This window comes from Vigna radiata, chromosome 3 (assembly GCF_000741045.1).
Source record: "Vigna radiata var. radiata cultivar VC1973A chromosome 3, Vradiata_ver6, whole genome shotgun sequence".
Taxonomy (NCBI): Eukaryota; Viridiplantae; Streptophyta; class Magnoliopsida; order Fabales; family Fabaceae; genus Vigna; species Vigna radiata.
Window position 1 is genome coordinate 2,143,079 of NC_028353.1, and position 53,280 is coordinate 2,196,358.

General features: G+C 28.7%; 5 protein-coding genes across 10 annotated transcripts; 2 read left to right on the forward strand and 3 right to left on the reverse strand.

Annotated features, from left to right (window-relative positions):
* The first annotated feature begins 622 nt into the window (after positions 1 to 622).
* On the forward strand, positions 623 to 4,329 carry LOC106757133 (protein root UVB sensitive 2, chloroplastic). 6 transcript variants are annotated; one of them, XM_014639728.2, is made up of 10 exons: positions 623 to 749; positions 847 to 939; positions 1,274 to 1,362; positions 1,456 to 1,540; positions 1,773 to 1,832; positions 1,935 to 2,044; positions 2,126 to 2,240; positions 2,431 to 2,610; positions 3,163 to 3,285; positions 3,590 to 4,329. In XM_014639728.2, the coding sequence occupies exons 1-10, from the start codon at positions 741 to 743 to the stop codon at positions 4,016 to 4,018; spliced, it is 1,293 nt and encodes a 430-aa protein (XP_014495214.1). In that variant the 5' UTR covers positions 623 to 740; the 3' UTR covers positions 4,019 to 4,329. The 6 variants fall into 6 exon arrangements, with proteins under 6 accessions (XP_014495214.1, XP_014495215.1, XP_022634833.1 ...); XM_014639729.2 differs by having other exon boundaries at positions 1,935 to 2,028; positions 2,143 to 2,240; XM_022779112.1 differs by having other exon boundaries at positions 639 to 749; positions 1,263 to 1,362; positions 1,456 to 1,551; positions 1,792 to 1,832.
* A 17,503-nt stretch (positions 4,330 to 21,832) lies between these two features.
* On the forward strand, positions 21,833 to 23,950 carry LOC106757506 (transcription factor MYB13). The gene is made up of 3 exons (XM_014640177.2): positions 21,833 to 22,063; positions 22,184 to 22,313; positions 23,036 to 23,950. Exons 1-3 carry the CDS (start codon positions 21,931 to 21,933, stop codon positions 23,637 to 23,639), a joined length of 867 nt encoding a protein of 288 aa, XP_014495663.1. The 5' UTR covers positions 21,833 to 21,930; the 3' UTR covers positions 23,640 to 23,950.
* Positions 23,951 to 28,319: 4,369 nt separating this feature from the next.
* Positions 28,320 to 29,503, reverse strand: LOC106757429. The gene has a single exon (XM_014640099.2). It carries the CDS (start codon positions 29,148 to 29,150, stop codon positions 28,647 to 28,649), a length of 504 nt encoding a protein of 167 aa, XP_014495585.1. The 5' UTR covers positions 29,151 to 29,503; the 3' UTR covers positions 28,320 to 28,646.
* Positions 29,504 to 31,664: 2,161 nt separating this feature from the next.
* Positions 31,665 to 32,677, reverse strand: LOC106757400. Its single transcript, XM_014640066.2, has 2 exons — positions 32,355 to 32,677; positions 31,665 to 32,275 (listed from the first exon to the last, which is right to left on the reverse strand). Exons 1-2 carry the CDS (start codon positions 32,477 to 32,479, stop codon positions 31,951 to 31,953), a joined length of 450 nt encoding a protein of 149 aa, XP_014495552.1. The 5' UTR covers positions 32,480 to 32,677; the 3' UTR covers positions 31,665 to 31,950.
* A 1,683-nt stretch (positions 32,678 to 34,360) lies between these two features.
* Positions 34,361 to 36,857, reverse strand: LOC106756723 (TOM1-like protein 2). The gene is made up of 3 exons (XM_014639269.2): positions 36,214 to 36,857; positions 35,184 to 35,462; positions 34,361 to 35,051 (listed from the first exon to the last, which is right to left on the reverse strand). The coding sequence occupies exons 1-3, from the start codon at positions 36,697 to 36,699 to the stop codon at positions 34,611 to 34,613; spliced, it is 1,206 nt and encodes a 401-aa protein (XP_014494755.1). The 5' UTR covers positions 36,700 to 36,857; the 3' UTR covers positions 34,361 to 34,610.
* Between the last annotated feature and the right edge of the window lie 16,423 nt (positions 36,858 to 53,280).

Genomic DNA, 53,280 nt, shown 5'->3' on the forward strand with positions numbered 1-53,280 from the left:
GATTAGAAATAAAGTTTGGTATCTTTTTTATTATATTTTTGTGTTTAGTTAGTATGAAAGTTTTGAAAGATTCGTTGATAAATATTTAGTATTATTTTGTATTATTGTGAAAGCCTTTTATAATAACAAATATTTATTAAATTTTGAATGTACTTTTTTTGCGTAATTATTATCGTAAAAGCCTTTTAAATTAAAAGGTTAAATAAATAAAATTTGCTAACATATAAATATTTTTCGCTAATAGTGTCGAAGTAGTACTTTTATTTTCTAATACACGCGAAAATGGGTAGAATTTATCCTTATTCAGTAAAACATTTTTTTTCTTAAGTTGTCATTAACAAAATAATAATCTTTTTTTAGGTTAGAACTCCCATATTTAAATTGAAATTGGAGTTTTGATTGTAAATCTAAAATATAGTTATACAATTAAAAGGAATAATTCTCTATGTTTTAATTTCATAGAAGAAATAAACATTTTATAAAAATGAATAAAATTACATTACCAGTCAATTAGAAGCTATAATTGGATATAATTTTTAAAATAATTAAAATTAAAAAGTAATAATCTTACTTAATTATGGCTAAACATTTTGGTGAGTGATTATTATAGTTAAACATGACCTTTTACTCTGTCGTAAACACAACATTTAGTAATTAAGACGCCGATGGAAAATTAAGCTCTGTAAATACCGTAGCGGAGGCTTTTTGGGGTTGCCGGCGAAGCAATTCGTTAATTCTCCATGGATATGGTGTTCTGTTCTGCATCCATTCTCTCTCCCTTTTCGTTCGTTATTATTTGGCTTATTTATGTGGGTTCAAACTTCAAATTGATTATTGAAAACACAGGAGAAGAAAGAGGGTGAAGCCTCCCTGTTGTGGTTCGAAACCTCGGACTCTGTTTGTCGCCGACACCAGTTTGAACCCGATGGTCGACTGTCCGTATGTCACTCTTCAATGTCTCTTTTTTCGACTCTCCGCATTTAACAAACGTGTTATTTTCAAAACCCTCATGACTTGTATGCTTGGAATTTGGTCAACGTCAATTCACTTCAGAAGCTGAAATTTATAATTTGATGTTAACAACTGGAAATGGTGTTGATTTCTTCCTGTTATGTCAACTCTTTGACTCTTAAAACTCAAATTTGTGATATGATATTGTGTGTTTGTATGGGTAAGCAAAGTATGGGTCGTGTTCTAAAATTGTTTGTGTTTGAATTTCAAAGTGTTTGTGTGGCTTTCTTCAACCTAACAAGTGTTTTTAGTTTCTTTGTAGGCTGTGATTGTTGGTGATTCCAGGCCCTTCTACCAAAGGGTGGTTGGAGCTTTCATGAATAAATTTTATCCCTCGGGATATCCATACAGGTTTATTTTTTTCCTAAAAATAAGTTATAGTTTATGGTGTAGAAACTAGGAAAGCTTGTTCAGTGATAGAGTTTTTCTGTGTTTCTCTTGCAGTGTGAATGAAGGCTACCTTAGATACACACAGTTTCGAGCCCTGCAACATGTTACCAGGGCAGCGCTATCGGTGCTATCAACTCAGGTCTTCTTCCGGTAACATGAAACACTCATAAATGATGTGATGGAAAATGTTCCTTTCTTTGACATTGGACAATCAAACTTGCTTTCTTGACAACTGAGATATAGAGTACCCTTTGTTCATACTTAGTAGTATTTGTTGATTGTAATTATGTATTATGTAATCTTTTTCATGAATTGATTATCATGAAATAATTAAGTGGGTATCCTTGGTCTCTATGCTTATTCTTCTGCAGTCCTTACTATTTGCTGCAGGGTTGCGGCCCACTCCTGCACAAGCGACAGCTGTTAGTTGGGTAATTTGATATTAATTTCAAATTGACAAATTTCTCAAATCAGCAGTCACCATGGAATGTGTTTTATGTATGAACTGGATGTTTTCTCTGGCTTATGTACAGATTTTGAAGGATGGAATGCAACATGTGGGGAAGGTGATCTGTAGCAATTGGGGTGCTAGAATGGATTCTGAGCCTAAACGTTGGAGACTGCTAGGTTTGCATGTGGGCTGGTGCTTTTCTTCACCGCCTTCTCTCATTGATATATTATGTTAGCTCTTAATTGCTAAGTTCTCAAGTTGTCTGACAACTAGCTTTATACTTTTTGCAGCTGATGTTCTCTATGATATAGGCATTGGCTTGGAAGTGCTTTCTCCATTATGCCCACATCTTTTTCTTGAAGTGGCAGGCTTAGGAAATTTTGCAAAGGTTTAAGTTTTTAAAATATAATTACATATTTTGGTAGAGTTTGCAATATAAAGTTGGCTCATATCTAATGTCTCATCCAACCCTATGTTTGTCATTTTTGGGGATTTTAGCATCCTATTCTGGATTTTGAGTGAAAGTGTCATTTATTTTAGGCAACTTACTTCTCTTTCTGTTATTGTGGAGTCAATAGGGGATAGCAGTTGTTGCAGCAAGAGCAACAAGGTTGCCCATATATTCTTCATTTGCTAAAGAAGGAAATCTCAGCGACCTATTTGCTAAAGGAGAGGCTTTCTCAACTCTCTTTACTGTTATAGGAATTGGAGTTGGAATTCAATTAGCATCTACTATCTGCGCATCAATGCAGGGAAAGGTATAGAGCTTTTATTTTTTCTTGGTCCTCGGTGTTCTATTAACTGTGGGTTCTGACTCTTGCAATTAGTTTGCGCTAACAATGTATGTGATGATGTTCTTGGACGTGGTTATTACTGAAAGGCTTGAAAATTGAAATATATAAGCATTATGTGAAATTTTTTGAAGTTACAGTAGAAGGCTAGATTGGAATCAAATGTTGATGAGGTCATGGGCATGTAGGCTGTATATGTATTCTTTATTTGCAATTAGAACCGTTACTCAAAATATTAAAGGAAACATTTTCTAGACACAAGTATTCATTTTATTTATAATTCACAACTGTGGATTATGAAACACTTTTGGTCAGTTGGTTGTGGATCCACTCTCCTTTCAATCATTGGTCGTATTTATTGCACTCAGGATCATTACTCAGAATGTAAAAGGAAACAAGTATTTGTTTCCTAGTTTACTTTAGAGATATAATTGATCATGTTGCATATCTTAATGATAATTATACTTGTATTGAACTCTGATGATTCCAGCTGATGAATTATGAGACTTTTTTTGTCAGTTGGTTGCGGGTCCTCTCCTTTCAATTATACATTTATACAGCGTGTCTGAAGAAATGAGAGCAACTCCTATCAATACCTTGAATCCACGAAGAACTGCAATGGTGGTGGATGATTTTCTCAAGGTCTAGTTTTTTAAGTATTTAAGTAAATGAAAACTCATGATTTGGGTAACGGATACAGTAACTTTTCTTTTCAGGGAAAAATCATGTAACTTTAGTTAACTTTGCCCAATTTTTAACTGGTTTCTTTTATATTTTTGTTTTGGAATATTGAAGTTCGTCATACAACACATGAAAATTAACTATATTTACATGACTTTTTCCGGGAAAAAGTCACTGTATCCGTCTCTCGTAATTTCCTGTCCATTATTTGTAAAAAGAAAAAAAATTGAAATGCTGATTGACTGTTTGATGAATTCCAATGCAGGCAGGAGTTGTATCAAGCCCTTCTGATCTAAGATATAGGGAAAATTTGCTGTTTAATCTGCAACTCAAAGAAGATACGGGAAATGTAAAAGTGGGGAAGGCTATGCACAAGACCATTAAGCCTTCCAGGCTTCTTGAATTGAAACAAGTGTTCCATGAGGAGAAGTTTCTTTTAAACTTAGGGAATAAAGGCGTTGACATGGTATTGGAGCAAGATGCTAGTGGTGAAGATGCATTGAGAGGGTGGCTAGTTGCTGCATATGCTGCACAAGTTGTGAGTTCCTCTCGTCATGAGCTCAGTGCTAGTGTCATGCACGAGGCTTATCATAAAATGAATGGTGTGTTTCCTATATTCTTGAAAGAATTACAGAACAAAGGGTGGCACACTGATCGGTTTTTGGATGGAACTGGGAGCCGTTTTGCATTATAATGCCCCTAAAAATTTCCATGTTGCACAACTTCGTTTGCCTCGTGAGTTTATATCTAGCCACAAATTCATATTATAATTATACCCAATGTTTTATTTGGTTAATTTGATAACTTCAAACTTAGTAACGCCTTATTTTCTTGCTCATTCTTTTTCAAACGGGAGAAAGCAAAAGTTGTTCAAATGAGTATTGTCAGTTCTATTTGCTAGCCAGTGGATAGAACTTGAGCTTGTTTATGTAATACAACAAAGTGTGATTGACTACTTATTGAGTTGTGCTTGACAAATATATGTATGTTTCTGTTTCTTGTTCAGCGTGCAAAAGTTTCCTTTGAATGTGAAAGAAATTAAATAGGAATTCTCGTTAATTTACTTCAACTAATGTTTCATTTTACACCTAATTTAGCTGCTGTAGCCTGTAGTGAGAAATTTGGTTAAACATGTTTATTTTTAAACAATTTCGAAAGATATCACTGTTAAAGGTGATCCAACTAATCACTTTTATTTTTCGAAACACATACTTATAATTGCTAACTTACCAGAGATTATCATCATCCCTACAAGTCTGATATTTCAAAATATTTATCGAATTTAAAGATTGTTATTGACGAATGCATTTTTTTTATTGTTCTTCTATACCTTTAAAATGTATTAAAAATGTTTTTATTATATTTTAAAATATTAAAAGCAGTATATATTTGTATATTCTGAAGATACATAGAGAGATAATACCAAAAATTTAAGAAGAATCCAAAATCAGTTTTCACATACTAATATTCTCAAATGTATTTTGAAGAGAATATTCTCAAATGCCTAATTATGGATGAATCAAGTTTAAGATAAACTTAGGATAAGGTTGCACGCAAGATGGGGTCAAACTAAAGAAGTGGTTAGCATGATGACAAAATTGTATTTAATTCCTATACATACTAGCAAAATAAATTTACAGTAATTTTTAATTATGACTTAAAACTAAGTTTTTTTTAATATTATATATGGATTTTTGTTATGTGAAGTTTATTATGTTTTTAGTGTTATATTTGAGGGATTTAATAATCAAATTTAAAATTATTTTACTGTTTAATCTCTAAACTAAAAAAAAATACAAATAATTATGTTGTAGGGTGCATCAATTATTTAATAAGGGAGGCCATACTTTTTATGTATAAAGAGTTGGATATTGATTAATGATTGTATTTTTTTTTTTCATAGTGGTAAGTGCTCAATCTGATTGTATGTTTTTTTAAATTGGTTCTGCATATTTATACTTTTTTATTATAGAAAAGTTCTCCATAAAACAGTATCCGAAATTAAGTTTCATAATGTAAATAAATTGAAATTTAGAAAACAAATTTCCAAACTTTTTAATATAAATAATTAAGAGTAAAAATTTATTTGAAGATGGATTTGGAAGAGTGGATTTGAGGGAAAAAGGAGTTGAAGTTGGGATTGTTTGAATTAAGGGAAAATTATGAAAAATGAAAGAAATTTGAGATGAAAGTTTATAAAAGTTAATGAATGTTTTAATAGAGTTGATAGATTAAAAAATGTTTTACTTGATAAAAATAAAAATTACTATTTTACTCTTAATCATCAAAATAATTTAGTGTTAATTATAGTTAAATGAAATGAGAACAGTTGTTGTTCATGATAAGAATAATAAATATTATTATTATTAGTATTAGTATTATCATAAATATTATTGATATCACTATTAATATTATTTTTTATCATTAATGTTAAAATAATAATAATAATAATAATAATATTTATTATTATTATTAATATTATAATCACAGTAATTATTAAGATTTATTATCAGTATTATTATGAAATTATTTTCGTGCTGTGATGTCATTGGTGCAGCCAACAACCACCAATGGAAACACAAGAACACACTTCCATGTTGTGGTGAATCGATTATGGGGTGCAGTGCCGTGGACCGAAATCGATTTTGGATGCAAAATGAGAAGGGAGAATCAATTCTCACACTTCATCTTCATCACTTCTCTCTTTCTAAGCCTATTCCCAAGCCAAATTAAACTAGATACCCATCGCTCGTAAATTGCCGCAAATTCATTAAATCAAATATAATTTATACTCGTTCACATAAATATTACCTTCTCCTGTCCAAACATAGTACAAATTTAATTCAATTTATAAATATAATTTTTAAAATAAGATATACACTCAATTATAAACATTGAACATTAAAATAATCTTATAAAACGGAGATATGTAATATATCATTTCTAAATGATTTTGATATCACAATAAAAATTAACAAAAAAAAAATTAAATTTAACTCATTTTATAATAAAATTTATATTTATTTATATACTATAAATTAGAATGATCAAATTTGCTGAATTATTTTTTAATTCGTAAACATTCCACTATTTTTTTCAGCTCTGAATAGTTTACCCAAACGAAGAAAAGTACAAGCTTTAGTGAATCGAAATTTGGTCCAAGTACATTTAACTAGCTAGGAAAAAGTTTTTCAAACAACATATTTAACATGATTGTTAGTTGAACAATATTAGAATTATCAAAATTCGTACTTTGGTTAGAAGTCAATTTAAGAGTTTTTTTTTTTTTTTTCCTTAAAAGAAAAAGTTCAAAAACTCACTTTCAATAACCAAACAATCAAAAGCGGGGTTCAAAGCGACACATTTTCATGTTCTGATAAAGTAATTAGGTATACATGTTTATTTAACTTATAAAATGTCATCTTAGTGGAGCTGGACTTGTTATTCATATTCAAAATTCAAATCAATGGATCATATTTTTCACGGAGATCACGATATCATCGTATAACTTCAAAGTGGTGTGCCGTTTTTAACCTGATCAATACATGACATCATGTGTGACATCATCTTTTTTGGTTTTATATTGATTTAATTATGTCGACCGAAATGGACAATTAAAATAATAAATATAGAGAAACTGTATTAAATGAAAATGTTTTTATCGTGAGGAATAAAAATTACAACTATAGACTGTTAAATTTTATTTAAACTATTCATATTTTAGAAAAAAAAATGCATGTAGATTATTTTTTGAAGTGATAATATAATTATTTATTTTTGAATGTTTATGTATTATTTGTAGCCTTCAAACTAATGATTTTCTTTACATTTTAACAAAATAATATTTATCAAATGAGTTGTCTAGGATTAATAAGTTAAATATAATATGTGTAAACATTATTCTAAAGGTAAATATTATTTTAAGTAGACTTCGCTAAACATTATACTATGTCTAAATTTTAGAACAACTAACACATTTAATGTATGTATAAATTAGTAATTTATTGTCTTTTGTATCATATTCTTTTTTTCTGTGAAGATCATTAAAGTACATAGTTTTATTCAAAAGTTTTCCATTGAACAAGAAGAATGTTAAAAGATAGTAAGATATTCTGGAATTTTTTTTCTTAATGCTTTATGTTGGTGCATCCATACAAACAACATAGTTATTTGTGCAAGAAGCAAAATAATATCTGACTTCGTACATAAAGGATATCCATCCTACATGAAAGTCAATGTTTTTGAGTAATTAATTTTTTTCAAAAAAAAGTTTATATAAAGATGATTGCTTAAAGAAAAGAAACAAAAATCAGGATTTATTATTGCTCTTATGTTGTCTTCATTCTCTCTCAAGCTTACATTGTTTAGGCTTTTTCTTTGAAAAAGATAAGCTTTATTACAAGTTTTCAGATATTTATTATGTTGAAAAATGTATCCTATCTATGAAAGTAATCATTTACACTTGTTTTCCAAAAACACTTTGTTGTTGTATATTCAAAAGCGGATTAAAATACTTGTTGGTTTAACTTTGTAGAGTTAAACGATTTAATCAGTTGGACTAATGTTAAACTAAGAGTGGTGAAACTCGTCTAACCAATTGGGTTAGTTTGTAAAATCATGAATGGTCAAACTCGTTTATAATCTTTTAAAGATTAGTGAAATCTCTTAAGAATGTTTAAACAAGAAGTAACTCAATTTGGAACGAACCAATATAAAAATAAGTCTTCTTTAAGAGTTCAACACTATTTGTAAATCGTCTAATTCCTATAATAACGTCTAACACTCATCTAACCAATAATTAGTTTGTAAAATCAAGAATGGTCAAACTCGTTTGTAATCTTTTATAGATTAGTGAAATCCCTTAAGAATGTTTAAGGGAGAACAATACTAATTCAATTTGGAGCAATCCAATATAAAAATAAGTCTTTTTTAAGGGTTCAAAACTATTTGGAAATCGTCTAACTCCTATAATAACGTCTAACACTTGTTTGTGAAAAATTTTCAAACTCTATTTAAACTCCTTTTTTAGAATTTACGTTTGTTTAGTATCTTTCATCTTTCTTTTCCAAAAATTGAATACAGTTTTTGTTAAATTTGCAACCATCAAATCCTACATCAACGATATTACTTATTTATAAAACATTCAAAGAGAGAGAGAAAAACAAAATCTTTAAGGGAATTATCTACTTATTTAAATTAATAATATAAGTTAAGAGAAATTAAGTTTTTAGAAAGATAAAATTCTTAATATAAAATAAATAATGAATACCTATATTCTATTTATAAACATTTTATTATTTATTAACATTTTATTCATAAAAAAAGCTAGATCTTACATAATTTTTTAATAAAAAATCATGGCAAATATATTGGGAATAGTAGTAAGAATACAAATTTGATTCCATTAGTCTCTATGATATATATGGTAAAAAAAAAAATTCCCTGTGCATCTTTTGGTAAACATATCTTGTTCCTCAATTGCGTATCTTTTATCTTTTGATTGTTAATATACTAAATTGTTAAGATTAATCAAAGTATCACGCTACCAATATTGACACATCTCACTAAAGTATAGGATAAAATACGTGTGAGGTGTCCCACAAAATTTTCATATTGTCTTTCCAATGTTTAAGCACATTCTTTTGCTTTTGTAAAGTAAACATATTTTTAATCATTATAACGATAGACAGAAAACTCACATAAATCACTATCGGTATTAATTGTACATCTACTCAAAATCTTTTAATTATAAAATTCAAGGTGTTATAATGGTCATCACATCTTTTTCTAATTATCATTATTATAAACAAGAGCTTAAAAAAAATTTAAGTTTTAAAGCGAGAATTTACCCACATTTATTTTGTGATCAATTTTGATCATTTAAAATATTTATTGGATTTTTAAAAATAGTGAATAAGTGATTAACAAATAGATAAGTTTAGTTAAATTAGTTTCCTTTTGTTTGTAATGAATAGATGAAGTACATTTCTTTATTAAGAGAGTAGATGAATGAATTGTTTTGGTGTTAATAAATTGGGAGAAAGTTGGTAATAGGATTTAAAGGTGATTAGGGTTAGGTGATAGTTGAATGGTAAAGAGATTTGTGGTGATATGTGGAATATTCTGGTTGTCGACATCCTTGATGGTGAGTTAATAGATTGATATGTATAAGGTTGGTCCTTCAATAATGTTGTTGAACTAATATTGTACAAAGGAGTATGAGGAGGTTGACTCAATGCTCTCATTCACCAACTTGTTAAGATTATGACACACACGTACTCATCTTACTTTTGTGATTCCCAAGCTTTTGTTCATCACGTGTTCATATATATGAGGCTAATCAAATTATGGAAAAGCTTGTTAAACATGGTTTAAATGATGATTTTTATGCTAAAATTAATTTGGGATGGTTTTATTCATTATATGTCAAGCCAATTGGAATTATGTCCTATATTTTTACCCCTTGTTGGCAAAAATATGCTTAATTTTCTATTATTATTATTATTATTATTATTATTCTTTTTCTTATTATTATTATTACCATTGTTGTTCTTTTATCGTAAATAAATTGTTAAAAAGTGTTAAAAAATGTCTAGTATCTCAAAAACTGAAAAATTAACTTTACTTTACGCATTAGATGATTATTCGAAGAAATAAATTTGTGTAAGAATTTTAAATACATTATACTTAATAAAGATTTGTTTGATATAATATTATAAGAAAATTGTATATTATTGATGATTAATATCCATTAGTATTAACACATATTTATTGGTAAATCGTTTTTATAGATAAAGAGTAAAGATTTGTGAATGAAATTTATCAAGGAATACAAATATTTATTAATAAGTATATCGATAAACAATAGATATAATATTTATTGATAAAAGCGTAATAGGTTTTTCTTCTCCTCCTTACTTCATTTTTTTTTTTGGGTTAAATATGCTTTTAGTTCATGAAGTTTCATTGATTTTTGGATTTAGTCCCTGCATGAAACATTGATGGCATTTTATCCTCTTAGTATGAAAACTCGTATTTTTAGTCCCTAAAAACAAACACCGTTAGTTTTTGTTGTGATGTGGCTAACGGCACAGCCACGTATATCTTATATGATTGATGCTTGAAAACTCAAAAGAAGTGTATGTATATGTAACGATCACCGTCCCCATTCTCCATCACGATCTCTCCAATCCATCACATACCATCACCATCATCACATCTGACTTATACCATTCAAGCCCTTGAGGCCATCTTCCTGCGTGAGAACAACCTAACCCATTCATTGTAATTCATCATCTTCCTAACAAACCGAAACCCAAGTTTACTTCAGCTCTTCTTATTCCTCCATTCTCTGTCAACGCCGGCAGCCCATGTCCACCCATCAACCACCAAAAAACCCCGAGAACCAAACCAAATAATGAAGTTTAAGCCTCCATGCCTCTGTTCACCTCTGATAAAAAAAACTCCAAGTTCACTTACCTGCAAATCAGAATACTAACACTAACCCGAATCTGCTTTTCCATTTAACTAAGATAACATCGAAATCACGCTTAATAATTTCATAATCCTCCAACAATGAAACCCCCAAGTTCGAAGCGGCCCCAATCGAAGCACTGTTCATCAGAATGGGAAGAGAATCGTTGACTGAGTGGTGCTGAGGAGGTGATGATGCTTGGGCAGTGGAGAAAGCTTTGTTCTCTGCCGGTGGTGGCTTGAGCGAGCAAAACCAAATCTGCTGCACGGTGATGACGCGAAAAGACAACCCAGCGAGAGGTAGGAGAAAGCTTTGGGTGGCGGCGCGTGGCGTTTCTGTAGCGGCAACTCATGACGCCGGCGGCGGCGAGACTGAAGGAGGTGGTGGCGCGGTGGCTGGATTCGAAGACGTGACGATGTGGTGGCGCAACCCTAGGCTAGTGCGAGAGAGAGAATGGCTCGTCGTCGACAATAGTTGTCGGCGACGCCTTCGACGGAGCGAGAGTGGCTCGCGGCTGCCGGCAGAATCGAATCTAGGTCTTTCTTTTGCTCTGAAGAAGGGACCTTGGGGTGTGTCCGGAGAACTGCGCAAATGGGGTCTGGGAATAAAATGCCAAAGAACACCAACCAACCAACGTGGCAAGTAATGGTCAATGCTTTGGAAGAATACGTGGATGTGCCGTTAGCTACATAAAAAGAAAACTAACGGCATCTGTTTTTAGGGACTAAAAATACGAGTTTTCATACTAAGAGGATGAAATGCCATCAATGTTTCATGCAGGGAGTAAATCCAAAAATCAGTGAAACTTCAGGGACTAAAAGCATATTTAACCCTTTTTTTTTTATTCTTTTCGATACTTTTCGCCAACTAACAAATGCACCATCACCATCACCAATCCAAGTCATTTTTCATTCAATTTCATTATTATCTTATTTATCTTCTTCTTTCCCTACTACCTCTTCCTTCACCTCTTTCTCTTTAACTTCCTTTTCTAACTCAGGTCACCATTGTCACCATCATCAACAATCTTATAACAGGTCATCATCGATGTCACCAACACGTATTACTGCAACATGCATCATTGGGGAGCATCCGCATTACCAACCAACCTCCACCTCACCCCTAGCCACCTTGTCTTCTCTTCTTCTTTTTTTCTTTTCTCTTCTTCTTCTTCTTCTCCTTCTTACTACCTATATATAACCTTCATATAGTATAAAACTTCAATAAATTAGGTGAAAAATTTGTCACTCAAAGTGCAAATGAATTCATCGACAAAATTTGACCGTCAATAACTGTGATGGTAACTTATTGAGGAAAACATTGGTAGATAATTATGATGATAAATTATTAATAAAAATTTTTGATAGATTTTTGTGTACTCATTTCTTTCTAATGAACTATCTAATTGAAATCTCCACTAATAATTGTGATAATATAAGTTATCAACAGACTTCTTAACAGATTATGCACTCTTATTTCTTTCTGTTGATCAAAATAAATGTCAAATTCGTCAATAGTATTTATCAATAAATTAGAATTTATTAATAAATTATCAATTTTGAATAATAAATGAAACTTTTGTAATATTTAGTATATTTTTAACTTATAAATTCAAGCTAATGAGTTAGTTTATTGAATTATAAGTGTTTGCATGATAAATTAGTTAGTGAATATAAAATGATATAAAAGATCATAATTACATAAATTTATTATATAAATTAATAAAATTTGTGTTTTTAGATAAAATTATATTATTTTGTAATTATAATTTTATATTTGTGTGTGTGTGAAAAATCGAGAGAATCGTATATTAGCTATACTCCATTTCAAATACTTGTTTCTTAAGATTTTATATAAAAGTTACCAAATTTTTTAAATAATACTTATTTTGAAAACAAGAAAAAATCATTTAACTATATTTTAACTCAGCCCATTTTAAAAAATAATTATTTTTTATTCTTAATCATCTAAATTATAAATAATTTAAAATTTGTTTTGTTTAAGAATACACTTTCTTGTTTTCACTTTTTCTAATATATTAACAAAATAACTCATTATCTCATTTTACATTATATTTTAAACATTTATATACAAATGTTAAAAAAAAAAGTCATTTTAATGCTATAATTATAAACATAAGAACACAAAGTAAAAAGAAATGATGTCTTAACATATATTTAAAAAAAAATCTAAAAATAGAAAGAGTTTTTGCAAGATAAAGAAGTCCTAAAATCTTTAAAATAACGTTTAGCTTAAATGAGAAAAAAATGAAATTAAAATATACAATTTGAAATTCCAGGAAAATAAATGAATGTAAATGCAAGATAATTTGTACAGTTGTAGTATACACACATAATGAGTTTATATATATATATATATATATATATATATATATATATATATATATATATATATATATATATATATATATATATATATANTATATATATATATATATATATATATATATATATATATATATATATATATATATATATATATATATATATATATATGGGTTTGTTAACGCGCGTACTTTTTTTAGTGCATACATTTTAACAATGTGTACCGGATTATAGTAGACAAAAATACTGTTATATATTATGGATTATAAGTTTTAAAGTTAAGGATATTTAAATAATTTTCATTCTTGAAACCTAACCAAAAAAAAGAAACCCCCAAACCCTTACTCACCTCTCTCATCCCTCTCAATCCTTCCTCTTTCATCACTACTCTCCAAGCTTTTTTCTCGGTCATCTCTATTGTAGCCCAATTAAAAAAAAATCAGAAACACTGGTCTGTTAAGCAATTTCTTACAAAAAAATGATTTTATAATGAGTATTCATTTTATCATTTTTGTCTTATCTAATTTTATCTAATTTTCACAAGTATAATGACACATGAAAGAATTGGTAATTCGCTTGGAAAAAATTAGAAACACTCGTTATTAAATAATTTCTTACAAAAAATGAATTTATAATGAGTTTTCATTTTACAATTTTTGTCTTATCTAATTTTATCTAATTTTCACAAGCATAATGACATAAGAAGGAATTGGTAATTAGCTTGAAGGTTTTTTAAGGGAAGAGGATTCAACATCTGCAGATGATGAAATTAGAGAGGTTAGTGAAGATGATGAAATTGAAGAGATCTTAAATAAACCTTTGCCTGAAGGCGGATATGCCAATGACTCAACTCTTTTATTAACGACGAGTATTTCTATTTTTTTTTTCAGTTGGATCTACCATAGGATGATAGAGAAAAGGTTGGATTGAGAGAAATGAGAGAGAAAGGATTGAGAGGAATGAGAGAGGTGAGTAAGAGTTTCAGAGTTTCTTTTTTTTTGTTTTGAGAATGAAAATTATTTAAATATCTTTGACTTTAAAACTTAAAATCCATAATATATGAGGGTATTTTTGTCTACTATAATCCGATACACATTGTTAAAATGTATTTCTGAAAAGAAAAATCTTATCCAAAGCCATAAATATTTTCTTTCAATATTTTTTTTATCAACCTTTATTTATTTCGTACATAATAAAGAAATAAAAAATAAGAATAAAAAAATGTAATAAATTAGAATAAATCAAAAGAATTTTATGCTGATAAAATAAAAGAAAATAAATTAGAAGTATTTATTATTATAAATATAAAATTTCTTAATAAAAACCATAATCAATAGTTATATTATTATTAATTTTTTAATTTTCATACATAATTAAATATGTAGCAAATATACTTTTACTTGCTATCGTAAAATGCTTCATGTCTCCTTATTTTTAATTTTATGAACTTTCGTATATATATTTTTTCTTTCAAATAAAGTCATATAAAATATTATTATAAATTTTAACATTTTAATTAAGTTAACACTTCAAAACACATTAATAATTTATTATTATATGAAAGTTTATTAAAATGAATACTTTTAAGAGTTTTTTTTTTCTATCTTTCTTTTCTGGAATTTTGTTTTCTTCTAACAAAACCCTAGATTGACATTCTAATAACTTGTTTAAGAAATTATAGTTTATTACTATATGTTCTTATCGGTATTTTCATTTTTTTATTTTCTTAGAACTTAATGTCTATTCAGTGTGGCTATTTGAAAATTTAGCATTACTAATTGATTGATTAATATAAATTTGAAGATAATTATCATAGAATATTAATGCAATTAATAGGGTCAGAAATTGAAAGGATAAGAAAGACAATTTGGTAATTGGACAAATGTAGGTTTGAATATTAAAAAGTTTGTCAACATTGGTTGCCCAAAGTCTCTTTCCTTTGACTACTTTCTCAATTACTTCACTCACTCTCCAACATGTCCTCCAAATTATTACATGAAAATAATAATAGTAATAATAATAATAATAATAATAATAATAATAATAATAATAAAAAGAATGCATTAAAGTCTTTCATTCTTTTATTTATTTAAAAAAATAATTGAGATACCGACTTCATTGCCGCCAGCCTCTTTCTTTGACTCTCTTTTACATTCTCTCGTATCTACTATATATAGTCTACACACTACTAATTTTGTCTAATTTGTTTTCTACTTGAAACAGAAATGTATATTTAGGTAATGTTATTGTAAAAATAAAATGCATATATAAATTACGAATTATTCTAATTAATTTAGCTATGTATTGAATTTAAATGTTAAATATGTAGTTGTTTGTGTTGTGTTACTCAATCTAAAATATAACAAAAATAAGAAAATAAAATAGATGGACCGAACTTCATCTGTGATCTAATTAAAATGCTGTATTTTCCTTTGATTTCCACTGTTAATAATACTATCCTACCCAATAAAAATCAGTCCAGAATTACTATTTGTTGAGTATTAATCTACAAAACTACTTGTCTGTATAAATAATTCCCGTAGATATTTACATAAATCTATAGACATCGAAATTTTTTTAACTATCGTTTGAATAAACTTTTACATCTTTTTTCTTCTCATAATAGTATATTTGTCATTTATTTTTAGAAAAAAAAAATCAATTATTTAAATTATCTTAAAAAATATTTTCTCTAAAATATGAACTCAAATGAAAAACATTTTAAAATATAGTATATCCTTATGATCATATCTTCCTTCAACTCTTAACATTATATATTCCTTAAACAAGTAAATAGTGTATTATTTATACTGTTTTCATAATCATTTCTTGTTTGAGTTCATAATGGTTATTTGGATCATTAAAAGTGAAAGTTGTGATCGGCTACGAAAGTTATTAAGTGAGATAACTTGATTTGAATGATCTTTTTAGTTAACATTTGAAATTTTCTCTCTTCACTTATACTATGATGTACCGTGCAAGCAAATTTAATACATTAAAATTGTGTTAGTTGCGGAGACAAGTAACTTTCATTTAGATTTAGTCGGTTAAATGATAGACTTCCTTATGTTCTCTTTTCCATTCATCTTCATTACATGAGAAAGAATGCCAATGTAACAACCCATATTTAATATACTACAAAAATATTAATAAGGTTTTTCCTTTTTCCATACCAGAACACAGGATTTAAGACATAAAAGTTTATATTTAATAACCTTTTAGGTAAAACTTTTTCAAAATATCAAGGAAATTATAAAACCTGCACAAAATATGCTAAAAATCTAAGTTAGATTGACCCAAGTCCTTTGACAACCTTAATGTTGCTTCCTTTTAACGCTTGCACTCCCTTCTGTTCACGTGAATAACATTGTCATAGCATAAAGGAAAAAATCACATAAAACATGCAAAACAAGGATAAACTATAGAATCATAAGAATTGTACTAATAACTACACATTATGACTATAATAAAGGATCTATTGTATAAATAAATTCACCCATCATTTGTAACAATTATCATTATTTTAAACAATCACATAATTCACATATAACTTCCACAGACTTTCACATCATTATACATCAGACACAACTTTTGGAGGACTCACTATATTGACTAGAATTTAAGACCATATACATGTTATACTCATCTTCACTTTTCAAGGGTTCTTGTCATCCCATGACCACATCTCATAAGTATAACAGGATGAATTACTCAATTATAGATTTAGCCATGATTGCTAAAACCAGCGATAAGGAACTCCTTCAACTCTCACCCTAAGTATCTTCCTCTTTGTGAAATCAATACTTAGTAGAGATAAGATAGTCTTATTCTAATTCTTGCATCAGTACACCACACACAAACGATCAACAATAGAATTCCAATCTTGGAACTACTTTATTCGCATAATAAATCATCAATATACTAATAGAAGAAGAACATCTTACTAAACCAAAGTATACACATCACTTTCGTATCTCATACATGTTCTTATGCAATGTTAGTACGAAGATAGAAAAAAAAATCATAAGAAAAACATAAAAAATCCAAGAAATATGCATAAACACAATGGTCCTTGACGGTACCAACATTCATCATAGGGGCTCACTTCAAGTGAGCACCCAACAGTACCATACCAGTGTCCAATGTCAAGGATCCCTAGATTTCACTCGCACATGATACATTGACGACATTCTGGCACTTGGAGCTCTCCTACTTTGATTTTTGTAATTGACACCCAATGTCGTATTGCTACCTCCCAACGCTAATACAAAAGAAGAAGGAACGTGAGCATCTAGCTTGCTCAATTAGTTCTAATTGGTACTCTTTATTTTCTTTTCTGAATTTTAATTAATACTAAATCATTTAAAAAATACCATTAAAAATTGATTGTGCAAACTTCAATATTCTCATTCAATCTCTTCTCAAATACCAAACCAATATTAATATACATAATCAAGGTAGCACAAATTTTCTTTTTAGCCAACTCAGTCACAATCAACAAAAAATTCCTAAAAACACATACAATTTCATCACATATCCAAATCAATTGATATCTAACTTTCAAGTAATCAGGAAAAATTAATGCTAGCTTCTCTTACCTTGTATGAAATTTCTAAAGCTTAAACACCTCTCCAAGAGCTTACTTCCAAAAGTGACCCTATTTACACATAAAACATTTGAATACGCTTATAATATCATTAACTTGCAAAAGAATCGACTTGAGTAGAATTGGATCACATACAAGTCAAACTTACTCACATGCACAAATAAACATAATTTTAGTTTTAAAAGAGGTAGAAAAATAACTTGCTCTATTTGTGATTTTGATCAAATAGAATTGGAGTGTCATCTGTTATGATCTTAGTAAAAGGCTTTGATCGAAAAATAGATGAAAAATGAGTTCTCTATCTTAAATAGAAGATAGAGAGATTTAAAAAAGATTTTCTAAACAAATAGTAAAGTTTTATAAAATAAATTCTATAACATAAACTTTATTTATAGTTTAGCCTTTTATTAAAACAATAATTATGTCTCATCTTATTAAATCTTCTATAACTTTAAATACATATTTTCTAGGACTTCACACCTATAATTAATTTATAATTAAATGATATTTATATTTAAAATTTTAGAGAGACTAAATAATTTGACTTTTATGTATTAATTTTACTTATTTATGATTGATTTTAATTTATATGAAAATGTTAAAAGTTATTGAAATCTACACTATTTCGTATTGTTACCTTTTAATAAGATGTGATCTATTTTAAGTTATGTAATAATATGCTATATATGTTGTAGATATATATAAAAATAAGTTTATACAAAATCTTAATTAAAGTATTATTAAAAAAATTGTAATATTTAATTTTAGAGTATGGTGTTGTATTATTGTTGGTTGAATATTTTATATAGATTTAAATATGTTAAACAATATTTGTTAGAGAAGGAAATATTGAAAGATATGCATTGATTGTAAATGCATCATATGAAATCATAATTCCATTAATATATAGCTCGTTTGAATTAGTGACTCACACTTTTTATCTTCCAACCTCTACTATAGATGATAGACATTGGCATAAAACTCTATAACTATGCTATTTTAGAATGAGGTATTAAGATTTTTCACCTTAGTTGAAAGCTTTAACTAAGGTTAACTTAAAGAAGCTAACTTACACTTAAAATAACTTATGTTCTAATAATTATGATTTAAGTAAAATGTTTAACGCTTCAAGTGACACTCACTTAAAGTGAGTCATTGATAACACTTAAGTGCAAAAATATTTAGAAAATTAAAAGGATGATTTAGATTTGAGAGTTAACAAAAAAAATTAAATAAAAGCTAAACCAAACTAGACCCATAATAAATGTTTATGAAAAGAGTAAGTAGATGAAACACAAAAACAAAAATAAGTGCTTATTATTCTTCTTCTCTGGTTTAGAGCTCTTAGGTTAGGGAACTAGCATACTTCACTAACATTTAGTGCCAACTTATCCTTTTCAAGCTCAAGAATTGTTTTATATTTCATCTTGTGAACGTAACTTAGACAAACAAGCCAAAAAAGTAACATTTGAACAATGTGCTTTCTTATTTTATACTTTTGTAGGATGTGTTTGAATCGTCACCCAAATTATTTATGTTTGTCATGTATTTGGTCAAACTTAAGCGAAAATTAAAATTATTTATACATGAATAATTTGAGTTGAATTTAATACATAAAATATGTCTATTTTGTAGGTAGTTAAATTATGTGAAAATGTTCAAGACACAAAAGTTATTTTATATAAAAGTTTTTGCTTCAATGCTGAGTTAAAAATCGACTAAAAAGTATATATATTTATAAAATGTGAACACATTAATAAAAGATACAAGGAGAACCACACAAATCACTTGCACGCTTGCTTAAGCGACCATATCAATAAAGATAGTTTTGAGAGAAGGATTTGTCACACTTAAACAATAATTTTTTCAACTTCATTTTATGCACTTATCATCATACTAAACGCAAACACTGTCCCTCACTTTCTTTCTTAAATCATATATATATATATATATATATATATATATATATATATATATATATATATATATATATATATATATAATATTTTGTTTAAAATATTCTCATTCTCACTTGAAGCATGTGTTTCACTTTCCAATTCACTAAATATATATATTAGTCGTTTAAATTAATTAATTTTTTACAAAAACAAATATGAGTAAGTCATTAAAAAATTACTTAAATTATTCCTATTTTCTAATATAAAAGTATTTTTCATTTAAAGAAATATATATATATATATATATATATATATATATATATATATATTTGTAAATAAATATAAATATTTCTGTTAGAATAACTATAGAAATTTCTATTTACAAGTATTTACGATAAAATTAATCGTATGTTTTATGATAAGTTTTTTTTCCTCACAAAATAATACCTTTTCAGAATGCATAACAAATATAAATATAATTGTACTTCATGTGCTGCTGAATCGTAACGTATTGCTTAACAAATATAAATAATTTCTGGTTGACTTTGTTTAATTTGTCTTATTACCTTTAAGAAGTATACTTTATCTTCATGAATGTATTGGTAATGCCTTTTTAATTAATGGATCATATTATTTATATATTTATTTTAAATATTTTATTTGTCGCTTTATATTTTTAAATTTTTCGTTTTACTGTATGTAATATTAATATTAATTTATGCAAGTCGTATCAGTATTATTAATTAATTATGTCAACTTTAGCATCAAAGAAATCATCCTATTAAATTTTGGAATAATATAAAAGAAAAAACAAACTTGTCCAACAACATGTATTTTCTTTTCCGTTTTGTAACATATGCAAAATGTGATGTTTTTCTCTTTTAAATGGTTACATATATGAATACTTATTATATCTCCAATTGGTCATATGCCTTCACATATTTATTATATTAATTTTAGTTTAACTGTATCTTTTTCCTATATTTCACACAAATCCACAATTTTGGTCTCTAATTTTTTTTTCTTGTAATGTTAGTCTTCTAATTTTTATTTTAAAGAATAAACCGAATTACTATTAAAATATATTTGATAAGAAATTCTTAAAGTAACTAGTCATCAAAATTGTATAAAAGAAATCAGAACCTACAGTAATAATTATAAAAAAAGAAGAAGTAAAATTACGGGGTAAAAATGATGGACCTAACTGCAGAGCTTATAAAATATAGAGATTAAAATTACATTTAAACCTTATTAATTTTAAAAACAAAGCTGGAATCATACTTATATATTCATTCAACTTTAAAAAATTTACTTTAAACCAATTAATATTTTGTGTTAAAATTGAAAACCCTAACTCTTTTCTGTTTTCGTCGACCATATATCCCTCATTTTCCTAATTGTGTCATTAATCGCAAAATCACTTTCGAAGCTAGTTAGTTATCTAACATCTCCGTCTTTAACAACAGTATAAATAATGACTCCGAATATATATTTATATTTAAACAACACAGGATGAAAAAAATCTTCAATTTTTCTTAGTTTGGTGATAAAAAGAAAATCTTCAAATTGAATTTGAATTTGAATAGTCAACTGTAGTAAGATATTGAAGATATTAGAGCTTTTCCTACTCGTATTCTCTTCGAAACAAAATCATTTGAGCATTTCGTATATAGATAGATATTAAAGTAATGTGTGTGTGTAGCCGAAAAACTGTATGAACACACTATCAATATATGATAGAGAAAAGCTAAAAGGTAATATAATAGAATGCAGAAAATAAGAGTGTATCTAAATTGCTCAGATACAGTGATGTTTTCAAACATGTAACTTTTTCTTTTCGTTCGTGTGAATAAGTTCTTTTCAGCCACTTACCACGTTGAAAACTGAACTATCTAGGACAGTCAGACAAAGTAGGAATACATGCTGAAATGATCAATGGATATAGAGAGAGACAGAAGATCAATAGTTAATGTCATACTGTTGTACAACCAAATATATTAGGCAAAAGCCACGTTTTATTTGACTATACAATAATATAGTCTGAAAGAGACCTCAAAAATTAATTAAAAAAATGATGAATTATTATAATATCGTATAAACAATAATAAAGGAGTTTTGTACTGTTATGTACAACTCAATTCCCCAGTGGTGTTATTATGTGCATATTAAAGAGCAAATAGCTGAGTGAGATTTATCTCCGCTTTAATTTGGTGTGTGGATATATAAGAAAAAGAGAGTTTGCACTTGAAGCTGTGAACAATTGTTTGAGTTTTGAAGGAAAGAATGGGGAGAGCTCCATGCTGCGAGAAAATGGGGTTGAAGAGAGGGCCATGGACTCATGAAGAAGATCAAATTCTCATCAATTACATCAACATTTATGGCCATGCTAATTGGCGTGCTCTGCCCAAACTAGCTGGTATGTGTCAAATTAACCTAATTCTTGTTGAAATGCCTTATCTAATAACTATTTGAAGAAGAACATAACATAGCTACCAATAACCAAGTTTCTCTTTCTCTCTTTTTGATGAATATATAGGGCTGTTAAGGTGTGGAAAGAGCTGTAGACTCCGGTGGATAAATTATCTCAGGCCAGACATCAAACGGGGCAACTTCACCCCAGAAGAAGAGGATGCTATAATCAGTTTGCATGAAATGTTGGGAAACAGGTAAACTACTGATATATTTTTTCTACCTATCTAACATTGCATTTCACATTATAATTTCTAAAAGCTATAGTTAAATCCATGTTAACTTCACCTTACATGGAAATAAGATTCTTTTTTTATCGAAAACCAAGAACAAAATCCGTTGAAAAACCATGGATGACTCCACAACCGATTCCAAACAGTGAAGCAAAGATTCCCGAATATCTTCATTTTTTCTTTATGTCTGGTCGTTTTCTATTCTGTAACCTGAAACTGATGGATGGATATTGCAGATGCATGTGATTTCATAAACTTCAAGTCTTGGAAGTATACAAACGGATATAAAATTCTTTCTCGCCAGCCTCGTTTTATTTATTTTTTATTATTGTTTTATAAAGAAAGGAACAGTTTTGTCACTGTTCTTTTTTTCAAATAGATAATGGTTTGGGCCCATTTGCACTTTGATTTTTTTCTTAGTTTTCAAGGCAAACAAAATCATACCCTGCTGGATATATGTCGGTCTGCAAAGATTCTCTCTTTTTCTGCAACCTTTTCACGTGCTTAATTTTTGTATAAAACAACACATTATTTAAACACACATCACATAACATTATTATTGCTACTGTATATTGTGACTTTGGAGGAGTGAAGCCAGCTATACGAAACCTATTTTCCTTTATTTATTGAATATTTCCTCCAACATCGATTTTGTGTTCTAATCTTGTGATAACATCCGCGTGCAGATGGTCGGCTATAGCAGCGAGATTACCTGGTAGAACAGACAACGAGATAAAAAACGTGTGGCACACCCACTTGAAGAAGAGGTTGCCACAAAATTACCGACAAAGCCAAGAGCAACAACGAAGCAAAAAACAACCAAAGTTGGATGGGGATGCTTCCAAAACCAATTACCAAGACGCCAAACTAGACCCCGTGAATAACGTTCACCTTCATGCATCAACCAAAGAAGATAATAGCACAGAGGATATGCCACTTTCTCCTCCCCAATGTTCTAGCGATATGTCTTCGCTCACCAATAGTGACAACAATAGCAGCATTAATAATAATAATAATTGTGACATGTCCTCGCATGTTAATGATATTGACACACCGGAGAACAATCTTGCACTGGACGAGGATTTCTGGTCGGAAGTATTGTTATCTGACGATAGTTCCGGTGAGACAAGTGGATTTCCGAGCATTGATTATGGTCGATTTGAACCAATGTCTAACGAAGAAGTAGGGGTGCTTATAGATGGGAGTTCGTCAAGTATGAGCGATGGCATGGACTTTTGGTGCAACGTTTACGCCAGAGCTGAGGAATTCAACCAGTTACTTGAATTATGATGTTAGCCACTACAATCAAATCCTTTCAATCGATGGAAAACATACATTTGTTTTGTTCTGTTGTTTGGACTTCAATTAATTGATGTGTGTCCTATAGTTAATTCGTAGGTTACAAGAAAGAAATTAGTAATAATCTGTGTATACATTGATGATTGTTAAGTCACCTTAATAAGCTTTTTAACATTTGTAGCAAATAACATTTTTGTATCATCCTTACAGAGGTTTAGATAACCTCATGTACCTTTAGTGAGGAGTTTTACATTAGTTGACTTATTAAACTTGTAAACTTAATTAATTACAAATTATTTTTAATATAGTTTCAAAATTAACTAAAGCAAAAAATCGAGGATCACAAAACTTATTAAATGAGACTAATTATTTTTACATTAATTATTTTTTTTACATCTTAAACGACACTTTAAGTTGACATTTAAGTTATAAAGTATCAAATAGTGTACCCAACTCAAATCATAATCAAAGTGTATTAAAATTTAAAATAATAACAAATTTTAATTTTGTATCAAAATTTAAAAATTAAAAATATATTTAACTCGTAAAACATAAATGTTGTTTGGAAAGGAGAACTACAACCATTTATTAATAAAGTTTTGAGATGAAATTGATTCCCAATATGAGAAAAAGATGAAATTTAATTTTGCATGAAAATTCATATACTTCAAACATATTTAACCAAATTTATAATTAAATAAGAATGTAAAATTATTCATATATAACTTATTTTATCTTAAGCCACGACACACAAAATAATTGCAAAATACGATTTATTACCATTTCTCTATGACATAATTTGTTGAATCTGTATATTTTTCTTCCTATTAAAGGAACAAATTGTTATATACTTTTTTTTTTACTTATATGATTTCGGAAAATTGTCGTGTATATTTTGTATTTAACATTTTCCTTTCCTCTATAATTAATTCCATTAATCACACGGCGCCCACCATATTTACTTTAATTAGAATAGGTCGTGATCATATCTCACCAAAGATTTTGGAGTTATCGATCTATCTAATAAAAAAAACTCAGATTGTAGGCTTATCATATGCAAAGGGAAAACATGTAAAGCCGTTTTACATAATAAAAGAATAAAAGATGTGAAATCAAAATGCCCTTATGTTTGTAGCGTATCACTATTTTACCGATTAACACTGTGAGTAACATTAAAATCACTTTTGTCTGTTATACAAGATTGTTATTTTTTGTTCAATATGTCCGACAACAATGTTTTTCTCTTCTTCAACGTTGCAATGCCGAAACAAACAAGGAACAAAAAACTGGTCCTAAAATATCCCAAATTACAGCAATCTTGAAATGAGATTACTGTTCACACATTTAAAATTGCTATATAAGCTTCTACTTTTCATAAATTTCCTTCGTGAATTACAGAACACGGCCCCTATTATGTTTGGATTATCTTGTCGAGACCTACAACAAAAGTAAATTTTCATTCTGTATGATAACGATAAAAGTAAATTTATTTTAAATACTTACGAAGATGAAAGCACACTAATTAATAGAAAATAAAAGGACAAAGAAGAATAGTTAAGAAAGATGAAAAAGTTTCGATAACAAATAATTTCTCTTAATTTCTTAAATAATTAATTTGGATGAAGTAATTAAAACATCTCAAATTTTAATTTTTTTATATGATCATAAAAAATAATTTAGTTTCTATTTTAAGTATAACTCAATTTTAACTTTTTGAATATAAGTTAACTTAGTTCAATTTTCAATTTAGAATGATTCTCTTTCAATTTTGGTTTAGGTCCACACGAACTGATTTAACTTGGAGTAATTCAAATTAATTCAACACAAATCAATTTAAACCAACTTTTAATCTGAGTTAATTTATTTCGATCTTCAACTAAAATCAATTGATATAAACATTCAGTCTAGACCATCATGATTCGAGAAATTCTAAGTTGTATTAGTCATTACAATCATATCCTTTAACGTACATTTCTTATTCTTTTCTTTGAATGATATTGAAAATAAAGTTTTCAGGTCTCGTATATTTCTCACTTACAAGTTACATCCATGTTGTATTGCAAATTAAGAATTCCCTCCAATAAGCTTGGAAAGGATAACAGACGGCCTGCCTACAATTAAAGCCACAAATATTTCTCTGTTGTTTTCTTACTGCCTGGCATGTTAATGTATGTAATGGGTTAAATTTAGGTTTTACATCGGTAAGTCGTAATTACTAATTAAATCCTGTTGGGTTAAAAGTTAGTTTTGTGTAGTTTATCATTTTTCAACTTCTTGTATATCTACACTTTGCCCTTTTACATTCACAAGTTTTTTAGATTGTGTGGATTGATTTTTGTTGGATATAAAAATGAGAAAGTTGTGCTAGATTATGCATCAAAATCGATTAATAATTAACAGCAATAAAATTATCTAAAACCATGAATAATCTCCAATATTTCAAAAAGTAGCATGTGGAAGTGTATTTAGATTAACCATTAAGAGAAAAGTAGAAAGAAAATAGCATTTGATCTTCCAACTATAGATCACCTTAGATTACCTCTTGATTTTCTCATAAGATAAGAAGGAAGAGAAGGAAACAAAAATATACATATGTGCTTACATATTGAGATCATAACTCTTTTATGTAACATCTTTCTGTTACTTTTTCTTAAGTTTTAATATTTGCAATTTGGTCCCTCAATAAATTAAAATATTGTTTATGGTTTCTACAGAGTAAATATTTGACATATATGTTTTTAACCATATTTTAATTAATTAGATAACTTTAACAATTTGACTAATAAAATATAACGACTCTTAATCAAGTAGAACCAAATCATTTTTCATTACATCAATCCCAATTAAACCTGACAATGATCACTAATGATGGCAGAACCAATATGACATTGACTCATCATGAAATACGTAGCATAAAAATTACGTGATAGTGACCTATACACATCTATTTTCAACTAATCCTTACTTATCTCAATGAGATCAATATACTACCCTTAATATACAGAATGTAATTTCTGAATAATAACCATATATTTATAAAATCAAATATGTCTAAAGACAATGTATGCATACATAAAATCAAACATAAAACAACATTTGAATTTAGAGATAATTTGAATTCATTGTTTCCAATCGAACACAAATGTCTTAATTTGTCTAAATAGGAAACTAAAACTAAATTTCATCTAATTAATGGCAGAATAAAAATGTCTTTCAAATCAAAATAAAAATCGAAAAGAGAATATGAAGATATATAGTTTTTGGTTGCATGAATCTCGACCTTGCATTATATTAACATATATTAAAGCAATTGTAACTATATTTAGAATAAGAGAAATATAATTAAACTCACATCATAAAAGTAAAATTATAAATATATTTGTTTAACCTATCTCAAGAAACCTAATACACCATCAATACCAAGTCTTTGAATAATAACATTAACTTTTAGGAGTGTTTTGTTGTAATAATCAAACATTGATGGTAAAGCATGTTCAACAACATACCAAAAACGTGAACTACACGTGATCTATTATTACTGACACAACACCATATCTGCCTTTTTCCATTATAGATCGACATTTCTTGTACCATGAGCCCACTACCACCACACGACAACACAAGAAAAGAAAAGAAAAGATAGATTCAAATTGGGGAAATGATTGGTTCAAAACTTGATTTAGGATTTAGGTTTTGAAAACCCATCACAAAGTTGAAAACCATATTAGAATTTTTCTTAATTTGGTTATTTTTCTTAATTTGGTTCATGTGCAATTCGGGAAAAAAAAATTATCATAAACTAATTTGATATTAATTGTTAAATTATGCATCAAAATATAATTAATGAACAATCAAACCCTTTCAAACCATGAATAATCTCCAATATCTTATCGAGTGAAAGCTAGATTAGTTGTTAGAAACAATAATCTTCCAAATGTATAACACTTTAGGTTTCCTTTTAATTTTATCTTCTAATAAAAATGAAGAGAAGAAAACAAGAATGTGCATACATGCTTAGAAGGACCATAACCACTTTATATAACCTCAGTTGGTTACTTTTTATTTAGTTTCAATATTTGTAAGTTTGGTCAAAAAATTAAAATGATGTTTATGGACTCTACACAGTAAATCTTTCATAACATTTATATTCTTAACCATAATTTAATTAATTATATTACTTTAATAAATTGGCTCCAAACACATTTAAAGATTTATTATATATATATATATATATATATATATATATATATATATATATATATATATATATATATATATTAAATTACGAACAAGTTGAATATCATATGAAGATAAGAATAATAATTTATTGCTTTAAGGTTTTTAATAGAATATGGTATCAAATTCTTGTGTTTCTTCAATTAAATTCTCTTAAATTTTTTTAGGAGAAGGAATTCACTATGAAATACAATATCTAAGAAATTTGAATCTAATTATATAAAAAATTTATATTATTTTCTATTCAAAATTTTAAAATAATGAATTAATAAGTTTTTATTTTTACATCTTAATATACTTTTTTATTTTTATTCAACTTATTTCTACCCAACTTGGGATTTCTTGAATTCCAACAAATTCTTCTCACAAAAGATGTATCAATTCGTGTTTGACCCTTCTTTTTTCAGTCTGTTATCTTAAAAGGAAAAACATTAAGGAGCTTAGGGGTCTTCTGTCTAAAGAATATGATGAATTACATTGTTTTAAGATCATATCTTTAGGATTATAATGAACTGTAGTAGAAAAATTAAAGAGCTCATGGCTATGCTGTTTTTTAAACGAGTTATCTTTCATGTCATAGTTGTAAAGTAAGAAAAAAAGCAAAGCTGTTTTTTTTTTTTTTTTTATCATCAGAATGGATTGAAAAATACGAACAAAATCACAAGTTGATAAGAGTATCCACACATACCAGCCATCAACTATCTAGAAGTTCCATATTTAACAGTTATTACGCTACAACTTCACGAAAATCCTGAACTTTTGCTAAAAATTTCTTGCTATCATCTCTTGCGCTGCCATCTCTTGTCTGAATCTAGTGATGAACTCCTCTGCTCGTTCATCTATTCCCTGCATCTGAGGTGATGCCAACGCCAGTGACTCCCACATGTCATCTGAGCCGCAAGATCTACCACCCTTTGTTGTTCCTTCTTCTCCAGACAGCCTTTTAGTTCGTGATTTGTATGCTGTCGGTGGCTTCAACTGCCCCACCAAGTCACATGAAGGCTCTTTGAAGAGCTTATCAATGTACACAGGCGCAGGCTTCTTGTGGAACCCCAAGAGCAAACTTCTGACTGTGCGTAACCTTTTGTGGCGAAAAAAACGCTTGGAGGTAGCAAATTTGGTGGTAGGTTTTGAAAGCTTTCTAGGTTTCTTCATGGTTTTGGATTTGGACTTACTGAGTTTACCAATTGTAGAAGTGAAGCTCTTCCATGCCTTTTTAGCTGGTGGAAGCCTTAGCCTTAGTTTTAGGCTTATGCAGGATTTCATGATCAGAAAGGAGAGAGCGATGCTTCAGAGAAGAAGGGTAAACTCAACTAGGTTCAGATTGAAAGTTGGTTCCTTTATAAGATACATGTAACGTGGGTTAGATTCCTCTGTTTCATCAGTGTCATGTTGGGGAATGGTATATTACTGTTATCATGTAAGGTGGTTATGCTGTGAATGGTGGCTTTGGATATTTTTTGACAATAAGAGCATAAAGCCACCACCAATCAACTAGCTTGCTTAATTATTAAGCTGACATTAACTTTAATTCAGCATAAAACTAGAATCTACTTTCTTTTTTTTTACTTCACATTTTTTAATGTTTTTCCACTATTTGTTTATTGAAATTGAAATTTTAAGGCTGCTTAGAATTTTTTCAAGTTCACACCATAACATACACAGAATATTAATATTATTGTAGCAAGGATTTGAGCTTACATGGGGTCAATGTTACTATTAAGCAACAAATTTTATTAAGCATTGGAGACAAAAATAATTCGATTGAAAAGAATAGTAACATGGTTATAAAAATAATATTAAAGGGTTTGTACAGATAATTTATAACTATATTTATTTATCTTTATTCAATTATCTTTATTTGATGAGAGTTGTGTTTCATCTTTTCTTCCTATACAGAATTTAAATCCTTTATGTTTAACACTTAATTTAAATATATGTCCTCGAATTCTTAATATTAATTATGTTTAACACTTTATTTAAATCCTTAAAAATATATTTCAAATATTATCAGTTCCAAAGTAATATACTATTTAATAGTTCTAAATCCTGAAATATTGATTATCTCATATTACATAGTTAAGGAAAAAAAAATTACATAGTTATAAATTTGTATTTTAAAATAAGTAGTAGATACTTAAATGAATAACAATGAGATTATTTAAGGAAAATAGTGTGAACAAAAATAAAATTGGTGACTGTGACACCTGGGCACTGATGAGGGTGGGGAGTGATCGTCCGTGCAAGAGGCATGGTGCAGGGGGCACATACAAGGAGCGGCTCCTGGCAGGCTTCCAGTGGAAGGGGCACATGGACGAATCCAACATACATCAAAATGAGAGGGATCTGAAGACTGTATAGGTATGGGACTATACAGTTGAAAGATAACTTAAAGGAATTGATTTGGCTACCTATATCACCAAAATGTATTTGCTTTTCGGTAGCCTAACCCATAAGAACTCCATGGTTAAGCGTGCTTAGCCTGGAGAAATTATGGGATCGTGGTGATGTGTGGGGGCAGTCAACAGTTCCTGTAAGTTGCCGGGGTATTACAAATGGAATCAGAATCTAGCCTCTCCCAGTACAGTGTGGTTTGAGGACGAACCAAGCGGAAGCTGGTGGGCATATGATACCCGGACACTGACGATTGCCGGTGCAAGAGGCATGGTGCAGGGATCTGGAGACTGTATAGGTACTGTATAGGTATGGGACTATACAGTTGAAAGATAGCTTAAAGGAATTGATTTGGCTACCTATATCACCAAAATGCATTTGTTTTTCGATAGCTTAACCCATAAGAACTCTATGGTTAAGCGTGTTTAGTCTGGAGAAATTCTGAGAGACACACTGGAAAACCTCGTGATGATGTCATTTAGTAATAATATTTTTTAAAGAAATAAGTAATTAATTGGGAAGTGTGTACTTATTGGGTGAAAAAAAATTTAAAAGTTGATGAATTGGTGTAATGTTAATTTAAAATTGAAAAAATATTTAATTTATTATTAAAAATTTATTTAAACCAGATGTCCTCGTTGGGAGAGATGGGAACAATTATGAATAGTTTAAGTGTTGTTATCACCTCTCCATTTATATATATATATATATATATATATATATATATATATATATATATATATATATATATATATTTCTTCAATTATTCTTCTTCTATTGTTATTCTTTCTAATTAAGAGTTAACTATGTTTTTTGTTTCTAAATTATCACGATTTTAGTTTTAGTTTTTTTTTTTTTCAAAACATTGATTACTTTTATCCTTCCCTTTGTAGAAATTCCTAGATTTAGTTCTATGATGCCAACGTTTTAAATTTTTTATTATATTGCTAGTGGTGTGTCACATGGTGAATATACCTACCTATACATTAAACATTCAACTTAAAAAATGAATTTGGTGATAAGTAGTTTTGTTAACGTTTAAAAGGAAGTTTAAATTAAGGTTCATTGTTGAAATCGGAATTGAGAGCTCATGAGATGTGAGTTTCCTCTTTCAATCAATAAAACAAAATTTGTTATGGAATTCTTCTTCAATAAAATCACGATTTACCATTCGAAGAAACTATAATTTCTGGAGTTGGTCTTCGAGAAGATAAGAGTTTCATTTTTTTCGTTTTTGTGGGAATAGAAGTTTTCTTGTTCCTGTTGTAATATTGGGATATATGTTTAGGTTTGTGGATTTTCAAATGGGGTTCGATGTGACTTTAGATAATATGGGGAAGTTCGAAAATAATAGGGAACTACAACACATTGGTGGAGAGATGCATGTACTTAAAAGAATCATTCATAATCGATGGTCGTACTTCAAAGGATTGAAAATAGTTGAAGACTTCAAATATTGGTTTGGAAACCTACATTGTAACATCAAGTCACATAGTAGTGATTCCGATAAAATCGCATAAGACCGATAACAAAAAGGGTAAAGCGAGTGGACCTTACCCTATTATAACGCTAACCTAAACATGATAATCAATCATCATGAATGTATAATTAATATAGTAATACCAGAGGAAATTTTTATATATGATAAAGTAGAATAGGATTAGATTAGGTTTTAGGAGCAAGCCTGGTTAGCCAACAAGAAGCTATTGGCTTGAGATGCAGCTGCAGCTTGGGACACCAACGCCTTTATGACCAAAGTCTTAACCTGCCAGGGTTTGTAAGGAAAACCCTCCCTCGCATACGAGTTAAGCAACGCTGCGGTTCCCTCCTTCACCAACCCTCCGAACGCGTTACTCTCCTCGTCGTTCCTCGCCGCGGCTTCTATCAATGTCAGATCCGATCTGTAGTGTTCGTACACCCGAGACCCGAACACATTTGACACCGTCGACGTCTCCGGAACCATCCTCGGCCACGCCTCCCTCCTCCCGCTCCAGAACCTGACAAGAAATCGGTACACCGTTATCGCGTTTTTTTCATTTCATTACATTGTTAACAGAACGGAACGGAGTTTCTTACTGCGCGGTGCATCTTCCTCTGCTGCGAGTGTAGAGGAAGCCGGGAATACGATGCGTCTCTGTGGATGCTGCTAAAGATAGGATTAGGAGAAGACAAAAGAGAAGTGTGGTGCAGAGTGAAGCCATTCTTGTCTTCTACTGTTTTTCAGCTCTCATCTGTCGTTAAGTTTATCAGTGGTGAGAGATGTGAGGAGTGAGATTTCTTTAGGGATTGGCTTATGCTTGTTGGAACGTTACACTGGCACTGTAGACTCTGTTTTCGAGTAACACGTGAAGACCTGCACAAAGTTACCCCTGTTCACCATTCTTATTCTTCTTCAAATAAATTTGAATCTTCTTCTTTTCTTTTATATTATATGTATTTTATATTTTCGAGAACATTAATGGAAGATTGTGACCAACTAAATTCATTCACTTTAGAAGAAACTCTAAATTTACTTAAACTTACCTATCCCCTTTCCTTCAAATTCAACTTTACAAAAACACAAACCTTTATTGGTATAAGGAATGGTGCAAATAAATTGGCGGTGCTTAATGTACTATTTTTTTTTTAAAAAAAAAACTAATTTCAAAATTGATGAGATTTGTTGTATTATTATCATTGTTATTATTTATTGATGAACTGTTATTGTTATTATTTTATTTTTCATGCATTTTTAGTTAATGTTTTATGTTGAAAAATAAGAAAATCAGAAGAAATTCACACCCTACAAACACGTGCTTCATTTAATCATGGAAGTGAAGTCTGAGCCTAATATTGGTTGCATACATTTAGTTTCATGACAAACAAAAATATCAGGAAAAAACAGAAAGACAAAGCTCCTTAAACAACAGCAAAAATCTCATTCACCAACCCAAATGCTTTGTCATCGAGCTGCTTTTCGGATTCACGTTTCTATTACGATAATGTAGCAGCGTTTCTATTACTGACGGTCTTGCCACAACACAGATTGAAGTGCTTGATAGAAACAAAATTTCAATTTAATAGAAATCAGTTGTGTAAGGCATGGAAAACCTACAAACTTATCACGTGAACAACACTTTATTCTGTGATTGCAACAAATGAATCCACCAAACAGAACACCTTATTCAAATACTAAATTAATAACACCGTCGAATTCCAGAAATATTGGAATCAAACTTTAACAATCAAATGAATGTCCCTTCCAAGTAGAAATTTAAAAATAAAAATCATCAGCTTTCCGCTGAATTTTAGAAAAACCTCTCACACAAAATATAAACTTTCATTTCAAAAGGAGTGTAAACTTTCATTTACAATTAACAACTCTTGCACCTTATAAGGCCTACTCTCTATATATTTACAAGGCATGAGTATCAGGTATGGATCCATCCTTTCTTTTACTGCTGTAAACACTCATAATTGGCTATAGAGTACTGCTGACATGCTGCAAAATCCTTGCATAGAATGGTCAGGAAAAGTTTCCTTCATCTCTCTGTTGAAGCGTTAGTACTTAGTTTGGTACCACGAACTCAACTTCTAGTGAAAAGGACAAACTCGCAAGACCAAGAATGACAGACTAATTTCTATACCAGTTAGTCAAGGTACAATGAAAATAAGCACTGTGGTAAAGGAAGACATCTACCGAGTACTATCAGAAAAGCAATTCAAATTTAGCCCTATATAAAGTATGAAACTAAACAAACATATATACACACTCCCTCGTTAGGGATATATAATAACATTCTAGGTTAATGGGCCCTATCTTGCCCCCATTGCTAAGAAGTAAGAAATAGGATTCACTGCTGATAATAATTTTGCACTTTTTTATTTCTAAGGACACTTCATCTTATGTAGTGCTAATTCTTTACAGCTTGCAAGTGACAAAACCCAAATGAATAATACATTCTGCTTAATAATTTCAAATTTTCAACTCTCAAACGACTAATAACTAGTCTATGATCATGCAACTTCCAAAATTCGCTGCTATACGTTCCAAAGAAAAATGCATTTTTAGAAATGTGCCCAATTAAAATCAAAGTGTCGAATTAAATGAAGATACACAGATACACCATTAATTAATATGAAGCGAATAAAAATGTGCAACTACATTAACATTATGAACTAAACTGATCTCACAAGGATTAAATATCAACAATCCTCGGGATGAAACTCCTGCCAATTACATATCTGGGCAACGTAAATCACCCTCACAGATGGAAGGACTACAGCTTATTACAAGATATGAACAAAGACAACAACGAAATGCTAGAAGATTCATGCCAATAATGCTTTTCCTCATACGGTATCTCGCTTGAAGCTAGATTCACCAATCTTTTCCGTTGAGTCCTTAACTATTTTAGTTTCAGCAAGACCATTCCCCTCGACCTCAGTTGCATTGACTTCAAGAGTGTTCGATTTTTGGGGCACCTTTCGATCCAGATTCTGATCAGCTTCAGATTCTTCCGAATCATCAATTTCAAACCTTGCAGGTACTTCATTGGGATTTTGAATAGCTTCCGCGTCATGCTTGGCGGGTTCAGCATTTTGAGGATGTGGTGTCCCAGAAATTTGAGCAGCTTCTAACTTCTCATAGTTGGAAATTACCTGCTGAAGCTCATCATTGAGATATAAAGCCTCAAAAAGCGTTGCTTCATCATCTGTAGTGCTTTCCACAATCCCCTTGATGATAGAGAGTGATTGCTTACACTTACCCAACAAGCTGACAGTTAAATCTTCCTGCGGGCAATTATCTATCAGTAAATGAATAGCAGTGGGGAGTGCAGAACTCTCATCAGCTCAATTAATAAAAATATACAAATATCAATTCATTATTTTGGTAATGTTGCCTTTTATTTTGGTAATGTTTACCTTCAAAGGTTTTGGGTCAGCCTCAGAACTCAATATGCTAGAAAGCAACTCGAGACTATTCCGAGCAACCACTAGATGCTCTTTCGTCTCCTCCACTGATATTTGTTGGTAATTAGAAGAGAAAGCCGCCGGATCATCCATATCTAGTTCAGCATCAGGAATTGGGTATCTTTCAGGGGGATCTACAGGATATTGATGTGCATATGACTCTGAGGCATACGGAATAGATGGTGAATTTCCTCCCGCCATGTCAAGTGGACCATCCCTCCCTTTCAATCTCTGCAATCAACCAGAGAGGATGTAGAATTCAAATTAATGTGAGAGTGAAGGAAACGGAAGTGTATATCACAGAAAAATTGTGAAATAGAAAACATTTGATTAAAAGCGTATAAAATAAGTGAAAATATGAAACTCAATACAGTTTCGCGTATCAAAATCAGTAGTCCGTTGAAGACAAAATTCCCACTTTCACTCGGGTATTTTTTAAGCATCATACACTTTTCCAAGCAATGTCTAGAAGCTACATACAGAAATAAAAATCAAGTACCAAAAACAAATAAGGAAAAAGACAAAACATAATAGAGAGAGGAAATCAAATGAAACAAGACATCCCGTTATGGCCGTTTTTGCTCGAACAATCAAAAGACGTGCCAACGAAAAAACAATAAAAGTAAAGAAATCACACCCACGCTCCCCCTTAAATTTTGTTTAAAAAATACTATATCGCGTATCTAAGAAGGGAGATTGTTGTAAGTGATATATACAATCACAAGAAAGTTCAAGACATCAGTGCAATTTACTCATAAAAATCAAGAAAACCATGGGACAGTCTCCGTGTCGATATATTTGAGTGGCTTTCAGAAACCAATTTGAAAGAGAGATTCTTCAATACATGATTATTATACAGTAGAGTTTATAATTCTTCAAGATTAGTCGTGTAACGTCAAAGCATAACTAAGATAAATAAGAATATTTCAGGAACGAAAGCGATGATTTATTTAACGGTGAAAAGAAAGAAAAAGGAACTGACCATATAAGTTTGACGAAAGACGGGAAGATAAGCAAGATCCTCGGAGTCGCCCCAGGCTCGAATCAACTGGAAAGCCCGACGTCGAGTGTTGTGGTGGGCCTGAGGGTTATCAATCAAGGCAACGAGGTCATCTAGAAGCTTCTCGGAAGCGATTTCGGAGAAGACCTTGTCGCAGTTCATGGCGCAGGCTTCCAAGAGGTCGAGGCTAAGAGTCTGAACAACAGGGCTCTTGTGGTTGATCTTCCTCTTGATGGCCTTAACGACCTCGGAGCCGTTAAATTGGTCGGCGTTGATCATGGCACATATCCTGAGATTGATGCCCCAATTAGGGTCCTCCATGGTTTCGAGCGTGGCCTCGTCGACCATCTTGGACTCCGGCGTGGGAGCCTGCAGCATCTCCTTGACCTTGCCGCTTACCATTCGCCCCATCTGGGCCCCACCGGTCTTCAGCCTCTCCCCCAGTTGCGCCAGCTTCAAGCGCTCCATCGATTAATTTTTCCCTTTTCTTGGATTGCGGATTTGAAGAGTGAAAAGATTAGGACGTTTGAGGATTATAAAGTACAGAAGAGACGAGAGAGAAAAGGAAGGGTGTGTGGTGTTCTCATTACAGTGATTGAAAGGGTTGAATTTGCTTCCACTGGGTCCTCCACATACTTTTTCAATCCCCTATACTCGGATTCCTGGGTTACATTAATTACTATTTACTTACCATCTAAATTAATTTTACATCATTAATCCATTTAAATTACTCAACTTAATTTTATTAGTCTCTACCATACAATACTTTAATAGCTAAATACTCTCTAATTACAATATTGATTTTAAAAATTATATTCACATCATCTTACAAAGTTAACAACACAAGTATATGATTTTCACGTCCTAATCATTGTCGTCTTGATTTTGTTACGCGTGGACCAGATATAGATAATACTTTCACCAAAATCATATAGTGGAAAATATTCTTTAATTTCTTTCGTAGGTGGCTTAGAGTTTTGTAAAATAAGCATGTAGTTATAATGTTTTTTTTATATATATAATCATATATTTAGTTTAGTTAATATATTTTAAATTGTCTTAAATAGTTGAAAATAATTATATTTATACATAATTAAAAAAAATATGTATACCAAATCGATATCTCGTTATCTAATATATAATATTTATATTTTTGAGAATGTCCTAAACTAAACTTTACATATGAATTTCTTATATATTATTTCAAATGATATTTTAGTGTCTTTGGATAAACTGTTTTTTTATTAATGACTGTAGAAAGAAAGGCTACTTAAAGGTAAAAAAAGAAATTATTAAATCGCTTTCACTGACTCACCGTGGATTGTGTCTAATTTTTAAATAATTTATATAGTTTTTCATTCATTTGTAAATAGTAATTATAAGATTAATGTTATATCCAACGTAGTTTAAAAAAAATGAAGGATATTTTAGTTAAACAACATTACACAAACAATAATTTTGTTTTGTTTCCTCAATTATACAAAGATGTAAATAGATTATTTTTGTAAGGTTGAAATTACGTAAACTTCTTTCATTATTTATTTTGTAGTGATAATTTTTCTTATGTTGTTCCATTCGTTTTTTTTTTTTTAAGAACGAGGTGAGAACAAGTTTCAATCATATTCATCTAATCAAAAAATTATTTTAATCTTCATACTCAAATCCAATGAGTATTTGTTTCATCTTCATTCTTATCAAATAATAGTATATACTTGTATCTATATTCACACTCACTTTCTATTATTTTAATATCAATTAATTAATTTTTATTAAATAGCAAAAAATTATGATAAAAGATATAATATTATCAAATATTAAATATCAAATATATAAAAAGAAGTTATAATTATAATTATATACATTTCATTCTAAAATATCAAATAAAATCTCATTAAAACCAAAACATTTATTAAATTTGCAAATGTTATAAACTTAATTGATAAAATTTAAACTTTTTTTTAAAAAATATAAAGATAAAACAAATATTCAAATTAAAAAATATTTTAAATGTCTCTTTATTCAATTTTTAAAATTCTAATAAAATTTCTTTTTTATACATTAATAAAAATTGTATTACATCACTTTATCAAAATCATATAAAAACAAAGATTAAACTAATTATAATTTAAATTTAACATAAATTTTTCAATTTTTTAATCTTCAATATATGTTGGATGGTTATAAAAAAGATTTATGAAAATCACATTAAAATATTATATTATAGCAAATAAAATTTATTCATACAATAATAAAAATTACAATGCATCATTTAATTAAAATCACACAAAAAACAAAAATTAAACTAATAATAATCGAAATTTAACATATATCTTTAACTTTTTTAACTTCAATATACATTATTGGATGATGATAAAATAATTCATGAAAATCATATTAAATTATTATACTATAGTAAATAAAATGTATTTATACAATTATAATGATAAAATTATACTTATGATAATGAATTAGAAAATAAAAATAATTATATAAAAAATATAAAATCAATATTTTGCATAATAAAAATAAACATTAAATAAAAATATTAAAAAATTATCATATATGAGTTTTGGTAAACCATTAAATGAAATCCAAAAAAATATTATAATTAAAAATATGATAAAAATTAAAAATACCTTAAAAATTTGAGAAAACTTTTCAAAACTGTTGAATAATAATGAAAATTGTTTTAGTGAGTTCTTCAAATGAAATAAAAAATAATAATTATCATCCAAGTTTGTTTTTTTACAAAATATGTTATAATTTTTTACATTTACTTAGTGTTATTTTTATTTTAGCCATGATATTATTATTGTTAATATTGTTTTGTTATTCCTTACGTTATTAATTGACTGTATATAGAAATTCTATATCCAGCCCTTTCTTCTTTTCCGTTAGTTTCACTTTCTTTATTCTATTTCTACTTTTAACCACCTACCAACTTTATCTTTTACGCATTGCATTTCTATTACTTACATCATGCAACCTAGTGCATTTAATCTCTTCTTTGACATTTTTTTAATTCGTTATGTAGCAGGTATATATACTTTATGCGATGACGTTAGTTTGTTCTATTAAACTTTATTTATATTTTCCACCTTTTAGAATTTTAAAATAAATGTTCATTGTTATATTTTACAATTTTAAATTTTATGTCATTTTAGTATATTTAAAAACAAATATTTATTTTTAAACTTTACAATTTTAAATTTGTGTTATATCAATAACTTTTAATAAAGTGTTTTACAAAATTAAAATTATAACTTTATTTGTAACTTTTATATTTAAAAATATTCAAATATATACAATATAAAATAATGGACACAAAAGGCAAAAACATGTCACGTGATATAAATTGAACAACAAATTTCCAAACTATCCCAAAAGTATAACTCTTTAATTATTAAGAAGCTTTACATAATTTGCAAGATACGGTAAAATATACATTTTCTTTTCTTTCAAGATTTTTACCTATCAAAAATTCGTATGTAATTTTGGTGCATGGTAACGGAAAGATTTTCAAAGGATAAGATTTGTATGTAATTGCTACAATCTATATGTAACAAAAACAAGTTTTATCTATCAAAGTTACATACAAATTGGAAAATTATTATTTAAAAAAGAAATTAAAATTTCAATTGATTAGTTGGAATCTTATATTTTCGAAACCTTTTTCCTCTAAGTCTTTTTATTTAACTCTCTTCACTCGTTTCTCTCATGCATCACAATAGCATATTCATTTTCTCTTCACTAATTCGAAACATCTACATTTTTACTCGAGAGCTCCTCCATTATCGAATCTCATCTTTCTCCTTCGTAAGTTTCATTTTCATTACAAATTCATTTTCTTCCTTCATTTTTTCGCCTTTTCCACCAAAGATCTTCATCGACCTAGGGTTTTCTCCATCTTATTTCCTTTTCCTTCAATTTAATCCATTTAAAAGCCTTTCTCACTAATTATTTTTGCTTTCCACCATTAAATCTTTGTTGTACACCGATTAATCGATTCAATCTCTCTTTTCAAGTGTTTAATCGGTCCGTAATCGAGTTCTTCCTCCTTTTAGGGTTTTCCACGAACAAACCCTACGTCCTAGGGTTTTAGTGTTTCCTTTCTCGTCAAGTCAGGCTTCAAACTCGTGTTATATCATTTTTCGCTCCGAAAATATAGAAATGTTTATATACCATATTGTCAATATTTACTATAAATCATTGGTTATGTATTTAAGTTTCTACCATTTAATTTAATTTGTGATGTGTCAGTTTTATTTATGACCATCAGTTTATTCCATTACATTAAAGATGAGATTTGATTTATGCAAGTGAGTTTTTGGAAACTTATGATATTGTTTTCTTCATTATAATACAGATTTCTAATGAAAAGGTTAAGCATGTTAAGATTTCCAAATTACAAAAGATGATTGAGGCTCTGAATCTTGAATTAGATGCACCTAAACTTGCAACAATTAATGAGTGCAACAAAAATTTAGTTTTGCAAAATCAATTGCAATTATCAGTAAAGGAAAAATCTTTTTCAAAAAAAGAGTTGGTTAGTAATGGATGAAGTGCAAAATTGCACCAAAAATTGTATATTTCAATCTTGTATCTCAGTTATCACCGTTAAGTTGTTTTTGTATAAATGTATATTGCACTTTAATTGTGTTAGTTATTTGAATTCACTTTTCTAAATAAATATTTTTGTGTATTTATTATATATTGCAGATATGTATTATTAATTCGAAAGTTCTCTTTATCTCTTATCAAATATATAAAACTTTTAGTTATCATATACAAATATGGGATTATTTAATTTTTATTAAGCTGTAAAGTTACATATGGATTTTTTTGTATGTAATATACGGATATTACATACATATTTTTGTATGAAATTACATACGTATTTATCCGTATATAATTACATACAGATAAATCCGTATGTAACTTAGCTACGACTATATTACATATGGATTTTTGTCCGTATGTAATTGTATATAACACATCATTACATACGGATTTTTGAGGTTACATACGGACTTTGGTCGTGTGATGTTTATTCATTTATAATGATATGATGTGTGATGTATACTTGAGAATTATTAGAAGCAATCTAAGGAGGAATTGATGGTGATGTCGTCAGTGTGTGCTTTAAAATGTGGGAATTTTGAAAGTAGATATCTTGATATATCACCAACCATTCAATTCACATAGAGATGAATGGGGTGGGGAAGAGAATGAAGGATTAACTTCGTGAGTAGTAGGGTGATAACCCCGTGTTTATGATTCGATAAAGTATAAATACTATTACGAGTACACACTTATATTAAATACATATGTTGAAGCTTGTATCCAGATAATTGAGTCTAAAGTCAACTAATTATATGTTTGAGTTATAAAATGTAATAAATATTGAACTAATATGTGATGGTTAAATTGTTTATGAAGTTTTCTTTTGAATATTAGTTTATTTTGTTGTCTCTTTTGTTGTTTTAGTTGTGTTGTTTGTTTCTTCTACGATGATTACCTTATTGGTATGATCAGATGAGGGATAAGAGTTGAATTATTTATGGTAAATGACAATTATGTTGTAGAATGTCTTCTGGGTTGTTTAGTGATTATGTTTAACTCTTTTAGATATATTTATTATTATAATTATTTTCTTCTAGATAACTATATTAATACTCTATGTATAAGTTGAGACATATTTGTTTTATTTTATTAATTTTATAACGTTTTATTCTATCAATGTTAAAATTGAGATGTTACAAAATATAGTATCACATGTTCATTGATCATAATTATTATAAACTGTAATTATATATACATCTAAATAAAATTAAGAATATTTACTATAACCAAAAAAGTTATAATCTAAGTTATTTGTGCATTGGCACGAATAAAACATCTAGGATAATATATATATATATATATAGTTTAATATCTATTTTGGTTTTTATTTTTGTTATTTTTATTTAAAGTGGTCATTGATTTTTTTCTGTGTTCAAAGTGATCATTTTTTTTTTTGTAAAATTTATTCAATCTGGTCCTTTTCGCCGATAGCGTCTAAATTATTAACGATGTAATGTTCACAAAAGCCAACATTGAATGAGCTGTCAATTTTTCATATACGTGGCTAGTTAAAGGGATGTGACGTGAAAACATGGTAAGCGAAAGTGGTTTTCTCCTCCGTTAGTCACCGACCACGTTGGGAACAACATTGATGACGCTCATCTTCTCTATCATCAACATGCAAACAGAGACAAAAAAATGTAAAATTCCCAAATCATCATCCATATTTATGAGCCTCCTCCACCCAAACCACACCACCATGAAATCTCCTTCATCTTTGCACCCAACCTATAACATCAAAGAGCAAGAAACGCAATCATGGAAGCACCCACACGAAACCCTAGTTTGCCTTCTCCACCATAATCGCGAAAACCCCTTCATTGAACATAAGACCAAAAAATGCAAAAATCCTAAATCATCATCCATATCCACGACCCTCCTCCACGTGAACCACACCACCGCAAAATCTCCTTCATCTTCACACCCAACCTGTAATATCAAAGAACCATAAACGCAGCCATGGAAGCACCTACATGAAACCCCCTCCATTGCACCTTTATCTTCATGAACCTACAAACCCAAAATGCATATAACTTCCCAAATTAGATAGCCATTCGCGAATCATCAACACTCAATCAAGTTCACTCCCCCTTTATGTTCTCCTTCTTCACACATCATCTTTGTCCAAACCTGCAAAAAAAAAAATATCAAAACCCGAATTCTACATCCAAATTGTGCAATCAGAATTAGAAATAACAATGCAACCTCCTTTCCACTGATTTGCAAGCCAATCACTATGAACTCTACCGTGTGACAACTCATTCAGTTTTTCTTGTATGAACACTACATGGTTAATGATTTAGACGCCATCAGTAAAAATATATTTTTTTATCTAGTATGCTTGAATTGTAGGAATACAGAGATTTTGAACGTTATAATTTCCAACGACGGTCACGTGTGTCCTTTACTATTATGCTTAGTTAGTCTTCGGTAGAAATTTCTTAGGTTGTCTCATGTCAAGAAATCAATAAAAATTACGTGAAAGAAGGAATTTCCTGAATGATTGATGACTATTTCCATGATTCTATAAACAATTGTTCTATTGCTACTTGGATAATATATTTTAGAAGAAAAAAAATCATCAATTTTTTAAAACAGAAATGGTTTCCTTGAACATCATACGAACTCTTTGGGTAACAAAATATCTATTTGTAAATGGGTCATGCTATTCATAACAGTCTTTTCTCTTTCCATACCCTCATTGTCTAACCTAGTTATGGTTCAATACATGAAGATAACTAATTTTAAATATTAGTACAGAATTATTTTATTAAAAAGTTCAAAAAAAAAAAAAAAAAAAAAAGCTGCCGTGCTAGATACTTCTTCCTGCACTTCCATAGTTTCTTTCTGCACCCTCATAAGTCAAGTGAAAAGATCATTTTGCTCATATATTTTTTTTACCAGCTTTTTCTTCCTCCGTGTGCGACCTTTTCCATCGTTTGCTCCAATAGCCCTTTCTCCTCACTCTTAATTTTTTTTCTCATTAAATTTATTGATTATAAAATCTGGAATTTTTTTTTTCATTCTAAATTGTAAATCCGAAATATAAATTTTTTAGTGTATTTCGGAATATATATGAAGTGTATATTTCAGGACTCAAAATAAAAAAAGAGAATAAAATTGGAATTTTAAAATATGTGGAAATGGAAGAAGAAATTATGAAGGTGCAGGAAGAAACGTCTGCAGTGTAATAGTAAACGAGAAACGAGGTTGTCCAATAAGATGGGCCAGAAACATACGAATACACAGACAAGGGCCCAACAAGGCTAAAACTGATTTTCAGTTTGATTTTTCTTTTTAAAAAAAAAAACGGAAGAAAAATAATTTGAAATTAGTGCGTATATCTATATATATATTAAACATAAACATGAGTTCGAACTTTTACTTTTGAAACAGAATAAATATAATTAAACTTATCACGATATGCTACATTTAGTAAAATAATAAGTAAATGTTTACGTAAAAAAATTAAATTAAAAGGATATATTTTTTATGTGTCTATTCACATTTTTATTGTATTATTTTTTCTTATTATATAAATATATATTTATAATATTTTTAGAGTAATATAATTCTATTTATTATATAAAACAATATGACTAAATGTATTGTTTATTTTACAGTGTATAAATAATGATGTAAAAAAGTTTGATGATAAAGAATCAAATATTTTAAACACTTACAATTCAATTTTATGTTCAATATTGACGGTTAGTTACTTTTTTTAATGTATGAGGATCACTTTGTACTATCTCTTAGTTACTTTTCTATATTTTCTTTATGCACTATATTTTAATTTCTTTTTCCGTTTTTCACATAAGTTTTCCTTTTCTTTTTATTTACACATGTCCTTCATGGTAAGTTTTGTACTATAAAAAAGAAGTAGCATATAACTAAATGAAATAATCTTATTAGTATATACGGCTAATAACTCACGCATTTCTTTTAATTAATTAAAATTTATTAAAAACAATAAAAGGAAGAGATAAGTTGCACAACGATATTTTCTTAGTAAAATAATTAATAAAAGTTGGTATTTTTTTAAAAAAATCATGTTAATTTGTTTAGTTTTAAATATTGGGTATTAAACTCTCTCTTACTCAAAAGTTTAGAAAATATCTGTCTCATTTAATTTAGTGAAGAGGGTTGAAAAGTAAGTGAGATAAAAAAAAAAGTACAATTAGAATCTACTTAGAACCTTAATACATTGAGAGCAAGGAAACATTTTTCACTAAATTGCCATTGTAAAATCAATATTTGGCTTTGTTCATTGTTGGATGGTGTTGAGGATTCGACAGTATGTTCAGAATATTTTGTTTTTCATTTTGACCGTTTAGATAATTGATACAATATTTGAGTTGAGAGAAATTTAGTTCACACTACATATGTCTATTTACGTTTTCTTTATCTTTCTTGTTTTTTATTTGTAAGCTTGTTGTTTTGTTGTTTGGCTGGGTGTTATCGCTACTTTGTGCAATTGATTAAGACTCCTTTCTACTATTTTTTTTTATCTTAGTGGATTTATTTCTTTAGTTTGGATTACTTATGGTTTTTACCTTTGCTTTGGAGGGTTTTTCACATTAAATATCTTGGTGTCTTTGTTTGTGATTATAGTGATTTATTGTTGTTGTTCTTTGATTGTTGCTCCTATAGATTCTTACAATTTAGGGGAAATTATATCAATTTCATTCTCTGGAAATTTAATTGTGTTGTTGTTTTTTCCATCAAAACAGTATAAGAGCTTTTTGTTAAGGGTTATATTTAATTGCTTGATGATGGAGGCAAATGCAAATATGGTTGCTTTGAATGGTTCAAATTATCACTTGTCAAAGGGCAAGATAAAGGACTTGTTGTTTGTGAAGAAATTGCATCTTCCAATATTTGTTACACAAAAGCCGAATTATATATTTAATGAAGAATGAGACTTTAAGCACTAATAGGTGTGTGATTTCATTCAATAATATGTTGAATATAATGTTTATAATCACATTGGAAATGAGGCACATGCTAGAACTTTGTGGGAGAAGATTGAGTCTTTTTATGCTTATTAGTTAGGCAATAATAAATTGTATTTTTTGAATTGCTTGATGAATTGGTACATGGAGAATTCTTCCATTTCAAAAAAATTGAATGAGTTGCAGGGGCTCTTAGATCGACTATCAAGAAAGAGTATAAAATTTGATGATGAAGTCTTGAGACTATGGCTACTTAATACTCTACCGATGTCTTAGGAGATATTTTGATTTTCAATTACAAACTTAGCCCCAAATGGCATTGTTTCTTTCCATATATAACAAAGAATGATGCTTTTAATGAAGAGATGACAAGGAACACACATGGTTCTTCATCTCAGTTTGATATGCTTGTCAAGGAAATTTAGGAAGAAAAATCAAAAAAAGGAATTGAAAGTTCGTAGAGAGAATAATAGGAATAAGTCTAACTCAAGATACAATGATATAGAGTGTCATTATTGTAATGAAATAGGACACATTCGGAAATATTATTTTAAGTGGAAAAAGGAAAACAAAGACAAGAAAGACAAGCAGAAAGATCATGGTTATGATCATGTTACTATCACTACATGTGTTGATCTTGTTTTTCATCATGCCTTTGAGTCAATTAATTTTGTATCTCATGAGAGCGTGTTGATTATTGATAGTGGTGCTACACTGCACGTTACACCGAGGAAGGAGTTCTTCACATCTTAAATTTTTGGTGATTTTGGAGTGTTGAAGATAATTAATGATGGCCTGTCTAAAGTGGTTAGTGTTAGTGAAGTTTGCTTGCAAACCAACATGGGAATGCAATTATTGCTTAAAGGAGTCAAACATGTTTCTGATGTCTATTTTAACTTAATCTTTGTGCATATGCTTAATGATGGTTGTTATGATAAAGACACCGCGAATGTCATGGATATGAAGGCATTTTTGTGGCATCGAAGGATTAGTCATATCAGTCAAAAAAGGCTAAAATTTTAGCTAAAATGGATTTTCTTCAAGGGTTAAAAGGTGCAAAATTGGAGAGATGTTCTCATTGAATGGTTGGCAAGCAAACCAAAGTATCCTTCAAGAAGTATCCAACCTCAAGGAAGTTAGAGTTGTTACAATTGGTTTATTATGATGTTTGTCGCCTCTTAAAGGTAAAATCATTTAGTGATGCACTTTAATTTGTTACTTTTATTGATGATTACTAGAAAGCTTTGGGTCTATGCACTTTAGCGAAAGGATCAAATACTTGAAAATTTCATGGAATTTCATGCCTTGGTTGAGAGGAAATCAAAAAAAGAAGTAAAATGTATTTGTTCTGATAATGATGGTAAGTATCATGGACCCTTTGATGCTTATTACAAACATGTATAGCACATGAGAAAACTTCTCCTAAAACTCTTCAACTAAATGGTTTAGGTAAGAGGATGAAAATGACTTTATTTGACAAGCTGAGACGTATGCTCTCAGATGCTAAATTGCCAAGGTACTATACACGACGGTGCATGTTATCAATATTCCTGTTGTGATTTTGGATAGTTAAGTGCCATATAAAAATTGGTTTAACAATAATGTAAGCTATGATCATTTGTAGTTTTTTTATTGAAAGACATTTGTTTATCTTTTAAGGGATGAAAAATCGAAGTTGGATGTGAAGACAAGGTGGTGCATTTGTATTGACTATGGTGAAGATGAATATGACTATATATGAAGACTTATTTATACTTTTCATTGATCATAATGGAATTATTTATTTGATCTGGATAACTTATGATTTTTATTCTTACTTTAAAAGTTTTTTTACGTTCCTTTATTTATGATTTTTTATGATTTATTATTGTTATTATTTGATAATTGACTATATCTAATATATTATTTGAAAATATAAGTTATTGTTTTTGTTTTTTCATCATGAAAAGAATAGTTAAGAATAATTAAAAAAACTTGGAATTTTATAAAAGTTGTCAAGTGTGATATTAAATGAATTCTGTTATCAATAATCATTAATTTCATTTCACTTTATTTAAATGACAAAATGTTCATAAATGTTAAAAAGTGTAATTGATAATTTATTTTATGCACACAAAAAAGTTAAAAAGTAATTAAATAAAAAAATTAACGTTGTTGTACCGCTTCTTTTCCTTTCTATTAGTTTGTCTTTCATTCATTACAAAGTTGTTAAAAATTAAAATATAATTGAATGTAACAAAATTTAAATTAACCTAAAAAATAACTAACGAAGATAAAACAAGTAAGCGACCCAGTATCAATAACGTGATAAACATATAAAAATTTAAATAAAAAACAATTAAAATAAGAATTTGAGAGTTAAGTTTCCTTTTTATGCGATTTCTCGAAAAACTTTTGCTGTTAACTTAACAAAATCTCTTATATTAAATAAACAAATAATATGTTAATACTTGAAATTATTAATTATAGAGGCATAAATTACTTGTTTTGTGTTTAGAAAACAATTCTAAAATAAAATAAAAAAGAAAGTATTTTTGATGTTTAAAATTTTTTTTATATAAATTTATTTTATTTAGTAAAATTAATCATTTCGTATTTAAAGATAAATATAAATATAAATGTAGTGGAATTGGGGAACGTTGACATTATTTAGAATTTCTTTTTTAGAAAAATGTGTTTTTTTTTCTTAATCGAAACAACGTACGTGGAAACCAATAACTAACTCCTTAATTAAGGTGTTAAGATCATTTAAGGAACTGATCTCTCTCAACAATTTTTATTTTTTTTGAGAAATATAAGATTATTTCTCCACCATGTCATTATTTGATTGGTTGCAAAGAGTATATGAAAAGAATTTGTTATTAATAATTTTGTAAAAAAAATGTTGATAGAATCAGAAAGAAAAAGAAAAAGAAATGAAATCACGGGCAAATCTTGTGTGCTTTGAAAGAGCGGAAATGAGAAAGATGGATCTGTGAAAAGTGCAAGTCATGCAATGGTTTATCAGACATGCACGCTCAGATCTCTTAATGCTATTGGCTTTCATTTCGGACCAATTCCTCAAAACAGTAAAATATTAATTTCATATTCCCCTAGTTCAGATTTCAGATTATTTATAAATATTACTGTTTGGAGGATTAATTTGAGATAACTTATGAGAATAATATATATTTAATTTATGTTAGGTTAATTAACCAATTAACGCTGTAAGCAGTTTGTAATTACCGACCCGAGAAGGCTGGTGGTACCAAACTCCCTCACCAACCTCAATGTCATTACTCTAAAGAGTAAACCTTTAATATATATTTATTCAGCTCACCTTTATTTATTTTTTTAATAATTATTATTCTGCAGAAGTAATGAATAATATTTTTTTAATAAATAATAATTTTAATTTTGATACTATTTACTTGAATGCAAAACTTTTCTTGAAATTTAAATGGCAATGTTAAAGCAAAGGAAAAAAAAGAGAGAGAAAAGAAAAAAAAAAATCTTTGGTTTAAACTATACCATTGTGTATATCGCTTTCATTAGAAATTAATGTGTCACTTTGGTTTGACGAACACGATGTTTTCGCATATCTTAACCTTAGGAATATAATATTCCATATTATTATTAGGACTTTGAAAAACATGGTGAAGGAAATATCAGTTGAAAATCTCTATAAACATATTATTCTTCTTTGATAAAAGAGAAACATGAAAATAATGAGGGTAGATGTGCCTCATAGCACTAGCTTTCATCATTCAATTTGGATGAGAATTTAACTTAAGTATGGTCAATTTGAAATTAGAAATCTACCCATTCAATGCACTTAAACTAACTATGCTTTACAAGCAACCAAGGCATTGATGCTAAAAGAAAAGCAAGATTTCCCACTAGTAAAAAGTTACAAAGACATCTTTTTAATATATATTTTTTATAAATCAAAATCATTAAAATATAAATCAGATTTGTTAATTAAAAAGTGTAATATAAATAATTGCATCCACCAAGTTTTGTCTACTTCATTGAAAGTTTAGTTTCTTAAACTTGTTAAGGCTTCAACTCTTAGTGATGTTTATAAAAAAAATAAATAAAATATCCTTCGTTAAGAGAGTTATAATGTCCATTTTATAGTTCTTTTATTATGACTCTTAACAAGTTTAAAAGCATAGAAAAGTGGAATCCATTATCTTTATAAATATCATTTTCATCTTTTCTTCTTCTCACCTACTTTCTTTCTTGAAAATATTTTGATACTTCTTGTTTCAAAATATCTATGACATTTAAAATTTTAAGTTTCAAAATTAAAAATTAAGCAAATTTTTTTTTTCTCTTCTAACTTCCTCCGGCTTTATTTGGATAAAAAAAAGAAGATAATAAATAGTTGACGTCTTATTTAATATCACATAATAACATGTTTAATGTTATTTATACTCAAAATATAAAATGTTATGGGGAAAAAAATATCTATAACTAAAATGTTATCTAATATTATTAAAAATATAAAAATTAATTTTAAATAAGTATCGTAAAGGTTAAAGAATTGTAAAACAAAAAGTTTTGAAATATTGCATATGTAAAACATTTTCAATATTTTAAATATATTTTTGTGATACTTTCACACCCTTTAAACATTAACAAAAACTTACACTTTTCTTTTCAGATAAAATATAGGTTTAATTGCTTCTTTTGTTCCCAGTTTGGTTGAAGTGTGTCAAATTCGTCCCCCTTTTAGAAAAATGTCAATTTTGTCTCTTTATAGAAAAAAATTGTGTCAATCAAGTCATCTCCATTATAAATCATTGCTTTCAAAACTCACTTTATCCACTGTAATATCAGGAATCAGACCCATGAAGTGGTTATTATTCAAAATTCACTTTAAGTTTTTAACACCATTAGTTTGTATTTAACGGAGATGACTTGATTGACACAAATTTATTCTATATGGGGACAAAATTGACATTTTTCTAAAAGGGAGACGAATTTGACATACCTCAACTAAACTGAGGACAAAAGAAGCAATTAAACCTAAAATATAATATGTTGAGAATATATATATATATATATATATATATATATATATATATATATATATATATATATATATATATATATATATATATATATATAATTTAGCTAGAATCACCAATATTCTTTTTATTTCCATTAAAGCTTTTCTCAACATGTGGTACATAGAATAACTTTTTATATACTAAAGATATATTATCTTTCTTCTAAGATTCAATTGTTGATATGCAATCTTCTTCGCATACAATACATGTTTATGACTCTTAACAAAATATCCCAACAAATTCTTTTGTACATAGAAGTCATTAATTATAAAATAGCATTCCATTTAGGAAGATTCATTGGAAAACAAATCAAAGATTTGTAGCCCCTTATCCCATAACAACCTCACATTTTTTATTAGTAGATTAAGATAATCTATGTAATTTTCTAACTGTGTTAAACGAAAGATTACCATAAGCAACATCATAAATAAAATACTTTTAATATAACTTAGTCGGCAAAAACATGTATTTAAAGGAATTTTTCTCCTTTAAATCTCTTTTCGTTTTTAATAAAAAAAAAACATATTTTTGGAAGAGATAAAAGTAAAACAAAAAGACATTGACTATTTCTAATTCTCCTCCTAAACCAACAAATCAATTTCTTTTTTATGAAAATGTGTCAACTTCCTTAATATTCCCCTCTAACAGAATATTTCCTTTGGAAACTGAAATATAAGTGAAGGAACAATTTTATGCTAATTAAAATTATTTAATTTTAATAATATAGATTCATAGGTATATTTTTCTAAAATATCTCTCACTTAAACTTGGTATCTAGAAAAAAAAAGTTAATTAAAGATAATTCAACATTAAATTAAAGGTGTTATATAAATAATAGGTTTAATTATTTTGAATAATCTTATTTGTGCAGATTCGTCTCAAATAGATCCTATTTCGGACAGTCTTAAATAATATATGAAATAAGTAAATTAATTAAATTTATTTATAATTAAGTTTGCTTGATTTTAAATAAGAAAATAAAAAGAAATTGTTATGTATATATTTGATCTTCGATAAACTAATGATTAATATCTTCAGCAAGTAAAATAAGATAATATTAATGTAGAAGAACACTTTTTGAACTGAAAACATTTAATATTTTTAATTGTTGTACAAAGTATTAAATGTAAGACACTGAAGTAATATAAAGAAACTAGATCTTAAATATTCCTTTATATCATACAAGAAAAAAAATGAAAAACCAAATTGATAAGATTTTGAGAAGTAATATAAGAATTTGGATAATTTTTTTTTAAAATTTTAAAGATATATCAATAGATACTGATTTAATATTTTGAAATATAATAAATTTTTAATATATTAATATTAATATATTTTAAAAGTTTAGAAGGACAGTTTCAAGAACCCAATAGAAAATCTAAACTTGGTGATGTTGCAAGTTGAAGAGATGAAGATGCAAAATTGAACAATTTTTGTAAGGATATTATTATTTTCACATTTAACAAATTTTTACACATTTTATATCTATTATTCTATTCTTTAATCTTTTTCTTTATTACAAATATAAAAGTTAACTTTTTTTTTTGTTACTTCTAAAAATAATATCTAATATATAAAAGAAAGAAAAAAAAAACATTTTCCTTAATATCTAATTAGACAGCAATTAGAGTGGTTATGGAACATGAACAAAGTAGCTGTCTATGATCTGTATTATTGTTTGTGTGGGTACAGAACAGCATGGCTAAGTCCTATTTGTAGTTAAGACCCTGAATCCTTGGTACAATCACATAATTAAGATTGGGCCCACAGAAGCCCATTAGCTTTTCTCTATCTCCAAATCAAATCAAAATTATCACTGTTTTACTTCACCTAAATTATTAGCACACACACAAATTTTCTACTAAACTTTATCTACAAATATTCATGTCCTTAGCTTGAAATTGTACTTCCACTTCCATCACTGGTACTGCCAAGTCCAACTGAACTCAAAACATGGTCTCACAACAACATAATGACACACCAAACACCTTATCATTTATCAATCCTTACCTACCACACTCTAACACCACCATCAAAATTTACCACCTTTCCTCCTTCACCTGTTACGTACCACCGACACATATTCCAGATATCAAAACAATCAATTTCTGCGTATATCCAACATCTAATATTGTGTATTCAAGTATAAACAAGTATAAATACCATACGAACTTATGCTCTATCATAGTCATATCTGTCCTATGCTGTCATATCTAACATTAGTGCCATGTTGAATCCATACAAATCCCATTTATGTGTCTCTGCATTACCATTAAACTGTTACTTATATTTTCATTCATAATGTCTTTTCAAATATAAAAAGAAATAATTTAAAACGTCCTTTTCCCACGTGAGAGTCTCACATGCACATCCATCAGAAAACAGTGCCCAGATTTTCAAAAGAAGGAGATAGT

What these genes read in the sequence shown, in the direction of transcription:
- LOC106757506 (XM_014640177.2), top strand. Translation starts at nt 21,931, where the DNA reads ATGGGGAGAGCTCCATGCTGCGAGAAAATGGGGTTGAAGAGAGGGCCA. An exon ending in TGCTCTGCCCAAACTAGCTG is followed by an intron (nt 22,064 to 22,183) that starts GTATGTGTCAAA and finishes ATGAATATATAG; the next exon opens with GGCTGTTAAGGTGTGGAAAG. An exon ending in CATGAAATGTTGGGAAACAG is followed by an intron (nt 22,314 to 23,035) that starts GTAAACTACTGA and finishes ATCCGCGTGCAG; the next exon opens with ATGGTCGGCTATAGCAGCGA.
- LOC106757133 (XM_014639728.2), top strand. An exon ending in AACCCGATGGTCGACTGTCC is followed by an intron (nt 940 to 1,273) that starts GTATGTCACTCT and finishes GTTTCTTTGTAG; the next exon opens with GCTGTGATTGTTGGTGATTC. An exon ending in CTAGGTTTGCATGTGGGCTG is followed by an intron (nt 2,045 to 2,125) that starts GTGCTTTTCTTC and finishes TCTGACAACTAG; the next exon opens with CTTTATACTTTTTGCAGCTG.
- LOC106757429 (XM_014640099.2), bottom strand. Translation starts at nt 29,150, where the DNA reads ATGAAATCCTGCATAAGCCTAAAACTAAGGCTAAGGCTTCCACCAGCT.
- LOC106756723 (XM_014639269.2), bottom strand. Translation starts at nt 36,699, where the DNA reads ATGGAGCGCTTGAAGCTGGCGCAACTGGGGGAGAGGCTGAAGACCGGT. An exon ending in TCTTTCGTCAAACTTATATG is followed by an intron (nt 35,463 to 36,213) that starts GTCAGTTCCTTT and finishes GGTTGATTGCAG; the next exon opens with AGATTGAAAGGGAGGGATGG. An exon ending in CTGACCCAAAACCTTTGAAG is followed by an intron (nt 35,052 to 35,183) that starts GTAAACATTACC and finishes AATTGCCCGCAG; the next exon opens with GAAGATTTAACTGTCAGCTT.
- LOC106757400 (XM_014640066.2), bottom strand. Translation starts at nt 32,479, where the DNA reads ATGGCTTCACTCTGCACCACACTTCTCTTTTGTCTTCTCCTAATCCTA. An exon ending in AGAGGAAGATGCACCGCGCA is followed by an intron (nt 32,276 to 32,354) that starts GTAAGAAACTCC and finishes ATTTCTTGTCAG; the next exon opens with GTTCTGGAGCGGGAGGAGGG.